The 72,089-nt window shown below is 43.5% G+C and overlaps 2 pseudogenes; both read left to right on the top strand.

Annotated features, from left to right (window-relative positions):
• Positions 1 to 155: 155 nt before the first annotated feature.
• Positions 156 to 26,886, top strand: LOC136391219 (germ cell-less protein-like 1; annotated as a pseudogene).
• Positions 26,887 to 29,491: 2,605 nt separating this feature from the next.
• Positions 29,492 to 47,573, top strand: LOC136391218 (ferritin light chain pseudogene; annotated as a pseudogene).
• Positions 47,574 to 72,089: the final 24,516 nt, after the last annotated feature.

The following is a 72,089-nucleotide window of genomic DNA, read 5'->3' as shown; positions in this document are numbered from 1 at the left end:
CCAGCCCAGCCTCTCAGACGCAGGAGTCAAGGCCAGGTAAGGGCAGGCATCGGACACTGAGGACCTGCCCAAAGCCCAGCCCAGCCTTTGCAAGAAGGAAATGGACATGAGTTGGGGAGACGGCTAGGCAGCTCTGGAAGGAATTTCTGTGGATGATGTCCTGTAGTTACAGGAATTCTTTTGGAAGCTCTGTGACCTGCCTCACACCGCCTTCTGTCCTTGCTACACTCTCCTCTCGGGTCTTGGTTAGTTTGCAAGCTGCAGTGCTCTGACGCCTGCATCTACCGACAGCAAGGTTGCCGGACCAGGCTCTTGAGCCCGACAAGGCCGTGAAAGTTTTCTTTGAGCAAACGTGGGCCTACAGCCACCCCAGTCATCATCATCTCATTCTGTAACTTCGGGCAACTGACTGTTTTGTTTCTAGGCAACTCACTGTTTTTCTTTCCCTCCCTGAGTTTCACTTATTTTTCATTTAAAAATGTGTGCATAGAAATAGGAAATGTTTGAAAGTCACTGGTAGCAGCAGTTGACTCGGGGGAGAGCACTGTGAGGGCTGGAGGAGGAAAAATTATTCCCTTCTAACTGCATTTTAAATGACTTTCATTTTAGCAAGTTCTCATATACGAGTATTATGTGCATGTGTGTGTGGTTCGATCAATCTATAGCTACCACTTATTATGTCTCTGAGACTTACTGTAGGGTGCTGACTTGTCAATGAAACTATTTGTGTGCCCAGTACCAGTGAACAGTGGCTTTCAGTGGGCAAGGACAAACTCTTGCGTTTTCTTGGAGCCTAACACAGGGTCTGGCACATGGAAAAGTGTTAAATAAATGTTTGTCAAATTACTTACTTATTTTCTTCTTTCTTTCTTTTTCCTGAAGTGAGAAGTGGAGAAGCAGAGAGACAGAATCCCGTATGCACCTGACTGGGATCCACCCAGCAAGCCCACCAGGGGATGATGCTCTGCCCATCTGGGGCGTTGCTCCATTTCAACTGGTGCCATTCTAGCGTCTGAGGCAGAAGTCATGGAGCCATCCTAAGCACCCAGGCCAACTTTGCTCTAATGGAGCCTTGGCTGGGGGAAGGTAAGAAAAAGAGACAGAGAGGAAGGAGAGGGGAAAGGGTGGAGAAGCAGATGAGTTCTTCTCCTGTGTTCCCTGGCCGGGAATTGAACCCAGGACTTCCACACACGGGGCGATGCTCTACAGAAGACCGTGTATCTCTGAGTACCTTACTCCTTAGTGTAGAACGTCAGAGGCCATGGTCTGGGACCAGCAGTAGCAACATTTTGAATCCTGGGTAAAGACGATTTTCTCTATGTCGTCTGACCTTTGCTATGGGTCAGCTTCCAGGTTGAGGGCTGCCAGGTGTTTGCAGCCAGTGATCCAGGTCAAGGTCAGGGGTGTATCTTGTTCCGGGAGAAGGCAAACAGCCTGTGTGAAAGGTAAGGCTTAGGGGACATTCTCACTTACTATACAAAGTCTTCCCTTGTGGTGCAGTGTGGACGTTAGCGCTGTGGGGGTGACTTCCTCTGAGGAGCCAGGCGGGCAGCTTCCAGGCCTTTTTCTGGTGACATCTGCTGTCTCAGCCAGGAGCGGGCAGCCAGCTTCCGTTGTCTCGCATCTGTGCGGTGCCGTGCGCCGAGGCGGGGAAGCGGAACGCGGAGCGGACGCTGAGTTTCAGTGATGTCTTCGGGGCGTGAGAAAACGTAATTCTGTCGTCTGAGCCCTTTGGTGGCAGTTTTGCAGCTCTTCCTCCTGAATTAGGGACTGAATGAAGTCATTAGGCCCTAATCAAAAGCAGCTAATCAGGAGTCAGTGGGAGATCTACCAATTAATCGCGGTTGGAACCCATTGAGCTGAAGTACCCAAGGCTGGGTGAATAAAAGTAATGAAATTAGATATCAGTGCCACGCAATGCCATGCAACTTCAGGAATGGGTTATGGGCGGCTCAGCGCTTCCGGCCATATGAGAAACAGACTCAGTGCCAAACCAGGGATAGACGGGGAAGCGGCTTGGAAGCCGCCTGCAGCTTTTCAGAGGTCAAGATGAGTGTGGTGAGAAGTGGGGGAGGGTATGAAGAAGCAGATGCAGGAGGACTTTGTAGCTGTGATAACATGGTAGTAATAATATATGGTAGAACATATACTGCTCACAAAAATTAGGGAATATTTCAAAATGAATATGAAGCAATAAAAAAACCATTTGATTTTTTATTAAACAAGAACATCAGAAAGGCAAAGGACAAGTCAAAGAAAGTTGATTATGCAAATGAGATGCAAAACCAACTTTTATTTCATTGGTGAAAATGGACTGTACAAAAGGCTGAAAGTACTGAAGTATCTGCACGTCCCCTGATCCTCTAATTTTTGTGAACAGTGTATTGTAACAGTATCGTTTGATAATCATAGGGGATAACACCTCTTTCATAGCACTTACGTAATTTACATTCAGGTTCTTTGTTGCTGGATATCTAAACTAGAAGGACACAGGTTGTCTCAGGTGAGTCTTTGTCCCATACCCAGCGCGGCACCAGGCATGTGGGAGCTGCTAAATAAATTATTTAGAAATTAATTTAATTAATTGAGGACAGAACAACTATTTGAACTGAGGTTTTCCGGTTCCAAATTTTGCATGCCTTTTATTCAACATTTCTCATTTAATCAAAGTTAAGAGTTGTTACGTGCTAGCAGTTTCTAGCTCAGAACCGTCCAAATATTTTGAATCACAGCTTTAGGGAATATATAAAGTAAACTATCAAGTCCTAACCTCTAATGTCACTGTGAAGGGACCAGGGCCAGAGAGTGACAGGAACTTGCCCCCGGTCCCCTGGCATTAAATTCCTGGCCGAGAAATGGTCTAGAACAGGGGTCCCCAAACTACGGCCCACGGGCCGCATGCGGCCCCCTGAGGCCATTTATCTGGCCCCCGCCACACTTCCAGAAGGGGCACCGCTTTCATTGGTGGTCAGTGAGAGGAGCATAGTTCCCATTGAAATACTGGCCAGTTTGTTGATTTAAATTTACTTGTTCTTTATTTTAAATATTGTATTTGTTCCCATTTTGTGTTTTTACTTTAAAATAAGATATGTGCAGTATGCATAGGGATTTGTTCATAGTTTTTTTTATAGTCTGGCCCTCCAACGATCTGAGGGACAGTGAACTGGCCCCCTGTGTAAAAAGTTTGGGGACCCCTGGTCTAGAAGCTGAGGTCTGGACGGCGAGTTCAGTCATTTCCCTCAGCACTTCACTCAGCCGTCCTTCCCACGTGGGATTTCCTTCTCCCTGACGTTTCCAGCACCATTAGTCTGTCTGCATTGGCGCCAGTGCAAGGTTGGCAAAAGTGTTTCTGGGGTTAATGCAGGTGGCCGGGCCAGTGAATCTGGGGGATGAGGCAGGCAGGAGCCAGCTCAGGCTGGGGGAGCATCTGCACTAGGACGCCTACCTTTGTTAAAACGTGATTTTGTATATAAAAGTAGATGCTTGATTCTACTATACTTTTTTAAAGTGCATGCCTGAGTTTGTCTGTAGTATGTGCCTATGTATGAGGGGTTGATTTGTGCATGGATATTTATGTGTGGTCATGAGGTGTCCACAGCCTCCTGGAAGTGGCCGTTGGCGTAGGGAATGTTGAGGGTGTGCCGGTATGCATGTCTGTATATATATTACTTTCATTTTTCTTTGCACACTGTTTTCCTTAATTTCTCTCTTACCTGTTTGCAGGTCTGAGAATCTGGTAGTGTCTGTGCGAGTGAGTGTGTGTTCTCCGTGGGCAAAGGATTATTTAGGTAAGAATTGGGAAGTGTGCATTGAGAATTTGAATGTATCTGTACATTCTAGTGTGTGTGCGTGTGCGTGTGCTTGTGTATCTCAGAATAGTTGAATACCTTTGTGTGCGTCTTTGAGGAGACGGGGAATTCAGTGCGTTGGTATGTATTGGAATGTTTGTAGGTCTGTTTGCTTGCATGGTATGTTTTGTTGGGGAGTGTATGCTTAAAAGTTTAGGTGACTGTATACCTTAGCACCCCTATGGGACATGTTTGAGAATGAAGTGTGTGATTGTGCATGTGTTTGCTTGATAATTCCACTTGAACGAAGGGTAAACCCATCCCTGGCCCAGGCCATCCAGGGTATATTGACACATATGTATATGAGTGTATGTGTTTGCATGTATGTATGTCTATGTATGAAAAAGTATGTCTCTGAATGGACAGTGTATGTATTTAATTGTATATGTTATTGGTATCAGGAATTCATGAGAATAACAGAAGAACAGAAGTCATTACATTAGGTCTTTCTCAGGTTGTAAACTTATACATAATAGAGGCATTAATAGAATTAACAGATAAGAGCCAGGCAGCCCTCAAAAGCTTTTTCTTTTTTTAAACCAGATCAATAAACTAAGAAAAGAGGCCATACATATCTTGCGGTAACAAAAACCTACATGGTTAAAAAAAATGAGCCGTGAGTAAGGAGAAGAAATGTGACCCACATTGTGCTAGAAAGTGTCTTTTATGTACAACATCCACTTTGCTGTGTCCTCTTTATGCCTCGTGCTTTGTTCCCATGAGTAACTCTATCTTGTGATGGCCAAGATAGCTGAGACCTTTTATCCTCTTACCTCAATGGTTTGGAAAAATAACCCAGCATGACCTCCATCATGTAAAAGTCAGAAAAAGGTTGGAGAGAGTCTCCTGCTTCATTTCAGGTGACTCAGAAAAGAAATCCCAGGGACGCTTTTAGCATTCTCATGTCTGTTCAGAGTGCTACCCTGCGTCCCCGGTTTGTACCTGCACCCCCCGGGGCTGGGAAACACTTGCTCAGTTCTTGCTGGCTTTGCAGGGCGTAGCAGAGAGGCTGACAGAGTGCTGTTCCTTCAACTCAGCCACATTGCTGAGTAGTTTCTCAGCAGCTCATGTTCCCCCCCCGTCCCTTTCCCCTGCACATTCTATATGTTCGTAGCATCCACTATTGCTTTAAGTGTTATCATTGGATCCAGAGTGCTATTTGTACAGTAGATTCAGGATGGCTGCACATTCTCTTTCAATCTTTCATTGAAAGGTGGAGTTTAACTGCCTCCCTTTGAATGTGGGCTGCCCTTAATGACTTATTTGACCAAGACAAGGTGTCGGAAGTAACATTCTGCAACTTCTGAAGCTGTTGCCTCAGAGCCTTGGCTTCTTCTCAGTTCTCTTTTCTCTTGAGGAACAAGTTTCAACTCTGTGAGGAGTCCCAGTCACTGGAAAGACCACTCTGGTCTATCTGGTTGTTGGAGCCACACTGATCACCAGCCTGAGCTGAGCATCCGGCTGGCAACTAGCCTCCTTTCCCTGCACAAGCGCCATCCCAGCCCAGGTGCCAGACAGTCGAGTGAAGAAGCCACTCAAGAGCTGGACACTCCAGTTGGTGCCACGTGGCTCAGAGACAAACTGCCAAACTGCCCAGCTGTGCTCCTCCTGGAACCCGGACGCATGAGGTAAATAGGCTGGCGGCACACATTTTGAAGTCATTTCCTCCACAACAATAGATAATTGGAATAATAGTGCTAGCAATCGCTGCCATATACTGAGTCATTGCTGTTTGTCAAAGAATGTTCTTAGGGATTTATATACCATATTTCTTTGTATCTGCGGAATAACCTCAGGACGCTGGAGCTTTTGTTATTCCTATTACACATATGAGGAAGCTGAGGTGAAGAAACAGGCTTAGGTCACACAGCCAGTAGTTGGCAGAGACGCATTCAGATGGAACGTTTTCTTAAACACTTCCCCCCCCCCCCGTAGCTATGTGCTCGTCTTGTCATCCACCCCTGAGAACATACTCTTTGTTTTGCTTGGATCAACTCTCCAATCACCATACTTCAGCTGACAAATTCCTTCTTATTCTTCCTGGTCTAGCTCTGTAATTATAACCACTTTGTACCCAAATCCACCTAGATTTCCCATGGCAGGTCCACAGGCATTACTACCTTGTACTAACAGCATGAAAACAAGAAAGTTACTCAACCTACCAGCGGCTCAATTTTCTCTTCTGTCAAATTGGTTAAGTGGACTTCCTTATAGGTTTGTTGTAAAGATCAGATGGCGTGAGAGATGCTAAAACATGCCATAAACAGAGGGTCAGAATGCACACACTCGCCATTATGGAAGCTGAGCTTCAGCCCCGAAGGACGAGCTCTCTAGTCAGTCACCTTCCACTATATGTGTCTCTGGTATACCAAGTGCCTCAGTCACTCCCTGTCTCCTCAAGGAAGTCATAGTTCAGTGGGACAAATGATGGGTGAGTAAAGGAACCAATATGTTAATGAGATTCATGGTAGGACACATGGGGGCCCAGAGGCTTTGCACCTAAGAAAGAGGCCCTAATCACTTTGGGATGGCATGCCATGAAAATTTTCTTGGCAGGGAAATGAACCCTGCAGATTGAGAAGGTATCAGTGAGATTAAGAAAGAGGAAAACTGGTATTCCAGATAAGAATGAGCTTGAGCAAAAAAATGTAAGAAAATCCAAGAATAGGATGTTGGGGATGGGGGCATCCAAGTAACTCAGTACCTTCAGAGCATCACCAGATTCAGGGAAGATGGCCCGGGATAGAGAGGCAGGAGAGGCCAGCAGAGAGAACGTGGCATTCCGAGATGAAAACTTGACACCAGTGTCAATGGGAAGCTCTCAAAGGCTTGGGAACAATGCGTGCAGATGAGCCAATCTGCATTTTAGAACAATTACTTTGGGCAGTGTATTAGACGGGCAGGACTGGAGACCGAGAGTCTGACATGGAAGAATTTGCAATATTCTACAAACAGGTGATGACGATGCACTCCGGGGCAGGGTAAGGCATTAGAGGGATGCCAAAGTGACAGAAAGAAGGGAACTTGGTGATTGATTATCCCATTGGGGAAAGGTGGGGAGACTCTAAGTTAGTCCTTGGTTTCTGACTTGGGTAACTTAGTTCATGGAGGCACCCCACAATCAAACAAAACTAAAATGTGGGAGGAACAGTTTCTTCCCATGCTCCCCGGGAAGGCACTGTACGGCCGGGAGGAGAGTGGATCCCATGATCTCCCCTTTGCGAGTCATAGGCCTGGAAGAGCACAGATCCAAGCAGATCATTACAGCGCAGAACCATCTGTGATGAAAACTGAACTCTAACTGTGCCAGACCCACTCTGGCATAATGAGAGCAATTTTTAACTCAGCACACTGCTGGAATGACGTTGTCAGAGTTGCTGGAGGTGAAGGAGGTAATCGTGAGGCTACAGAGAAGAGAAGACGGAAGTCATTTTAAGTGGCTGGAAATGAGTCATTTGTCAGCATTGCCAACACACTGTCAGCTCCTCAGGGAGAGATGACTGGGCACCCCATGGGGAGGGCTGGTGAAAGTGTCACCCTCCAGTCACCAGAGGCCATGTGTGGGGTAAGAAGTGTCAGTCACATCACATTCTTGTCCTGACCTGGGTCAAAGAAAAACCAAGGTCGTGTCAGAGCATTTAGCATCCTAACCAAGAAACCTTGTAACCTGCCTCTGTCAGGAGCAAACTGATGTGCTCAGCATGATTAAAGACAGTTCAGAGCTTTAATTCCCCAGGAGATCTGCACTTTAAAAGAACAGTGAAAGGGCAACACTTAAGGGGGAAAAAAAACAAAGAAAAAAACCCCTCAGAGGTAAGAGTAGAATGTGGCATAGGGAGACTTCTGAACATAAGGTCACTGAAAGAGGACCACACAGGTGAACACCCTTCTCTCTATTCACTGTCCAGTCTAGGTGGGATCTTGGAGTTTGAACAGCTTCCAAGTCATTGCAGTGGGTGATTGACAGCCTGCTCTTGATGCAGGAATCCTGCTTTGTAAGCTGTTGTATTACCTGTGAGACCCCTCCCCTCGCTGTGCCATTATCTTGGCCATTTGGGCAGCAGCCTCCTCCAAGGTGGTCTCCCGCATTCATTGTTCTATTCCGATCCAGTGTCCTTCCTGCCACCTTAATGATCATTTAAGTCGAATCTCCTTCCCACTCATGGTGTCCTCCCAGGCTGTATGCTCTGTTCTCTACCAACGTAGACAGTTTCAGTCTCAAGCCAGACACCTTCTCCGGCAGTCTTGCTGCATCTGTCCTTTTCTTAGTTTCTTAAATGGGCTGAGGTTTTCCTCTCTCTCAAGATCTTTGCACAGTTTCATCTCTCTTCTTGGGTAAGGTCTATTCATCCTTCCGCTCTGCTTAAACATCACTTCTTCAGAAACGTGCTTTCTGACTCCCCAATTAAATTGTACTCAACCCTCAACACATACTATCTGGTATGTCTCATAACACCCTTTCTTTCCTAATGCTTATGATTATTTTGTTGTTACTGGTCATATTCTGAGATCTCATTCTGACCCTCAGCTCTAGAAGAGCAAGGGTAATGCTTGTCTCTTTTGCTACTGCATCTATATACCTGGAACAGTGCCTCGTGTAAATGTTCCACAAGCATTTGTAGGATGCATAAATAAATGAGGAAATAAATAAACAGCCCTTCAGCAATTATGGTGGGAAGAAAAGTTTGGGACTCCAGGCATCAGGCAACATCACAGAAGTACCAAATGATTTGTGTTGGCCAAGAGACAAGCAAGAAATCCAGGAACCTCAACAATAACTTTTCTGCCATTTTAAGCTCTGCTTCTGAGTCACACTTTCTGTGCCAGGACCACTTTGAGGAACAAAGTTACAAAACACTTTCTCAATGAGACCAAAATTTCCAGAAATGCTTATTAAAACACAGCACTGACCCCACTCTGTGTTTCTTGATACATCGTGGATGGGATTTGAGGATTTACGTTTCTAAAAAGTTCTTAGGTGACACTGATACTGTTGGTCCAGGAACCAAACTTTTAGAAAAAGTGCATTAGATCATAAACTCTAAGGTGCAAGGGCTCTGCTGTCCACATTTACTATTGTTGCATGCATATGCTATTATATTTATATAAACATACATATTTTTATGTAGTACATGCTCAAAGAATAGTTATGGAATAAATGAAAGAAACTTGGTTGGTACCTATGCCCAACATCTGGTTCTAACTGTAGGGTCAACGTCTCTTCTCTTACTCATCTCCATTCCTTTTCAGGTGATCAGCATTATCCCAACCTCCACTCCAAACAACACCTGACTTTCTATAGGTAGCTCTTCTCTCCACCCCTCCTCCTAGAGAGACACGATCTGTTCTTTGGGGTTTTCTTCTTCTTTTTTAGTCTTTACTAAGGTCCTGATAATACCTGATAAGTTTCTCAGGTTGCAGTTTTAACTAGTAATGGCAGAACAACATGTCACTTCTCCAAAGAAAAATTGTATTCTAATATTTGATTGAACACTTGTATCTGAAGAACACTGATTAACAGTGGCAGTCAATTTGTAAAATCATAGCTCGCTGGCTGAACTACTAATGCATACTAATATAAATGTTTTATTTAGAAAACCATAGAGCATTAATAGTAGCAATGACTTCTCTGTACTTTAGAAACATCCATGTGTATGGTATTAAGTGGTATGTTAGTTACAATAGTATGTTATCTATTCTACAAGGATCTTTATTGAGAACACACTTTAATATACAGTCATCCTTACTATATTGTGGTTCACGTTTCGCAGTCTCTCTGTATTGAGGATTTTTAAATTGTATATATCTATTTTTGTATCACAGATTTTTCACTTTATCATGGGATTTTGCAGTATGTAGGTACTTTTATATATATATATATATATATATATATATATATATATATATATATATATATATATATTGCAGTACAATAAGCATTTTCTAGCCTAAAAAAATTGAAAAGGTTTATAAGAATGTGGGAAGGGTTTATAAAGCCTTAAAATATATATTAATAATAAAATAAATATAAGGTCACTACTTTGTGAATTTTCACCTATCACAGGGGGTTCTGTAACCTAACCCCCATAATAGACGAGGGATTATTATAGTAGGTAGACTGGCCATGTATACCTGAAAAAAATCAATGCATCCTTACTTACATAATGATGAAAATAAGTAAAGATGCCTGTGTATATCTTTTTCCTCATGAAATCTTAAAATTCTAGTTTTTCTTGCCTCACTCCATTGAGTTCACATTCATTTTTAAGAATACTAATGAAGAATTAAGTCTCACAGATATAGACAACAGTGTAGTGATTAGCAAGGAAAGGGGGGTGGCAGGTAGAAGAGGCTAAAGAGGGAATAAACGGTCAGGAATGATAAACTGAACTTGGGTGGTGAACACACAGCCCAATATACAGATGCTGATACTCTCATCTACAAGCGTGGTTCTACTTAGAGAAAAAAAAATCAAACACTTTCTTTCCTTTTCAGCCAGCTAGGTACTCGGACAATGAGAAAAGAGGAAGAAAATTAATGCACTGAACACACACTATATGACAGGTGCTCTCGATATGTTATTAATGATCTTCGCACCAACACTGGATGATAGACATCATTGTTCCTTCCAGGACGATTAAGCAAAAAGCAGGGGGAAAAAGGCAAAGGAAAGGTCTAGGAGTGAAATCATATGCTTAAGGTAACACATCTAGCAGCTGGCCAAGAATGGATCCTTTGAAGAAACAGGTCCATTTGTCATTAAAAACCATGTGCTATGTTGAGCAAGGTCATTGCCTACAGTAGAACTTCTAATGGCTGCTGCATGCCAGTTTAGTAAATAACAACCAAGAAAAATGAGGAGTCAGACATAGTCTTTCATTTGTTTAACTCCAATGGGGCTGTGTAGTATCTTTTTCTCTATTATATTTTAAGATAAAGATTTTATCCCACTTTCCAGAAATTCTCTGGCATTTTTTTCTAGAATCCCTGTATCCTTCTTTTTGTTGTATCCATTTTCAAAAATCAACTCGTGTCCCTCCTATCCATGAATCCTTCTCTGATTCCACCACCAGAAATAAGTGTCTTCATTCTATTATTCAAGAATTTTTTGCCTTTCACCTAGCATTTAATATTTTACAATTTGACTTATACCTGTTTAATGTCCAGGGATATTAGAATTGATGGGAGAAATGTAGGAGGCTGACATTTTGGATCAAATCAGTGATATTGATCTGTTTAATATCTGATTTCCTCACAAAATGAGAAAGAGAGAGGGGGGAATTATTTAATTGGTATCTCTAACCAGTTCTCTCTGAAGCTCAATTTCTCTTCTGTTAAATGGGAATAAAATTACTTTTGATGCCTCTCTCACAGGGCTAATATGAAAATTAAATCAGATGTTATAAGGAACAGTGGTTTAAAAAATGTTATCATTAATATTACTCTTTGGGCAACAACAAAAACTGTAACAAAAATCCATGAATCCTTGAACTACTTGAAAAACATCTCTTTAAGTTAAAATTCTTGTGAGACTGCCATGAATATCATTTATGCTTTTCTTGTTATGTTTATCCCTAAATTTCTAGTCAAGTCTAATTTATTTAAATATCTTCATATCTTAGGACCAGTGAAGATTTTTTAACAAGTACCAGACTGTCTTTAATGGGTTTTCTGAGTGGTAAAAATGGAAAATAAAGTCACCATTGGGAGTGGGAAAAAGATGGTTTAAATTATTCAAGAAATCAGATGTTATTCAAGAGTTCATAAAACCTAGTTGCATATTTTGCCAAAAGTAGTACAAATCATTCTTATTTATATTTGGTTCTTCATATCTCAGTAAATTGCATGTACTAAGATGGTATTTTAAAATGAACATAGTCTAAACCTCTCTTTTCCCAGTGTAAGGAAATGCAGACTAGTTAGTTTTTCCCTCCATTAAAAAAAAAAATGTTGGATTAGATCAGGAATAGAAAGAACATAGCAAGTTGGATCTAATACTGTCTAACTCCTTGCCCATGGCAGACATCACTAATGGATTATAGCACTTTCCCATCGAGTTAGGCAGTAGCCTCAGAATTATTCTCTCTGTACTGCTCCCAGTAGCTGGTGTCAATCAATGGGAATTATGCTATTGTAGGATTAGATGATGTCTAAGATCTTATTGTTTAACTCCGACATATATAAAAGCAACGAGATTGTCTAATGCCCAAAATTCATTTTGTTAAAAAAAATAAATATCTGTTCCAATTCTTTGGAAGGTGATGAGAAATTTCAGTTGGTATTTTTCATTCAGTTGTCTGCCTTCTGGGTTCCCCCACTTGGTGAATGGTATCAGGGTCTCTCAGCAGAAGATGCCAAAGAAATGAAATGGCCCAGCAGGGAACCCTGTTTGGCAATTCTAACAAGGCTGAAGGATTGGCTTCTTCTTTAGAAACAAATGTTTTCCCTCTGGTGAATATGCAAGTTCTGGGCGCAGGTCTGGTAGGGTGCTCTACCTGAACAAAATACTGAAGCATACGGGAAATACAGATTAAAAGCGAATCCTTGGGAATGAAGGGCTCTGTCACTCCCCTTGCCTACTGGAGATAAAAAGAATTCTATTTCCTTGTGATGTGTTGTCTGCGTGAGTAGACTTTAGCTCTAGGATGGCAAGACCTTAACTTCTAAATGATGAGCTCCTACTGTGTGCCTAGGTCTTTCATGTGTATCATTTCATTTACATCACAAGAATACTACTTAAAAAATATTGAACCTTTCTTAGGTGCCAGGGACTGCTCTAAGGTCTTTACATGAATTAATTTATTTAATCCCCACAAGAGTTCCTATACCTTGGGTGCTACTAGTATTTTTAATGGATGAAGAAACAGACACAAAGAGAGGTTGAGTAACTTGGCCATGGTCATACAGTACTAAGTGGTATAGCTTATAGTCTAATCTAGGAAGTCTGACAGTAGAGTCTGAGCTCATAACCACTGTATTATTCTACCTCATGATGTCCCAAAGAGTGGTCATTAGTTTTCTTATAAGCAAAACAAACTTCAGAGCCAATTGCCTGTCAGTCAGAAAGTGGGATAGAGTTGGACAAGAGGGCAGGATCAGCACTTTTGATCAGTTGTCTCATTTCCTCTTTGCTACAATCCCATAATGTGGATGGAATTTCCCCAACTTCTCAGAGGTTCTCAAGGGATTACCACTTACAGGCGATCACTAGGGAGTGAATTATAGTTCCAAGCTTTGGACAAAGCAGCCTAACTCAAGAATGCACAAGGATCTAAAAGAGAAAAAAGCGTCTTCCAAGTCTGACTGACAAGAGATATCATGGGACAGTGTGAACAGAAGGTAGGGGCGCAGAGAAAGATTAGAGTGGTGGGGCAGTCTTAGGAATGAAGTTGAGCTCAGGACAGATAGCTCAGTTGATTAGAGCATCCTCCTGACATACAAAGGTTGCAGGTTCGACACCTGTTCCGGGCACATACAGAAATGCTCTTATTTCTGTCTCACGCTCTCTCCTTTTCCCTCTCTTTCTTTAAAGAAATCAATTGATGTAGAAAAGTGAGTTGAACAGTTGGCTCTTTAAGAGTAAGTGGAGGGTAGGTGAAGGGGATTTCAAGAAAAGATGACTATCAATGCCTGCTGTGGGGTTGGGGGGATTGTATGTATGTCAGTCATAGTTAAGGGTGGCTAATAAGGAAATGGGCATTTAGTAGTCCGTTCCCTAAAGAGACACTAATAATTGACTAATAAAGGAAAGAATAATTGGTTGAAGATATCTGTTTGAGTAATATCTGCTTAATAACTGCTTCATCAAGAGCAATGAAAAATTTTTCTGAGTCTTACTTTAGAGCTCTGACAAAAAAGATCCTAGAATTTGCTTTTCCCTAACTCATCCTCATTTTCCTTTCTCTTCCCCTCCTCTCTCTTCTCTCTGCCTGACTTCACTATCTCACAGTATTCTGGAACTATTTTTTAGCCCTTAAATTTTTTTGTTCTTTAAGCGGGGCTTTAAAAAATTCCAATCTGTAGTTTATTTTCATTCCATCTCAGTCTTTTGATACCTGGGTAGTAAATTGACCTTAAGTTCATTCCTGCCAACTCCCAACCCCATTTTGCCATAATTGGATTTATACTTCTCTGCTTTTCTGATACATATAGCCACACATAAAATGTATACATGTATCAGTTACACACATTCACTTCTTACTCAGGGGTTTGGGGTTTGGGGGTTGTTGGGTTTTGTTTCCCAATCATAAACAGTGTTTCTATTCTACTGCCATCCCCTAGAGAAAACCAATAAAATTTGACTCATGAAAAGAGAAAGGGAAAAAAAATCCAGGAGGCGAAAGTAATATGGGGAGAAAATGAAAGAGATTTAGTGTAGCTATCAACCCACCGTTGTGCTGTCTTTAAGAGTCTGTTGAAACAACATAATAAAAGGTAATAAAGGTTGGATTTATAGCATACCTGGTGGAAATGGCTGCCTATTTGTAACATGCCCACTCATTGCCCACTGTGGATCTTTGTCTTGGGAGTGGGATGAATCTTCTTCCCTGAAGTCATCTTCCCCCCTTGGATTTAAAAGGCATCTGGTCACCCAGAGAGCAACCAGATCAGGTTGGCAGGGGAGTTAGCATCCCTCTCTGGCTTTTTCTTTTCCCTTCTTTTGTTCTGGGATTTAATGACTCAGCTTTGTTTCTTTTTATAACTCTATTGGGTTCAGGTTGCCTAAGAAAGCACTCGGTGACTCACCAAAATAGGAAAAGGGAACTTCGAACCTTGACAATGGTCACGTCGGCTCCCAGTAGGTCAAGGGCTATTGCTTTCACTTCAAGTTCAAATAAATCTCCATAAACTTCTAAACCAGCACTAATTGGTCTCTTGAGAGGAAGGTGGCACACAGACCCCAGGTAGTTGGGGAAAAATCAAGGACCAGCAGGACAAGAGGAAGGGTGATAGCTGGCCACTACGGAGTTGGGACTAAGTTTCAGGAGGCAGCTGGGGACGGGTTCAGTCTCTTGAGTCGAGTGCTCTGTGATAGTGGGTGGGTGGTCAGAAGATTGGAGCTTGTTCATTCATTTGTTCGTTCCCTGGACACTTACTTAGCACCTACTTTGAGCCAGTCCTTGTGCAGTGGCACAGGTAAACAAGTGGGTATGACTAGGGATCCATTCTGAAGATCCCAGTCTAAGGAAGGAGAGGCACTCACTCCTGATAAAAGATTATCAATGCGTTATTAAAGCCATGTGCAAGTTTCAGGAGGTGTGAAAGGTAGGTGGGTAGGGACCTGGCAAACCCTAAAAGTCTTGGAAGTTTTCAGAGTAGAGCTGGCCCTGACACTTAGTTCATGTATTTGCTTGAATGGATAAATGGATTAATACACTGAAAGAGTAGGGAGAGAAGAAGAATCAAAAGTTACAAGTTCAAGATCTACCTACCACTCACTATGAGATATCAGGGAAGTTTCCTTCCCATCCTGGGCATCTCAGTGTCTCCACCTGTGCCCTGAGATGTTTTTTTTTTTTTTTCTGTCAATTTCTGTCCCACCTCTGACATTCTAAATTACATCAACAGCACCAAGGGACATATATATATAAACACTTTTCCAGATCTGGGTTTATGCAAGTCCAAGACTCCCTCCTGTCTCTCTAGAAAATACATGTCATCTTCTCACTACTTGTTTCTAGACTTGGTCTAGCTGCTTGACTCTGGATTCTTTGCAAGATAGAAGTAATAGACATCCCAGAATGGTGGTCAAGACCAAGAGAAAAAATAGGAAGTTCTGGGGGAAAGCACAGAATGGGAACCGCCAAGGGAAGCAAGGGGGAAGGATGTCAGGGGCAAAGCACCGAACCCCTGGGAGAGAGACCTCGTGACTACAGTAGGAGTTGTGGTGATAGTGGAACAAATCCCCATCAAGTCAGGACTAAGGGTGTACTAAGGGTGTCGGCTGGAGCCTGCATCGTTTCATAAAGAGACAAGTCCACACTAATTGTCAGACCCAATCAGAGGGCTGGGGGGCATGAAATGAAGGATTAGTTCAGGGGTGTGTGCCCACTGGGGACCCTGGTTCTGCCTCTTGGCTGGCTAGAGCCCCTCAGTCAGAGGGCCAGCCAAGGCAAGGACAGCCAGTCAGAAGAGCAAAAGCTCTCGCAGATGGGTCCACAGTCAGAGTTCTGGAGCCAGGGAGTGACCACTGGGTCCTGACATCACTGTGGGAAATCTGGGATCCTTCTTCTTCCATTTCTTCCTTCCCTTTCTCTCTCTCTCCAAATTATCTTCTCCCTCTTCATTTTTCTCCAATATTTTTCCTTCCAGCCTTCTCTTTTTCTTTAGCTTTGTCCTCTTTTCTTGCTGATTGTCACATTGTTCCCCCACCTTTTAAAAAAAATAAATTTGATCTTTTCTCTTCCTCAGTTCCTTCCTCAACCTTCCTCTCTTCTCCTATCCCTTCTTTCTCATTTTTTACTTCCTCCTCACTTCTCACCCTCTTCCTACTCATCTTCTCTTTCTTTATTTCTACTCTCATTCTCCTCCCCCCATTTTGTAAATATTTCTCTTCCTATCTTCCGTTGCCTTTCTCTCTCTCTTCTCCCTGTTCCTTCTGTTTCTTTTTCTTTTCTCTTTCCTTCTCCTCTCCCCTTTCTCTTTTTCCTTTTCCTTTCCTTATCCAAGCTTGGCAGCAAGTAACATGAGGTTTGGCAGAGCGAATAACCGGGCCTCCCTGTCTCATTGCTACCTTCAATAAACCTTCATGATTAGACCCTCACAAAGGTCTTCTGATGAGAATCTTTTGAGGATATTAAAGTTCAGAAAAGCTAAATGGTAGGCTAAGGTCAGACAGCTACTAAGTAGATATAGGATTTCATCCCCAATATGTCTAAAATCACAGTTTTTACATAAAACTTGGAATCGGGGATGTGGGTGGTAAGAAAACCATGCTTAACTCAGTGACAACATTACAGGGTCAGCTGTCCCCTCCAAAGACCAAGGGGAAAGGTAGCGGCAGTCCTGTCAGCCGCACCATCCTCCTCCTTAGGGGATGATTTCTCTAACATTAAGTGACCACCATTGCTGGCATTATCCTAGGTGCTGAGGATATAGACCCAAGTGACTCAACACATGGAACTTACATCCTCATGGGAGTGATAGACAATGAACAAGTGACAAAGTATATACATCACATCATGGGCTCTGATGCAGGTGTCAGTGGCTGTCAGAACGTCTTAGAAACATTATGGAATTGGTGAAAACAGACGATGGAAACTGGTATGATTTTGGAGCTCATACAATATTTGTGAAGGTCTTATCTGTTTTAATTTGAACCTGACTTTTGCCTGACTCCCTCTGTGAGGGGTCCCATCAGCCCGCAGAATATGCTAAGACTCTCATGCCGAATGCTTGCTGAGATCATTTTGGTTGCTCAGAGACTCAGGAGGCCACTGTCGCACGACAAGGGGCTGTGTGGTTGCCATCACACTCTGCCTTGCCATGGGACTTTCAGCCGACCCTGAGCATCCCAAATTGAGCTGAGTTTTTCATCTTTTCTTCCATTCAGTCAGTCCTATTCTCTGTCTGCCCAGAGCTGGGTAGTGTCACAGGCTCAGTTAACTGTGTAATGGGCAGTCGTCGTCTAGGGACCCGGCCATCTGGCAGACAAGACCAGCTTTTCGTCACAATAACTTCCTAGTGTTCACTGTTGAGGGAGGGTCATTATGCCCGTCTCCCTGTTGGAAACAGAAAAGGGCCCAGAGAAGCGGAAGAAAGTACAGTATCATGGCCTCTGAACTTTACCCGTACTTTATTCTGTATCTAGAATACCTATTGGCTCCATGCACAAATCTCTCCCCTCTTTCCAAGCCCATTCCAAATGACATTTTTCTTCTCCCCAAGCCTTCTTGAATCACACAAAGATCTATCTACTCATCTTCTGGAGCCTGACGGCAAAGCCTGCCAGAGCCAGATTGGCCAGGATTCACACTCCCGCTTCTACCAGGTCTTACCATGAAATCTAAACTGTATTTATCACAGCTGGATTTCCCATCCCACAACCTCCTCTGCAGTGGGACTGTGCCGTCTTCCCATAACAACCTGGAGTCTAATTTCTAAGTTCATTCATAGACAGCAAGAGAGTGCAGCAGCAATGCCTTGCGATGTCAGTAGGACTCAGCTGCCACTAGGAGTTATGCCCCATGGAGAGGCCACAAGTAGCTGTCTCTCTGACAGATGGTCCCATCCAAGCCCAACCTCTACTCATCCCAGTTTAGGCTCCAGGCCTGTAAGTAAAGACATCTTCTGAAGAATCCAGCCTCCGGACGTTTGAGTCTCCCCACTGCCCCAGACGTCACGTAGCAGAGATGAGCTGTCGCTGCTATACTCTGTCCTCATTCCCGGCCCACCGAATCCATTGGCAGAACAAAATGGTTTTGTGCCAGTATGATTGGATGGTCTATTAGGCAGCAATAGACAATTGGAATAGGGTTTCAGTTTTAAAATCAGCAAGATGGGGCAATTCTGCCAACCTTAGAGTGGACAGTAGCCCCCCACCACCTCTCTCCCCCCCTTCCTGGCTTACCACAGTTTTGCTATCAGGATTCCAGTTAGCCGTGGGCAACCGTCATCTGAAAATATTCACTGAAAAATTCAGAAATAAATGATTCATAAGTTTTAAATGGTGTGCTCGTCTGAGTGGCATGACAAAACCTCCCGCTATGCAGCTCCCTCCCACTGGGGACAGGAGTCCCTGCGCCGTCCAGAGTATCCACACTGGGCATGTTACCCGCTTGTGAGTCACTGAGCCATCGCAGTGATCAGCTCAGTTACCAGAGAGGGGACACATTCCCGTAACTTTTATTGCAGTATACTCTTATTGTTCAGTTGTTTTATTAGTTATTGTTAGTACTGTCTATGCCTAATTTATAAATTAAACTGTATCATGGGTACGTATGCATAGGAAAAACCATAGTATATAGAGTATCTACAGGGCTTGGTGCTGTCTGGGGTTGCAGGCTTCCACTGGGGGGTGGGTGGGTGATAGAATGGATCTTCTGTGCATAAGCGGGGGGTGGGGGTTGGGGAAGGGGACGGCAGTAGTTGAAAATTAAATGAAATAATATATGAGAAATACCTGTCAATGCATGACATTTAGAAGACATTTTATAAATATAACCCCTCAAACTATAGAAGTTTCAACTGTCTACTTGCCTTACTAGAATTTTTGTTCCTCTAGGGCAGAGGTTGAATCATATTCACATTGTAAGCCCTGCCTTATACTGTTATGTACATATTCTGTGCTTTAAACGTAATTGTTGGCTACACAGGTGAATAAATAAATACAAACAACACTAGATTAGGAGTCAGGAGCTTTAGTTACTAGCTGTGTGGTTTTGGTTGTATCCCCCTCCCTCTGGGAATTATTTTCTTACATGCAAAATGAGTAGGTTTAGACTAAAAAGGGTCCACTCTGGCCAACTGACGAAGATCTGGCAACTTTTCTCCAATTCTTAAGGTGTTTTTACGGGGAAGGAAAACACCTTTGACTCTCGGATGGTACAGTCAGGGCCCTGAATGGAATACAGAGGCACAAGAGAAAGAAGAGCTTCCTAGAAGAGCTACCCAAAGCCTCAGAAATGCTACGGAAGACCTCTTGTGAATTAGTACCGCCGTGCCCCTAGAGGCGCTAGCGTGCGAAGCCGTGTTTCCGTGCAGCCCTGCTTAGAGGGCAGGCAAGTATTGTACTAAGTGGATTCTGTTCCCCCATAGTCTTAGTTCTACCACAGGATAACTGCTGCAGCTCCAAAGGTGTTTACATTTGCAAAACATTTTTTGACTTTATGGTTGTTTTTTCTTATTCCTAACTGGGTGGGTCCGAGTGGTACAGATAGGGTTCTGGCTGGCACAGCAACCCGAGTGCGTGTCACCTGGGGACAGCCTAGCTTGTTTATTTCAGTGATGCAGGAATAGGGAGTAGGAGTGGGGAAGTCTGGGGAGGAATAATGATGGAGGCGGAATTTTAAGTGCACTTCCAGAGATGATTCCAGGGCGATGATTAATGGTCTGTACGAGCTCACCAAGGGAATACCAAGTACAGAAAACTGAAAAAACAAAACCTCTGGAAAGTATGGGTATCGAGACTCTTATCTTGGGGGGGGGGGTGGTGCTTAAGGCCAGAAGTTAAGTTTTCTATTCTTTATATGAGCATTTACATTTATCAGGTAGAATGGGTAATTCTGCATTGATAGACAACCTCCAAAGATTTTAGGATTAACACCACCAAAGTTCCTTTTGTTTTTCTTTAACGGTAATAGGAAATATGTTTATTGTGGTAGTAAAACCCACATCCTTCAAAAGTTACACATAATATGAATGCATCTGAATCTTCTAAAAATTGTATCGAATTTATTGGGGTGACACTGCTTAATAAAATTATATGGTTTCAGCTGGACAATTCTATACTTCATCATCCACGTACTGCATTGTATAATCACTGCCCCAAGGCACGTCTCCTTCCATCACTATCTATCCCCCTCCTACCACTCAAGTTCAATTCTCACTTATGCAAATTCATGCCTCTCTTGAGGACAGTAGCTCAGCTATCCAGGCAGCTTTGGGTTTGTGACTCTTTTCTCAGTGTGAGGCTTCAACAAGGGATGAAGTGAGCATGAGACTTTGACAGGGGAAAGGGGTCCTGGAGGAGCTCACCCCACCAATAAATGCTTTCTGTCCCTAAATGGTACATGTTATGTGGCCCTTCCTGACATTAAGGACCCAAGAAGGGCAAAGAAAGAGAGAAGGACCAGCAATGCGTGTGCACCGGTAGTTTCTGGTATAGGAGGCAAGAGAATGAGGAAGGGGAGGAAACCCACAGTGTATTTGAGAAGCTAGGACCAAAGAAATCTCACTGGGTTTCAGTTTCCTCCATCCCTCAAAGAAAGATGATCTCATCTACTATACTAAGGATATTGTTAAGATTAAATAAGAAAATGCACATATTGGCTCTTTAAGCCTAACCCTTTGCCAAGGGCAAGATTTTTTTTAAAAAAGACATCATAATGTTTTTATAATTGCTGATTGTATTACTATGAAACCATAAAATGCCAGGTTTTATAAGGTATAAATGACTATCTGGTGCTATGGCTTTCTCTGCAGCATAAAAATTTTCATTACCATAGAAGATCCTAAACATGACTGACAATCAGAATCAGCTGGGAAGATACGCACGTGCACAGTCTCACTCAGAGAGACTGGAGCAAGTATGTGCCCTTGTCCGGAAGCTTCTACATGAACCTCACAGGATGCACCAGATAAGACACTGGCAGCACAGCTGGACGTTTTCAAAAGGTACCAGGTCAGTAACAAGAAATCTGATGCGACTTTTGGGAAACTGCAGGCTATTAATAGTCATGGTTTTCCAGGATGTGGCATTATTTTGACGTTAATCTTTTTGACCTATCTGTTTCTGCCATCTTTGATCCATTCTGGTCTTTTATTTTTCTTTCACCCCCTTTCACTATCCGTGTCTTCAACATTCAGAACTGTATCAGCAACATTCATGCTGGCCTTTATTGGTTTCATTCACGTGTTCATCTACACACTCACCCATTCATTCTTCACTTTCTTTCCATGAAGTCCTCTAGTCTTTTGTTCAGAAAATACACATTTGTTGACCACCTACTATTTCCTGGTCACTGTGTTCAGCACCAGAGGACTTAAGGGGGAAAAAATGTGTATGGCATAGCGAGGGACACAGACAAGCAAATACATAATTCACAAAATAAAACAATGGGAATACAGAGGTGAGAATCTCAACTTGCCTGAGACGAGACGGATGGAAGAAGGTTTTCTGGAAAAGGTGGCAAACTAATTCTTGAAGGAGAATCTGGTCAAGTGGGGAAGGTGAGAAGGGCCTTATAAGTAGCAGGAACAGCACATAGAAAGGAAGCCAAATGCAGGACGGCCTGGCCTGTTTGAAGACCTGCAGATATTCTAGGAGGCTCTTGCTGAATGAGTCCAGGAGGCACGGAGTCAGCTGACCTAGCCTGGAGACCGTCACAGACCTATTTAATCTCTATATCGCAAATCAATTCTAACAATTACATGCAATGCTTTATATTTTTTTCTTGCTTTTTTTCATCTTTATTAGAGAGGGGAGAGAGAGAGAGATAGAGAGAGAGAGAGAACAGGGGAAGGAGCAGGAAGCATCAACTTTCATATGTGCCTTGACCAGGCAAGCCCAGGGTTTTGAACCGGTGACCTCAGCATTCCAGGTCGAGGCTTTCTCCACTGCGCCACCACAGGTCAGGCACGTGCAGTGCTTTAAACAAAGAGTCTAACAGAGTACCTGACACACAATAGGCACTAGAAAAATGTGAATTCCACTCTCATTTCCTTACCACTGCCTTGTTTGCCTTTCCAGCCCCATAGTGCCTAGGAGAAAGTAACTGTTTAATACATTTTTCTTAAATTTAATTTAATCGCTTGCCTCTCAGTCTCGGGGTTAACTTCCTTTTCTTTCTATGGGGACACTGAGGGCCATAAACAGAGTAGTTTTTTCTCAAAGCCTCCCGTCCTTCTCTGCTTGGAGAAGTAGCTCCTGCTGTCTCTGCTGCAGACAGTTCCTCTGCCGGGGTGGGGGTGGGGGGAGACCACATCTCCTGTGAATCCTGCAATGAGAGGCTCCCACCCTCTACACAGGAGGTTGATCTGCCGCCCTAGAATTGCACTCATTGATTGTGAAGAGATAATCATGGCGGCTGCTACAGCCACAGCGTGGTGAAGACAGACAGGGATGTTGAGTACATGTCCCCTAGGACATCTGTACCACCGCTTCCTGTCTGCCTGCATACTTGGGCTCAAAGCACAAAACCTTGTTTCCTCATTTGTTTAAAAAAAAATCACATGAATCAGTCAAGATATAGAAATATGCCTTTTTTGGTTGATGAAAATTGAGAGGCTTAGAGAGATAAAGAACTCAACTTAGCCTGACCAGGTGGTGGCGCCGTGGATAGAGCGTTGGACTGGGATGCGGAAGACCCAGGTTCGAGACCCCGATGTTGCCAGCTTGAGCGCGGGCTCATCTGGTTTGAGCAAAGCTCACCAGCTTGGACCCAAGGTCACTGGCTCGGGGAAGGGGTTACTCAGTCTGCTGAAGGCCCACGGTCAAGGCACATATGAGAAAGCAAGCAATGAACAACTAAGGTGTTGCAATGAAAAACTAAGGATTGATGCCTCTCATCTCTCTCTGTTCTTGTCTGTCTGTCCCTCTCTCTGACTCTCTCTCTGTCTCTGTAAAAAAAAAAAAAAAGAACTCAACTTAGGCCCGGGGCTTGACCAGTGGTCTCGCACAGACATTGGGTTCTGTCACAGCCTGTTTTTATTGCCTCCGTGGGGAAAAACAAGAGAAAGTAAAAAAAAAAAAAAAAAGGTTTTCTCTTGAGATTATCTATCTGTGTATGTATATGTAAACATATATAAGTTATTATTGCAAATAAAAATTCAAATTAACTTTTAAGAATATTAGGAATATATGCATATTATAAAAATATTTAAAACACAGCAAAGCATAAGGAAGCATATCTTCGTTCAGCGGTATTTTCGGTTTATCCATGTGTGTGGTGTCTACATAAAAGTTTTACAAAATCGAGATTATCATTCTACTCACATGCACACACAGTTCTTGTTTCACTTAACTATAAACATTTTCCTAAGTCATAAAATATTCTTCAAAAACACAATTTGGTCTCCATCTATATGACTGGCTCATTTACTTGCTATTCATTTGGGGTGGGGGGCAGGGAAGGAAACAGACAAGAACTGGGTTAAGCTAGAGCGCTCTGTGTTCTAGCCCTAGGTCTGCTTACTAAGCCTCTCCCCTGCGTGTCTCCACTGGCGCACCTGTGAAATGGGGACGATGTTTGACTTTTTACCAGCCACACTGCCTCGTTGGGAGGGGCACGTGAAGCCATGGGTATGGGTGAGCCCAGAACTGCAGGCTCGCCCAGTGCTGCCTTAATTACCATGTTGGTTAGAACTCCCGCTGCTGTTTTACGTGGCACATGCGCAGAACCTCACCCCCCCCCCTCCCCGGCCCCGGTGTCAATCTCTCCTCCGGCCAGCACTTCAGCCCTTGCATAGGCGGTACAGCTCACAGGAAGTACCTCTGCTCCAATTGTCCTCCTGTATTGTCTGTCTTGATGAAAAATGACTGGTTATTATTTCCCGCCTTTGGGTCTGGGAGGCCTGAAAGAAATCAGGTAGCCACATAAAATTGCTGCTGTTATTGTAACAGCTTTTTCATTGATGGACTTAAAGCGTGCGGTGTTTGGTATCGATTGCTGTCCTGGGGAGGCTGTATTGAGGGCAAAGCAGTGATAGCAGTGGGAAGGGTGCGGCCAGGGGCTGCAGAGCCGAGATGTTCCCAGGAGCAGGAGGAAGAGTCCTGGGGCTACAGGAGGAGGCAACTTGCTTTGCAGGATGCACAGGCACCTGCAAAAGGTGTTTTCAAAGGCGTCACCCTGTAGAGCTGCTTTTCTTACTGAATTACCTTCTGCCTTCAGAGATTTGAAAGTGTCTCCTAATTTTATATCGGGTTGGCTTCTAATTCTTTGTCTTTCCCCATCTTCGGCCCCCTCTCTCTCTGCAGTCGGCCCTCACATGTAAAAAGCGAACCCATAATGAAGCATGCTTTGTCTGGAGTCCTGTGTCGGAGCACAACACGTTTTAGGATTTCTCCTCCCTGCCCCTTTTTCTTCTGGGTTTTATGCTTCTCGTTTCCTTTCTTTTACACTTGAATTGTTACCTCTCACTCTTTCAATCTTCAGAAAACAAAAACAAAAATGGAGTGATTACCACCTTTAAAGCGACAAGATGTTAAGCATTGTGGGAATTCAAAATTTGATAACAGGCTTTGTCGAGAGAGACAGGCAGGGTCCTGCAGTCTTGAGACGCTGCGTAGACAGAGGACGGAGGTGGTGGCATCCACTGCCAAGACTGGGGATGCCCGTGCGAAAGCGGCACTGCCTCGGCCGCTTCCGGGCCATGGAGGGTGGCCGGTCCTCTGGGCTCCCTGAAGGGTGCTCCCTGAGATCCCGGGAGCTGTGGCCCATGGGCCTGCTCCCTTGGGGCGAGCCCACAAGCACAAGCAGGGCAGTGTCACAGCGGAGCCCACTATTACTGTCACCCCCCACTCCAAGACAGAGGAAGGGGACCAGCAGCAGCAGCTCCTCAACACACCTCAAAGGAAAGAAATTAGAGTAATCCAAATATATTTATCAAACATTATTTTTGAATGGTGATAATGTGACATTAAGATTTGTGAATAGCCCTGGCTCATTGCTTCAGCGGTAGAGCGTCGGCCTGGCATATAGAAGTCCCGGGTTCGATTTCCGGCCAGGGCACACAGGAGAAGCACCCATCTGGCTTTCCACCCTTCCCCCTCTCCTTCCTCTCTGTCTCTCTCTTCCCCTCTTGCAGCCAAGGCTCCACTGGAGCAAAGTTGGCTCAGGCGCTGAGGAGCAGGGTAAATAAAGGGAAGAGACTAAGCAAAACACACACACACACAACAACTTATAGGCATATACAATGGTATGGTGACGAGCAGAGGGAAAGGGGAGTGGGGGAGGGAGAAGAGGGCAAAGGGGGGATAATTGGTGCAGTAGGTCTGATTTGGGGTGGTGAACACACAATACAACAGACAGAGGATGTGTTACAGAGGACGTACTGCAGAGGATCAAACCTATATGATTTCATTAACTAACACTACCCTAATAAATGGAATTTTAAAAAAGAAAGAATTGTACTGTAGGAGAAGACTGGAGTTTACACAAAATATATTTATGCCACCCTGGCTACTTTTCTAGCAGGCTCAGTGGTTCTTGTGAAGAATCCAGCATGAATATCATGGACCCAGAGATCCCTGAGCAGAATGTTGCAGAGAAGCTCGGCGGTTTGCATTTGGGTCCCTCCCTGTATGGAGATGATGTCTTCATAAAGGCCCCGCCGAGTTATTGCCACTTCTTCGGCAGCAGCTTGTCTGCGACAGTTGGCTGGTTTCATACAGCAGTGTGGCGAGACGACGAAGGAAACAATTAATGTGAAAACTGTATGTGGCTCTCCCGCATCAGCAGGGACCTATGGGGGACATTCTGTAAGGAAAAGGGGACCTTGCACGGCTCCTAAACAATTTGATGACTTATCAGAATGTCGATCTTTTTAAAGAACTCAGTCTAAATGCCATGAAACAGCTCACTTGTTCATTGATTATTTGTGACACCAGTGGAGAGGGTCGTACACACAGCTCTTAAAAAGTGGGTGCTCTTCACTGTGGGCCTTCTTGGAATAGACCCTTAAATCGGGTTTTGACTGAACACAGATGTCTGGTTTTCTAAGAGGAGGAAAGATTTTGAAGGGATGACCTTCCTTGAAACTGGGCAAGGAAAACCAGTTGTGTTTGTATTCAGACATTTAAGGTTATAGTCCATTATCAGTGAATTGGCCTCAGCAAGAATCATCGAATGAGCTACTCTAGTACCTTCTGAATGGCTGTCTTCTGTGTATACACAGCAGTGGCTTGCTGTGCTCCGGGCGGAACAAGGCAGTGAGGTGGGGCCTCAAGAAATCAATAAAGAAGAACTGGAGGGAAATGGCGTGAGGTGTGGCAGGAAGCTTGACGCAGATGGTGAATCCTGCTGGCGGCGGTCAGGTTTTACCTTCAGCTTTGACCTGCTTGTAACCTATACCAATCCATACGTCATTTTCAAAGCAACCCACTAAATCAGCCATGTAGTGGGTCTGTCGGGTTACAGCTGCGAAGGGGCAGAACATTTAGATAACGTTTGGCCTCTTTTGGGCATAGTGAATAAATAATATGTCGTAGAACAACTGGTGACCACATACTATAACACTTAGAAAGGATCAGGAACAAGCCGTGATGAACTTGGACAGCAACCTTCTGATCACCCCCTTATATCGCCTGTAATTTTCCGTCTTATCTCACCAGAAAAAAAGGACAGGAAGTCATCGTCCTCCAGAAAATCCAGAAAACTGAGGATCTTATCAGGTGGGAACAGTAGCATTCGGAAACCCTTTCCAGTCAGCTTTAATTTTTTTTCTTTTTTTTTTATTTATTTTTATTTTTTAATTTAATTTATTGTGTTTACATAGACTCTAGTGTTGCCCCTAATGCATCCCCCCTCCCCGTATTCCCTCAACCTCTCCCTTGCCCCCTCCCAACAGCGCCCTCCCCCCTTCCCTTCAGGTTTATCCCATCCTATCCTCCCCTTCCCTCTGTCCTCTTTTCCTCTGGTCCCTTTGATACCTCCTCTGCCAGCTTTAATTTAATGGCCCTGTGACGTTCACTCCTAAGGTGACTGACAATGACTAAGGCCTTGTGAACAGCACAGATAACACAGAAGACTATTCTTATCCTCATTACATTTCTATGCATAGATGCAAAAAAAAAAAAAAAAACATTTTAAAGCCAAAAATATAGCTGTCAATCCGTTTCTGTTACAAAGATGTGAGCTCATGCTTTTAATTTAGCATCAGTAGAAAAATCGCTATAGGTAAATCTCACATTTCCCTGCAACCAAATATAGATTTAATTTTTAGCTTAAACTTTGTTCCTGCCCGATGTGAATGTACCTCAGTGGCCTACTTGTACATTTATTTTTTATTTGTCTAAATGAAAGCTGAAGAATAATTTAAAAGGCCATTTATACATGCTTCTTTGATTGATGAAAGCACAGTGTTTAAGGCTGTCCTTTAATTTTTTTTCAACTGCTCTTTATAATTCCTCCTAATATCCTTCCAATATGTAGTTGTTTTTAACCATTAAATACTTGTTTCCATGGCTTTGGAGACTGAATAAAGGGGTTGATTATGACCCAGTCCTTGGACCACAGAAGCTCCCTGATGTAAAATGTAGACATGTAGACAGTCTCAGAAACAACAGGGTCACTCCAGAATGGAAGCAAGGGTAATGGCGAGGAGGGGAACGATTCGGACAAACGGAGGACGGTGACGATAAAGGAAACGCCGAGGAGAGGAAGGAGTCAGGGATGACTCAGAAGTAAGTCTCCATCACTCAAAGTTTCATTAGACTCCTCATGGAAACAGAGAAGTCAGCATAGAACATCAAGTCTGTCACCCAAATGGCTGGTCAAACATCGGAACTGTGGTAGGTACCCAGAGCTGGCGCAGACACGGGGCCTGAGGAGCTATCGGCAGAGGAAGAGAACTGAAATCGCAGGGTAGCTAAGTTCCCACTGCGAGAGAGAAGGAAGTGTGTCCTGAATTTCAGTCTCATGTTCTTGTCCCCACACCACTGTGAGTCGCTGGTACAGAAGGACCTTGTGACTGAGGTCCCAGCTGATAGAGGGCAGAACAAATTGTGGGGAAGTCAGGGAAGGCAGTGAGTAATAGAACCTCAATATGTTACAACTTGAGGAGACCCCAGAACCCCATAAAGTAAGTCACTCACACCTTAGCGATGGAGGACCTTCAACCCAGGAAAGCAGAGAGTCTGGTCCAGGGTCTCCTCGTGACCAGCCTGCGCCTTTGATTCACATTCTTGAGTTTCTGCACCAGAAAGACTCAGCTTTAAGCCCTCCCTCAGCTAACCTCTGTGGAGCTCAGTTTTCTTATCATAATATACACCTTTCGGGATTATTGTAAGCATTCCTATGGAATCAGGTGTGCAATGCATCTGACATGGTAGTGTCTGACACACACCTTCCCATGTCAGCAGTCTCCTTTGGAAAGTCACGGGGACTATTACAAATCCCATGCTCTTTGTTGACAGTGTCCACCCTCCCTCCTGTGAACCAAGATGGATGGAGATATCCTTAGGTTAGGTTCTTTGTGTGTTTATCTCAAATGCTAATGATAGCGCACTTGGGCAGAAAAACAAACTTAGGCCAGTGGGATTCTTGGAATATAAGTCCTATCTGCTAACGAAAGAATCTATCCATCCACAGGACCTCAGACAGAGAGGTCTTAATAGGCACAGATGTTACAAGTACTAGCCTCTCATGCAGGGTCCAAAAACCTAGAACCAGAGCTTCCTTCTCTGATCTAGCAGAGGGACCACAGTCTTCTGATACTCCCTCCCCACCTTTGGCCCCTATAACCCATACATCTTTAAAACCTGAGGCTCAGAAAGGGAAAAGAATCACCCAATATCACACAGCAAATTGGTGGTGAAGTTTACAGAAGAAATCTAACTCTCTAGAGCGAGTGAAAGTGATTCACTTCTCATTACAGATACTTCTGTGCAGAGAGCTAACCAGCCCGGCCATTCAGGAAGGCTGAACACCTCCTTGCTAAACTGTCTTAGGATGGCGAGGGAAAGATTTCGTGTTATTTCTCTGTGAAAGTACACATTCTGCCAAAGAGTGGGTGACCGTATGTGACAGAAACTGTGCCTGTGAAATAGATCAAGATACAGGAACCCAGGAATTTAAGACATGAACTGAGATATGGATTGAAGCAGAAAGAACACAATCAGAAATTGAAGCTTAGAGAGAAGGAGAGAGGTGGACAGAAAGATGCTGAAATAAAGATGCAGGGAATAAGACCCAAGCGGCATAGAAACATGGTGAGGAAGTAGAGCCAGACACTTAGAGGACTGAAGAGGAAAAAAAAAACCCAGTATGACTGAAGAAAGAACTAGCACAGATGATGTGGAGGCAGGAGAAACCAAGAATGAGAGAAGCCAGCCACCAGGGTGGTTCTTGCAGCCAGCCAGCAGCCAGCAGCCAGCAGCAGGGGGCATCAGAACTCCACGGATAGTAAAAGATGATCTTGAGAGGAAGACCGTATTAGAGGAGAGTGAGAAGAGAACATGTGAGAGAAATCGGAGGTAGAGGAAAGAGGTGACAAACCCTCTGTGTAACTTTGAAATGAGGACAGTGAGTGGAATGGCCCTTCTTCAAGGACCCTGCCTCCGTGGCATGGTGACCCCCCACACCCCAGCATCTTCCTGTTTCCTGTTGGCACTGAACATGTGTAAGTCGTTTGCACTGATGTCAAAGACTTTCTCAAACAAAATGTGTCCAAGGGACTAAGCCTGTGCTTGGGTCGCTTGATTCGCATGTAGGCAGAACTCATTCAGTTACAAGTGGCATATCTATCTGAAACTAGCTTTTCCAAACATTTCCCCCTAATTCACCTCTCTCAGAAGAGAATTATTAAGAGCATACTTGGATAGCTGGAAGAAAAGAAAGCAATTTTATGAAAAACGGTGAGCCTTGGGGAGAAAAACCTCAGGACTCGAAACACTGTGTTTTGGTTTTGTCTTTTCGCCTCATTCTTCAGCAGTAGGTCTTCCCAGCCTTCCTCTAGGCAGTCCTTTCATCTGAGGGGTCTTCCTCAAGCTCTTACCACTCCCAATTTCAGTTTTTACAAAATTCCGAAGGAGGTTTCTAACTGGCTCAGTTTGGATCATGTGCCACTCTTCGGACCAATCACAGTCACCAAGGGAAGGGCACTCTGATTGACCCAAGCCTGAGCGACACCCTCTCTTGTGTAAGGCTGGAGTTGAGGGAAGATGCATGGGTACCAGAGGCTGCTGTCAGACGGAGGGACTGGAATCGTGATCCCTGAAGCCACGCCAATGTAGGTCTACCAAGCACATCTTGAAGAAGTAGGTTGACTGTTACTCTGAGCTCCTTGTCGCCATCTATCAAATGGCCTCAGTTATACCTGCCTTGCCCTTCTCCAGGAGTTATAGTGGTCAGATTGAAATAGACCGAATCATAACACCTTCTACTAACGGGTCTGCAGATTCAAGTGGCAATATAAAATAGACTGAATATGAGAGTCAGGAGATTTGGGTGCTAGTTTGACTGACATAAATATATGATCAGCAATATGAATTTGAGGAAGTTCTTTATCTTGAAACATTTAAATATCCTTCACTGTAAATTATAGAGGTTTACTGAGTCAGTTTATTTTTTTTTAACTTTTATTTATTTGGTGGTCGTTAATCCACCTTTGAGTATCTGAAAAGAGATGGGTGCCTGTATTTTCCCCCTCCCTCAATGTCAGACAGTTCACAAGTCCTCTCCAAGCTTATCCTCAGACTCCCTGAGAAGTGTTCCTGCATTATATCGCGTTCAAGGTGAATCTGCTTCTCCTCAACTGGGCGGAAAGGGGCTGCATTCTCAGTGGTAAAGACAGTTCTGTGAGTCAAGCAAACAGACATCTCTCTTTTTTTTTGGTTTAAATTCCATCACCAGAAGTATCATGCACGTTTCTCATTATCTCCTTCCTCCAGACTATTCCTTCTCTTCTCTTCCTTTTCAGCCTTCACCACCTCATCTTTCCTCCTCGACAACTAGTCGAGTGTGGGTGTGATGGAAGTTTTTTCCATCTGTGTTAGCAAAGAGAGTGTTGTTATCAGGGAAATGGATGGGACATATATCAACCCTTATCTCCATCTCCAAAAACTTACATGGTTTCTTTCCCCCAACCAAAATAAATCAAAGGAGAGGAATTTTAATTGTAGTCACCAGTTGGTGAATTCAATACTTGGACGAGCCTCCGGTGCTAACAGCCTCGTCGGAATGGCTTGCCTCTCTGGACAGGGGGATAATGGGATTGCGAGAGTGGGCGGGGCAGAACTCTGACGATTACAGCGGCAGGTCCCTGGTGGAAGGAAACATTCCAGGCCTGTTGAGCGTGAAGGCCAGAGAAACACTGCCTCGCATCAGGGTTGTCTCCACTCAGCTCCATCAAGAACAGATTTGCCAAGGGACTCAGGGCAGCTAGCTGCTCACCCTGGCTTTGCCCACACAGGTCTGAGATGGATGTTGTGCGTCAGTCATTCCCCTGGATCAATCAGTCTGGAGAAGTGGACAGAGCTCTAACTTGGGCCTCAGAGAGCTTTGGACTTTATCTGCTCTCACTATTAATTGGTGAAGCTTTCCAGTTAATAAATATCCACTGAGTGCCTGTTACATGCCAGATAGTGGGGATATATCAGCAAAACACAAAGATTTAAAGCCAAGTTAAACACGCACTTAGCCTGTGACCAAGCAGTCCTACTCCAAAGTGTTTACCTAAGAAAGGGGAAATATGTTCACCAAAAGACTTGCACGGTTGGAAAGTCAAAGCAGCTTCATTCATAATCCAAAACTGGCTACAACCTAACTATTCATCCTAAGGCGATGGACCATCAAATGGTGGCATGTTCCTCACAAGGGAATACTACTTAGTAACAAAAAGAAACTACTGACATTCTGAAGAACATGAATGGACCCTTGAAAACATAATATTGAGCAAAGGGAGCCAGATACAGAAGAAGCTATACTGGGTGATTCCATTGACGTGAATTCTAGAAAAGGAGAGCCTAAGCTATGGTTACAGAACTCAGGTCCGTTTGTTGCCTGGGATGCAGAGTGGGACACAGAGCACTGTCTGGAGTGATAAAAATGGTCTGTATCTGATGACAGTAGGTTTGTCAAAACACATGAAGTATGCATTAAAAAGAATACCTTTAATTTCATAAGAAGTGAAATTCTATAAAATTACATTAAAAAAATGTTTCCAGTCCACAGAGAGCTCTGTTCTAGTGTTGTCAAAAGGTAGATTAATTGAAAACTTACCTAATGGTATAGCACAGGGGTAGTCAACCTTTTTATACCTACCACCCACTTTTGTGTCTCTGTTAGTAGTAAAATTTTCTAACTGCCCACCGGTTCCACAGTCATGGTGATTTATAAAGTAGGGAAGTAACTTTACTTTATAAAATTGATAAAGCAGAGTTACAGCAAGTTAAAGCATATAATAATAATTACTTACCAAGTACTTTATGTCAGATATTTGCTAAGTTTGGTGGAATAAATCTTTATAAAACAACTTACTATAGTTAAATCTATCTTTTTATTTATACTTTGGTTGCTCCGCTACCACCCACCATGAAAGCTGGAACGCCCACTAGTGGGCGGTAGGGACCAGGTTGACCACCACTGGTATAGCAGGTGGCCAATTGGCATTAAGATGAAAAACAAAGAGGTTTAAGGGCTCAGTGAGTGGCAGAGGAGGGAGGGCTGCTTTCTTTCATGTGGAGGGATCAGAGAAGGCGTTCTTAGAAGCTGACATTCGAGAAGACCTGAATGAAGTGGAAATGGGAGCCATGTGAGGGAAGACATCTGGACCAAAGGCGTGCAAAGGCCCGGGAGCACAGGCACATGTATCCTAAACAACAAAAGGCAAAAAGGCTCGGCAGGAGGTTCGAGCAGAGTGGGCACAGTGGAGAGCAGTGAGGTTTGACTCAAGTTCTTAGAAGCAGAAAATAACCTAACACATCAGGCCTTTGAGGCCACTGCCTGGACTTCAGCTTCCTGAGTGTAGTGGGGCAAAGAAAACAAAAACAAAAATAAAAAACATGAAGATGATTCTACTTGAGGACCTACACTGGTTAAGTGAGGTTTCAAAAGCTTCATTCTTGGAGAAGATAATACAATACATATGGCTTGGAGACCATCTGGAAGGCTAGGCAAAAGATCATGTGACCTAAGTGGAGGCGATGGAATATAATCAGACTCTGGATGTATTCTGAAGGTAGAACTAACTATATTTTTTATAAAAACTTGCTATGAGCGGATGAGAAAGAGAGTCATCATTGATGCCTTCCATGTTAACCCTGACGTCTGTGAGGAGGGAGTAACATTGTGTGACATTTGTCAAGATACTAACTTTTCTCACTTTCAGTCTAAATCCTGCTTCATCTAGTTCCACGGTGGGGTCAGAGAGAATATAAATGGAGTGCCAAAGACTGGAGAAATTCCGTATCTTAATATGTCCTTGTTCTTCATTAGCGAGTTGAAAATATTCTATTTTGTAGAGGACTTTCAATCATGTTGGTTCATGATTATACCTTCTAAATATCTGAGAGCATCCTTGCAGCCATTGTGCGGGACTAACCAGCACTTAACGAGGTGGAGTAATTTACTCAATGTCCGATAGGATGGCAAAGGGCTAGACCCCCATGCAGATGTCTTACTGCCATCATAAACTCTGCTGCCCTGACTCCAAACTAACTGCCCGCTCTGTATATCCCAGGTCTTCTATAGATGCTTAATTCAATTTAAACAAATGATTCTCAAACATCAAATTTATCAAACAGCAATACTAAGGAGAAAATAATAAGCCATTTTCATTGAACTCCATGTCCTCTCTCTGTCTCCTCTTCTCCAAAGGAAAATCATATTGATAGTAACTAAAATTTTTTTTATTATTACCTCTTTGCCAAATAAGTTATATTACATTCTTTTTTTCCTGGCATAATTTCATCTAATAATCACATCCTCCCTGTAAAGTAGATTTTCTCATTCCTGTTTTAAAAATGAGAATGAGGCTTTAAAAATTTAAGTAACATGTAAGATTAAACATCCAGTTATCAAAAGAACCCATTAGATTTGTTTGACTAGAAAACTGTTATCCATGACACAATGTCGCCTCTGTCAGTTCCCTGATCCCTTGTCACGGTCGAATACAAACAGCAGGCCATCCGTGCATCATTAGCAGCAATGACAGCCCAAGAATGTGGGAGAATGTGACATATTGAAGAACCCAATGGCTCTTGAATGTCTGAATCCCAAGAAGTTCTCAGGTCCGCCGCTGATCGCAGCAAGGTCAAGCTTTGGAGAAATGGGATAGCCAGTGAGTTCTGAGCCCCCAACACAGAGGCCAGGGGAGTCCCAGCGGCTTGCCAAAAGTGAGAGGTTGCTCAGCTCAGATTTGGAGCCTTCTGCAGCCTCTGCGGAGACACCATTAGGCAAATGAGCTGGTCTGAGGGAGGCCGATAAGGCTCGGGGAGAGAATGTGTGAGTCTTTCCAGAGAGGGTCTTTTGAAGCAGCCACGGAACAATGAAGCTGCTGGCCTGAGATAGGAAGGGGCTTGAAAAATAACCAATTGAGGGCCTCTTCCTTAATTCCTCGGAGCTGAATTCTATCAGGAAGGCCACTCACGCTCACAGAAAGCTGTAATTGCTCATGATGGGACATACATTATCAGTGAGACAGCAGTGGCTGCTCAGGTCTAAACATTCAGGATCCTGTCTACAGACACGTTTCTCACTGTGCAGCCTGCCTGTTCCGTGCACACAGCTTCTTTAAGTTCCTAAGCATCTGGACCATCTGACAATCATGCTTGCCAGAGACTATTCCTTTCTTCCAGAAAGTCTGAGCTTTCAGTGATCCCTCGGGAGGACAGCAGTGGCTACACCTGTCTCCCTCGTGCCAGCAGTAAGAAGGATGCATCAAGGGCACATGATTACCTGCCCACCCTGTCCCCTCTAGATGGATGGTTGGAAAACTTGTTGTCAGGAGTATTGACTCCTCAAACTTTTTCTCCCTCTGAGCTCTTCTCTTGGTCATTGGAAGAACAATGGCTTTGGAACCAGAATACCGCAGTTCCAATCCTGTCTCTTTCTTTTATTTAAACCTTACATAACTATAACTCATGACCTTTTTTTTTTTTTTTTTTTTTCCGAAGCTGGAAACGGGGAGGCAGTCAGACAGACTCCCGCATGTGCCCGACCGGGGTCCACCCGGCATGCCCACCAGGGGGCGATGTTCTGCCCCTCTGGGGCATCACTCTGTTGCATCCAGAGCCATTCTAGCGCCTGAAGCAGAGGCCACAGAGCCATCCCCAGCGCCCAGGCCATCTTTGCTCCAATGGAGCCTCGGCTGTGGGAGGGGAAAAGAGAGAGAGGAAGGAGAGGGGGAGGGGTGGAGAAGCAGATGGGCGCTTCTCCTATGTGCCCTGGCCGGGAACCAAACCCGGGACTTCTGCACGCCAGGCCGACGCTCTACCGCTGAGCCAACCGGCCAGGGCACTCATGACATTTAATGGGGATTCAGTTTTCTTATTCCTTAAATGGAAATCATGGCCTTATTTCACAGGGCTGTAGGAGGCTAAAATTACAGCAATAATTTTAAGGAGCCTCACATAGTTTCTGGTATATGCTTGTAGCCCTAGTCACATTGGACTTATTTTAATTCTCAAGTTTGCCAGGTGCTCTCTCATTCCAGGGCTTCCCTCCCTCCTACACTGTTGTTTCCTGCTCTGCACCCCCAACACATTCCTTCTTCTGGCTTTCATTTGCTCATCCTTCCCAGATAAGATTAGATATCATTTCCTCTGGGAGGTCTTGTTTGATCTTTTCTCTGAGTCTGGTAGAGAGGCCCCTCTCCAGGTTCCCGAAGTACTCTGATCTTCCCTATTGTAGATCTTACTAAAGTGACAAGCATCTTGGTCATCTTCCGCACTACATATGAACCCATGAGAGCAAGGGCTGTATCAACAAAACCAATGTCAAGGTTACATGCTCTCCTGCTTTATAGAACTCCTCTCTATGCTTTAGCAACCTCTGACTCTCCTAATTAAATTAATATCCCCATGAAGTTGTATTAAATAGATCATAAAAAATTAAAAAATTAATGTTCAAAAAGGTTAAGAGAAATTCATTCAAATTATACTTGCTATTTGATACTTTGATTACCTAATACTAGCTAGAATTTGATCCCAGTTATGTGTAATAACAAAAGGGAAACATTCATTAAAAATTTTTAAGTGTTACACGTATTAAGGGTTTACACTACAACCATATTACATAGGTATTATCACAATCTGTATTTTACAGACACCACTGTTAAAAAAAAACTCACACAAGGACAACTGAATAATAATTGTTAAGATTAAACTTGGTTTCATTAGACTTGGGAACCCAGCTCGCCCGTCTGTGACTCACACTCTCTTTCAAAGCCACAGTAAGTTCCACTGCAGCAAAAAAATTCTTTCTCTGCTCCAAGCAAACTTTTGCTTTTTAAACTTAGAAATGAACTCATTTTTACTTATTCTATTCTCCATAGATAAAAATTTCCTGTTCAATATTTCTGTAAACAAACATATGACACTTGAATGTGGCTGCCAAGAAGTTTAAACATTTTAACTAAGAATACCATGAAATGGGAAACTTCTGGGTAACGAATGAATCACAGAGAATGGATTTACCATCTCTGTCCAAAGGTTAACACTTACATTTTATTGCAAGCTTATATTCAGAGAAGAAGATGGCAAACAATAGCCAAGGATCCTGCAACTCTTGCATCACAGGAAATTTGGGAGAGTTTTAATTGTTAACGCAGGAAAAAGATCACCAGTGTGTGTGTGTGTGTGTGTGTGTGCATGTGTGCATGTGTGCATGGGGAAGTGAGCAATGACCTATTCTTAAGAGTTTTATTGACCCTTAAACACATATTTGATTGACTAATATGCTAGTACATTGATTGGAGGGTGTTTAATGACCTCACTCACATGTCTAACAGTTCTTTGGGGCTATTGACATGGGCACCTCAGTTCTCCTTTATGAAACCTCCCCACATGTCTACCTGAGGCTTCCACACATGGAGGTTGGGTTCTAAGAGATTGGGAGAGAAAGTTTAAAGCTTTCTTGAGAGTTCAAAAATCACACAACATTTCGTCTACTGGTGGAAGCGTGTCCCAGACTAGTGTAGAGTTAAAGGAGTTCAACACTTTCAGGTGGTAGAGAAATAGACTGCACCTCCTGATGGCAGGGTGGGCAATGCCACATCACAAAGGTACATGCGTAGAGGAATTTGTGGCCATATTCTGTAATCGATTACACTGGAAAGGGGACATCTCTTTGGCAGCTTACCTAAATTCTTATAGACCTTGGACCAATCATGATAATTATCACTATGGTAGTCTAATATATGTGTCCCCCAATTTCCATAGTTTAATACCTACTCTTTATCTTTGTTTTCCATAGCAATATATCTTATTAAGTGATTGACTTAGGGTGAATTGTTTCATACATTTGATCTTCAGATTCTTCATTTATAAAATTAAGAAGTTAGTCATGATCTGTCTTATAGTTTTTGAAATGTCTTATGGTTCTAGCTATGTCTTATGGCTATGAAAAATTCAATGAGACAATCTAGGAATGATTAGCAATGGTCAATATTATGAGATTTTAGTGACTCTTTTTGCACAAAGCATCAAGAAAGGAAAATCTGGGTGATCATATTTCCTGAACTCCTAATCCTCAAAAAAACATTTAAGAACTATTTCAATGCATGAGTACTGAATACAGTTTAGACTTTGAAATACTGGTTTTAAAAGACTATTATATCTCGTTTATTACAAAGGAGTAGATTCTGAAGTTAAAACTGTCCCAGAAAATTTAGTTGGTTTAATTACCATGTTGTGATAGGAAGGCTCTATTCAATTCTGTGTCAAGTCAAAGAGTCTGAGAACACCGAGGTGCTGTTCAAACCTTAAAACATGCCTCCATGGTTTGTCTACTCACCTGATTTTTATACTAAAATTATTTAAAGAAATTTTAAATCCTTTAGGGAATTTGTTTCAATGCCTCTGAGGCAGCAAGGAGTGATCTGAGGGAATTATCATTTATCATACTGTTCCTCTGTCCCCAACATCCTACATGTGATGGCTCACTAACTTTTCTCAGTGAAGCGGTTACGAATGAGCATACCTAGGCTTCTCGCCACTGGCTCAAGGGTTCCGATTGTTTGTATCAGCTCATTGATTCAAACTCAGATTTCCTAACACCAAAGTCTTACATTCCCAGTGTTCAATGCGACTTCTCAGAGAAGCAAAGGGCTTCAAGATGTAAGCCTCTTGTAGAAAAGAAATCCGGAGGAATTGAGGATGAGGTGGTCACTGTAGGACAAGGACTCAGACTGAAACCTTCGGGGTCTCTGGGAAAAACAAAGAGAGTGCCTACTGATGCAGCCTGTGCCACAGAAACTGAATCAAGAGCAGGAAAGATAGTAATAAAAGGTCCCTTCGATTCTTTGGAGTGGCCTCTCATTAGTAATCCAGCGGCTTCAGGGTATCTGCCACATTTTCCTTCCACTCTGCATTTTAGGGAAGCAGAAGAGAAAGATAGTTTTGAACAGAGAGCTCCCAGGATTCTATTGGTCATATACATATTTCACTTCTTAAAAGCTGCCGACAAACAGCGAGATTCGTTTTGGTGCCAGCCGACCATAAATTTATATGCTTGTTAATGCAGCTTCCTCAGTTCATGTTTTTGCTAACTAGGAGCATCAAAATGTCAATCTGTCCCCAGGGGTGTATCAACCTCATGATCTGAAGTCGGTAACAAGATTAGAGTTTGGATTGCTCAGGAGCACACGCTGCCTCCAGGATCAGGCATACTGAAATCTGAATATCATAATAGAACAAGATTTGTAGAACCGCAGACTCATAGACTCTTAGAGGTAGATGGACCCCTAGGGTTTATCCTGCCTTGTTTGGCTTTTTTTTTTTCTCACACCTCCATAACTTAAACTACCTTTTATATAGTCAGATGAACCCAAAATCTGGTAGTATCTTAACTTAATGGTGAACATCCTAGTTCATTGAAAGACAAAAAGAGAAAAAGAGATTGGGTCAAGGGGTATGATTCAGTTTGGTACTGAGAGGCCCTTGGCAAAAAACAAAGACATAAATGTTGGTATGATTCCAGCCTTAACACAGTAGTGTGGTATTTTTCTTTATTTGTTTATTTAAGTGTATGTTTGCTTCTCTCTTTCTGATTTCTGCATTTTATTTGGAGAATCATCCCTCCTCCACTCTCTGAGGGTATTCTGGAGGAGGGCCAAACCCGTTCCCTGGCTCCTATCTGAGAATTGGCTGATTTCATCTTCCCAGCCATACTTCATGAATAATCACGGAACTCCCATCAGTCACGTGAGAGTGAACACTGGACTTAGATTACACATGTAGGAAAAAGGTATCTTCTTTTCCCCAAAGACAGTGATCTAGTGAAATATTAGCATGATATTGTAGTTCCCTTATGGTCATCTTGTGATGAAAGCCTAATTAAGAATGAAGCTACCGGAGAGAAAAGCAAAACTGAAATGCTCAGAGAAAAAAGCTTGATGTGGAGGGTGGGGGCGGGTTACAGATGGGGCACCTCCCATTCCTCAATCCCCTGCAGTGAGGCGGGGAAGTGTGACCAGGTCAGGTCGGTGCTCTATGATATGAGTAGGAGTGGCATACCCTCCAAAGAGGTGATGAGTTGCTAAGCCAAAAAAAGAAGGTGACTCAGAGTTATCAAATAGCATGGAACCCAGCCGTTCAAATCTTAGGTATCACCCAATAAAAATGAAAGCATAGGTCCATACAAAGGCTTCTATGCAAATATTTATAGTATTTTTATTCATAACAGTCAAAAACTGGAAGCAACCCAAGTGCTTATCAATAGGTGATTAAAGATATTCTCCTTGGTTTATAAAATGGAACACCACTCAGCATTAAAGGGATAAATAATTGATACAGCAAATGGGAGTGAATCTCAAAATAACTATGTTGAGTTAAAGAAGACAGCCAAAAAAAGAATACCAGGTGAATGATTCCATTTATAAAAACTTCTAGAGAATGCAAAAGGAACAAGAGTAACAGAAAGTAGGTCAACGGTTGCCTGAGGACAGACGTGAGGGGCAAGGGTTGAGTTCGTGAGGGACTGCAGAGGATTTGGGTGAAACTTCAGGAGGCAGTGGATCTTAATTGCCTTGAGTGTGGTAATGGTGATTGTGGTGATGCATATGTCAAAATGCATTAAACTGTACAATTCAAATATGTGTGGTTTATTGTAAGTCCCTATTACTGCAATCAAGCTGTTAAAGACAAAGAAGATGGAGCCCGTGTCGCCTAGCAGAGCAGAGGAACCCTCCCACCAACAGCTAGCCCATATTTGATATGTGTGTCGCCGCAATAAAGCTGCAAAACAAAATCACTCCAAAATTCAGTGGTTTAAACATTGACCGTTTACGGTCACATTTGAAAGTCTGTGGATTAATTGCAATTTAGCTGGGTTAGGCTGGACTCCAGGATCCAGGCTGAAGATTGGGTTTAGCTCTGTTTCCTGGGTTTCTTATTCTCCTTATAGCAGAAGCTCTTCAGGCCCTGAGATATGCTCTGTGTAACCCAGCCGGGAGCCAGGTGGATGGGCAATGGCTGCCTTGGCCATATTCTTTGCATGGTATGTCGTTAGAGTGTGACGGCTCAAGCCAAACTGCATATGCATGTGCATGAGCTTTGCTCAGGTGATGTTTGCCATTGCTCCGTTGGCCAAACAAGTCATAGTTAAACCCAGCTTCAGTGGGGTGAAGAATACACTCAATCACAGTGGGAGGGAAAGGAAAGTGAATATGCATTGAATAATAATTTAGCAATGCATGTGCCATAAGCCCAAAAGCAATTGTTTGAATGTTAAACCACCGAGATACATGGGAGTGCATTGTTTTCACACATGACTTCCTTTCCACCCTAAGAATAACCTCAGATGCGCACTGGAATCCAATGCTAAGTGGAAGTTTTAATTTTTACAGCTAATACATTTATTTACTTGATTCCTTTTTGAGTTAGACTTTTCTCACGTGAGACCAAAGTCCCCTTGGTATTTTAGTTGCATAAACAATGACTAAGAAAGAGCAGAGTCCAATCACATAAACCATAGCTATCATTATTTGAGCACCTACTACGTACCAGTCACTTCACATTAACTGTTTCATTGATGCCTCATCATATGCAGCAAGGTCAGTATTATAGACTAATCTTTTATTGAGAAGACTGAGGTTCAACGTCTCAAAGAAAAAAAAAAAGATGGCGCTAAGAAGCAAATCCAAGTCTGTCAAAACCAGGACATATTCTCTGTCCAATTTATCATGCAATTTTTTTTTTTTTTTTTTTTTTTGCTCATGAGACAAAACAAAACATGGCACCAAAGGCATTTACGACTATTTCTCTGTCTCCAGACAAAGCTGTAGCTAATTTCTTCCTGAGAGATAAACATCTATTCTGTGCGCTTTAACTCTCTCCTACCACCTTCCTGAATTGTTGTCAGAACTTAACTCCTGTCCGATCTGAAAATTCTTCCTTGGTCTAAACAGTGTGTTCATGCACTGAATGTGCTGTTCGGGCTTGAAACCCCTGATCGTCCCTCTTCCCTTTAGTGGCTGTGAGAACACTGAAAACCCCAGAACCCTTCAGTGCCTCAGTTTCTTCCTTTACGAAATGAGAAATCGATGTTATCTCCTGCCTACCTGATTGGAAAGTGGAATATGATACACTGAAATCAGTTTCTAAATTATAAAGTGCTTTAAAATATTATGTAGGATTAATATGATCATCTTAATGAAAGTCACTAATAATGATTCAGAGAAACTAATCTCTCTTGGTAGAATTTTAATTGTTATGGCAGCTGGTTTTGTTGCGCGGGAGGATTATTTATAGAGAGAAGAGGGCATTCTTGCCAAATGGCTCTTAATTTCGATCTTCCAGACAAGCCTTGTCTCTGGTTTCATTTAAGACAGTAACTTCCGCTACATCTGGTGCATTCAACACCATAGCTGGCCCTAAGGTCTCTAATTACCCACAGCTCTCTCCCACAGTCTGTAGCCTGCTTCATGGTCACCAAAAGGTTTCCCAATCCTGGCTGTGATGCATTCTCTTTCCTCTAAGAGGTCTTTATTAACTCCTCTGCCTCTGCTGAGTCCTGGAGGCCAGGTATGTGATTAATGGCCCCTGAATTATGATCCAACTAGAAAGGCTGTTGGTGAAAATTTATACTCCGAGTGGTGAGCTAGAATTCTTTCAACCCAGGTCCTCAACAGTCAGTGCACAATTTAATTGTGAAGAGTGGTAGTTAATGACCACACAGGGAAAGAGGGTGAAACAGGAGCTGGGAGTCCGGGCGGAAGGCCAGTGCTCCCAGCAGTAAAGTTACATCGGGAAGGGATGAATCACAGAGGAGACAAATTACAGCACTGGAATGGGATTTTCGTCAACATTATGTTTTATCAATAAGGAAATCAAGGCACAAAGAGACCAATGAGTAAAGACAATAGTAACAACAACAACTGCCTTTTTGTTTTAGTACTTTTCACATATCAAGCTCCAGGTAGGATTTTTTTTTTTTAGAAGGAGAGCACACAAAGCTAATCTCAAAAACAATACAGGAAACTTATATACCATCTTCTTTATTTCACAGAAGAGAAAGTTGTGGCTCACTGAGATCAAGTGAGTTGTTTTAAGGTTATGCAGCAAGTCATGGTCCTGGGTTTATAACCTGGGTCTGGCTAGACTTCAACATCTCTGCCCCTCGCAGTGTAGCCAGACGTGCTCTTACTGTTATTCTCTGCTGCTACCACCAGGGTAGAGTTTTCTGTATGCCAGACTTTATGTATACATTTATTGCTGCTGTACCCATTCTATCAAGGAGGAAACTGAGATTTGGTAAGGGTAAACAATGTGCCTGGCCTGACCAAGTGATGGCGCAGTGGAAAGAGCATCAGACTGGGATGCGGAGAACCCAGGTTCGAAACCCCAAGGTCGCCAGCTTGAGAAAGGGGTCACTTGACCTGACCTTTGGTGGTGCAGTGGATCAAGCGTCGACCTGGAATGCTGAGTTCACTGGTTCAAAACCCTGGGCTTGTCTGATCAAGGCACATATGGAGTTGATGCTTCCTGCTCCTCCTCCCTTTCTCTTTCTCTCTCTCTCTTTTTTCTCTAAAAAAATGAATAAATAAAAAAATAAAAATAATTTTAAAAAAAGGAGTCACTTGCTCTGCTGCAGCCACCCAGTCAAGGCACATATTAGAAAGCAATTGATAAATAACTGAGGTGCCACAATGAAAAATTGATGCTTCTCATCTCTCTCCCTTCCTGTCTGTCTGTCCCTTTCTCTGTCTCTCTATTTCTGTCTCTATCACCAAAAAACAAACAAATAAAAAACATACCATGTGCCTAAAGCCCTACAGGGAGCAAGAGGCAGAACTGGGATTCAAACCCAGGTCTGTTTGACTCCAGGGATATTTATCTTTTTTTTTTTTTTTTTTTTTTTTTTTTTATTTTTCTGAAGCTGGAAACGGGGAGAGACAGTCAGACAGACTCCCGCATGTGCCCGACCGGGATCCACCCGGCACGCCCACCAGGGGTGACGCTCTGCCCACCAGGGGGCGATGCTCTGCCCCTCCGGGGAGTTGCTCTGCCGCGACCAGAGCCACTCTAGCGCCTGGGGCAGAGGCCAAGGAGCCATCCCCAGGGCCCGGGCCATCTTTTGCTCCAATGGAGCCTTGGCTGCGGGAGGGGAAGAGAGAGACAGAGAGGAAGGAGGGGGGGTGGAGAAGCAAATGGGCGCTTCTCCTATGTGCCCTGGCCGGGAATCGAACCTGGGTCCCCCGCACGCCAGGCCGATGCTCTACCGCTGAGCCAACCGGCCAGGGCCCAGGGATATTTATCTTAACCACTACCATAACCAGCTTCAGTTGCCACTAATCTCCAACACTGTCACCATGTACTCAATACTATGATTGAAAACTCATCTTTTAAGACACAAGACTATTTGAAATGCTGCCTGAAGGTATTAGGAAGACATGAGTTGGGGGCAACAAGGGCAGCATTAAAAGGATGTGTATGTTTCTGTTACCCCTGCATGAATATATGCAATCAGTGGCAAGAAGGAGACTTTATTCTGATAATTGACTATGACATTTATGAACCCATGGAGTACACAGATATAAAGAGTTCAAAGTAAATGCACTTCCTACATTGGAAGAACCCTGGTGCTTAATAAAACATTGTCCTTCCAGCTGATTGGGAAATTGGATGAACCAGGCTGCCAAAATGCATGTGGACCTCTGAGCCCTGCTAAGCTTCCCTGAGTAAATAAATTGAGGAAATAGAGAATCTTTTTTACTTGCAAATAAAAACAAGAAAATTAATATCTTTTGCATAATTGCTACAAAAGACCCCAACAAGCCATTTCCATCTGCAATTTCATATTTCAATAAAGTTTTATTTATTTTCATTTGCAAATGAATTTGCTTTTTGCAAAGAGAAGACTGTTGCTCAGACTGGTGCCAGATGGTTGGGAGGAGCTCCCCTTCCCAACAACGGCCTTGATGTTGACCAGGAGACCTCTGAGCTTGTTTCCTTGTGTTCTCCATTCCACCTGCTCCTGCTTACTCTTGTAGTCGTAATTTTCTTTCCACCCAATTGCCTTATTTCATAAATGGAGACTGTAAGTGTGCTAGCATTTATTCATTCAACAAATATTTATGGAATGCCTACTATGGGCCAATAACTCTTTCTAAATACCGCAGGTACGGCAATAACAGAGCAGGCAAGAATACTTGCATTCTAGAATGAAAGATCCAGAAAAATACGTGTGTTTGTTCAGAGTACATGTTTTGGGGGGGAGGTATAGGCAGCATTGAAACATTCCACAACAGTGGATAAACATGCATGGAGGTACCGATGGGAAGACGATCTTGGAACACATTAAATAGTGTTCTGGCATGGAGCAGACAAGTGAAGAAATGGGAGAGAAGTCAGGGAAGGTGGCAGGAGCCAGTGACCGTGTGGATCTTGCAAACTGTATCAGGTGTATGAGAGACGGCATGTTGCCATGAGACAAACAAACTCGAGATCCATAGAGGCTTTCCTTGACAGGCAAGGCAGAAGAAATTCCTTTGAAATGGTGTTTGGACATTAACTGGATTGCTCAATTCCTGTCACTTATAGTTTTTATTCTTCAGTTTCTGTAAGTTGTGGTGGAGTGGGGGCACCTCATGTGACTCAGAGTCCTTGAATGATCAAATCTGATCTTGACCCAGCCAGTGCTCATGAAAGTTTCAAAGAAAAGATCTTTGGGAGGAGAGGGAACAAAGTGCACTCTAGATGTTCTTTATTCCAAATCCCGAAGTGGTTGTGGTCTGAGCAGGGCTACACACGTGACGACTTTTGCCTACGCCAAGGTGATCACTTCTGCGATGAGAAAAGGAAAGTCCAAAGGAAAGTCAAGAAGGGATACACATGGGAGCTCAAGTATTTTCTCCCCAAGGCCGAGAGCTTCGCTGTTTGAATCTATCGGTATACAAGATTTCCTTGGTTCTGTCAACTTTCCAGGTAGATGAAGGTTGGTCAGTTTCAACTATAGCTTTTTATATATATCTATAAGAAACATAGATAGAAAAACAGAGAGGATAAGAAAGAGTATAGGCGAGAGAGACATTTGATCTCAAGGTCACAGAAAAAGATGTTTATCTCAAGCCTCCCAGGATGCAGTTAATAACCAATAACCCCCTGGAAGAAGCTCTGAGGCCACCTTATACCTTGGTCTAATTTGCCCCTTTGGGACACTTGGACCTTATAGTTTTGGTCAAATCAGAGTATAAGGGAAATTTCAAGAGGTAGAGTCCATGCTATTATGACAGGTGGTACCTTAATGCAAATCACTAGAAAAAGTAAAGATGAAGACCTTATTTCCACTCAGTTTTGTAGATCAATCCATCACCAAAAAAATAACATGTCCAATTTTAGTATTTTTTTTTTTTTTGTATTTTTCTGAAGCTGGAAACGGGGAGAGACAGTCAGACAGACTTCCGCATGCGCCTGACCGGGATCCACCCGGCACGCCCACCAGGGGTGACGCTCTGCCCACCAGGAGGCGATGCTCTGCCCCTCTGGGGCATCGCTCTGCCGCGACCAGAGCCACTCTAGCGCCTGGGGCAGAGGCCAAGGAGCCATCCCCAGCGCCCGGGCCATCTTTGCTCCAATGGAGCCTTGGCTGCGGGAGAGGAAGAGAGAGACAGAGAGGAAGGGCAGGGGGTGGAGAAGCAAATGGGCGCTTCTCCTATGTGCCCTGGCCGGGAATCGAACCCGGGTCCCCCGCACGCCAGGCCGACGCTCTACTGCTGAGTCAACCGGCCAGGGCCCAATTTTAGTATTGATAAGACCAAGTACAATTTCTTTAAAAGTAGAATTGTTAGTTGGATGTATCACTAAATGTTAAAATGGGGTAAAGGAAACTTTTCTCCAGCTTTGGGGGTCCAGGTTTATGTAGTGCTGGGAGGGACATCAAGATAGAATTTAATCTGTGGTGTCCTATGTGGAGTCCTGGGTCTGTTTCTTTTTTCAATAGTGCTTGGATGGAACAGACCCAGGGACACCCTTTCTTCAGCCTCTGACCACGTCCAACCTCTTTTCCAGTGGCCACTGTTAGAACCACCTCAGCCATCCTTGGCCTCTGAGACCAGCTAATCCAGTTTTTATGAGCTTAACTCCTTCTTCCACTTCCAGTTTTTATGAGCTCCCAAATTTATCACTTATTCCACCCAGGTTAGGGCTGCCGTCAGCCGCCTGGTCAACTTGCACCTGTGGGCCTCCCACACCTGCCTCTCTCTGGGCTTCTATGTGGACAATGCCCAGGTGGCTCTGCAGGGCGTGGGCTGCTCTCTCTCCAGCTGGCCGAGGAGAAACATGAGGGTGCCCAGTGTCCCTTAAAGGTACAAAAGCAGTGTGGTGGCCGCGTTCTTTCAGAACGTGCAGAAGCCTTCCCGAGATGAGAGGGGTAGGACTCCGAGTGCCATGGAGGCCGCCATGCCCGTGGAGAAGACCCTGAACCGGGCACTTGTGGATCCGCAGGCCCCAGGTTCTCCCCACACAGACCCTCCCTCTGTGACTTCCGGGGGCACCAGTTCCTGGATGAGCAGGTGAAACTCATCAAGAAGATGGGCCACCGCGGGCCAACCTCTGCAGGCTGGCCAACCCCAGGCTGCGCTGGGTGAGTCTCTCTTCTGAGGCTCCTCCTCAAGCATGACTGGGAGCCTGTGGAGCCCAAGGCCTTTGAGGGACCCATCTGCATCCCCTCGTGTCTGGCTGCTGCCTGAGCCCCTCCCTGCAACCTTTTAACTGCCCTGGAGCCCTCTCCCATGCGTTGGACCAAACGGAAACGATAAAGCTTTTTTTGCAGAGAGAATTTCATTGAGTCCCTGCATCCATTTAGCAGATTAATGCATTAGAAGTGAATTAGAACCCAGCTGCTTCAGATTCCCTGGTCGGGGTTGTCTCAACAGCACCACGTCCCTCCTTCCAAGAAAGACTAGGACAGAAGGCATGTGGCATAGTGTTTGGACACTTTCCAAATGGTTGGAAGCCTGGCCCAAGCTACCTCAATATGGAGCTGCTTACCTGGTGATAAATGTTGTTATTAGCATTCATGGCACTTACCATTCGGTGCTTATAAAGAAGGACAGTAATTTATGGCTGTGATGCGTGTCTGGACTGAACAGTGGAGGAAGAATGCCAAAAGCAAGACCTGAAGATGTGGTATTCTTTGGCTGTGACTAATAATAAAACTTCTAAGTTCTACAAACACCATTAGATTTCCCTCTGACTCATTTCTACTCTTTGCTCATCACCCCCCTCCTCTCTCTTCCTCCCCCCCTCTCTCCCTCTAGCTCATCAGCCTATCTGGACTTCTAGCATGGAGCATGGGGAAGATAGGGAAATAAGAAAGGATGGTGATATTATTTAAGTACCTTTCACATATGAGGCTCTGGGCTGAATACTTCTGGGCTTGTCTTTCCATTTAACTGGTACAGCAGTGCTGATAGGGGAAATTAACCCCCATTAACAAGCAAACGAGGAAACTCGCCCAGTGTTCAGAGAGGTGGTAGGTAGCAAACACGGGATTCAACCTTAGCCCCACCGGGCTCCCAAAGTGGGCCCTTCCCAGGTGCTTTCATTCATATCCCTCTTCTCCATCTGTCCAACACTTGACACTTGTTCTTGATCGTTGTCGTGGGTATATATGACAGCACATTCATGAAATAAACACCGAGATTCTCTTACGTGCTTAAAAAAACCCAAAAGAATCAAAATATATACAACAGAGTGCCCACTTTCAAGCAGCTCGCAGTTGGTATATGCATGTATGCTTGAGGCTTAGGACTGATAAAGAATGCACATTAGTAAGGACCTCTTAAGACAGCATATTTATTCATTTCTTTATTCATTCATTCCCCAAATGTTTATTAAATACCTATTCTATGCCAGGCATTATTCTGTGCCAGTGTTTATCAATCCCAGCTGCATATTAGAATAACCTAGTGTACTCAGAAAACACACACACACACACACACACACACACACACACACACACACACACACACACACACACACATCTCCCAGAAGCCAAAAAATTATCCAAAACCAAAACTAAGCTGGGGCCCATTCAACTTACTCTATGTAAGTGACATGGTTGCGGCCCTGCATCAGTATGGATTTAAAACCTCTAGGGCATTGCAATATGCAGCCAGGATTGCAAAACACTCTTCCAGGAGAAGATGCACTCAGGGTATCCGCAGGATGGGCATCCCGTTTATTCAGATGGAGGAGGTGGTGGACAGATGACGGGGAGAGTGAAGGGTGAAGCTGTAACGTTCAGCTTGTAAATCAATCATCTTCGGCCTCAAATTCAAGGCGACTTGGATGATTTGAAGCAGGGAGATGACACATAGGCTAAGGCACCTTCATGTTCTACATTTCTGTGACACGGAACATGTTTCTATGGACTAAACCCAGGGATTTACCTTTGTAAGAGTTTCGCTCAGACCGACCGACGCAGAGATTTGCTCACTGAGCAGACTAACTTTTTCTGAGACTAGGGGTCATTCATTTATTTAACGACGGTTCACCTGTGGAAAGGGGAGAACGATTTCTCTCAGAAGCTGCCTAAGTGGTCGGCTTTCACAGCAGACCAAGACAACAGAGAGGACTGAATGAGAGTATTTGAATGTCTTCCAGTTTTGCCCTTATGTGTACCGTCAGCTTCATTCTGTTCACACCAGTCAGGGCTTTGGAATCAGGCAAACATGGATTCGAGTTCCAGCTCCGTTTTGACAAACTGGGTGACCTTGGGGAAATGTCATCTCTCAGTGCCTCAGCCTCATTATCTGTAAAGTGGGGTTTAAAATAGTATCCACTCTCTGGAGTGTCTGTGGGGGTGGAATAAGATAATGTGTACCTACTACATTTCTGGCTAAGAGTAAATAACTACTGAAAGTTGGCTGTCATTCTTGTTATCTCAACTTTGGATATTACTGCATAACTTTGCATATAAGTGAATATGTACAACAGGAGTGTGACTAAGTCTGTAAAAGCAAGTGAATGTGACAGTGAAAACAAATGAGATATATGATTTTAATATAGTTTAATAACACGATGTGGGAAATCTCATTCTGCTCATTTTGGAAATATTAACTTCTCATAATTCTGAGAGGGTATATTTTTACATTTTATTATAGAAAAAGTCTTCGAGAGAGATTTATAATTTATAATGAACCTCCATGTACCCATCTCTCATCCTTAGCAATTATCAACATTTTGCCAGTCCTGTTTTATCTATTGATTTCTACTTATTTTTCTGGAATATTTTAAGACAACTTCAGGATATTATGTCATTTTATTTAGAAATATTTTAGTATGCATCTCTAACGGTTAACTGTGTCTGTCTGTCTATCTATCCATCTATCTTTATGTATCTATCACTGTGCTGTCATTACACCTAACAGAATCAACAATAATTCCTTAATATCGAGGACTCATTTCATATTTATTTTTAGTAAGAAAGACAGAGACAGAAAGAGAGACAGAGAGAGGGACAAACAGACAGGAAGGGAGAGAGATGAGAAGCATCAATTCTTCATTGCGGCACCTTAGTTATTCATTGACTGCTTTCTCATGTGTCTTGACAGAGGGGTGGGGGACTCCAGCTAAGCCAGTGAACCTTGCTCAAGCCAGCAACCTTGGGCTTCAAGTGAGCAACACTTGGGCTCAAGCCAGCCACCATGGGGTCATGTCTATGATCCCACACTCAAGCCAGTGACCCCTCACTCAAGCTGGAGAGCTCGTGCTCAAGCCGGTGACATTGGGGTTTCCAACCTGAAGAAGACTCATTTCATGTTGAAATATCCTTAATTGCCTCAAAGACATATTTTTTATAGATACTAGGTGGTATCAAGATGATCTTCAACAGTTCTCTAGCTTCCTGCAAAATTCTATAGAAGTTCACCAATTTTCAGCTTTCAAACACCCGGTTCCAGCTCACTCCAAAAGGTGAGGGAGAAGTTGATTTAAAATCTGTCTTCAGGTCTTTGGAGGTGTGGTGGTGGTGGGTGTGAAGCTTAGAAAAACGCATGCCCTTGGCTCTGGGTCTTTTCAGTCATTCATGTGTTCAATCCAGACGTTTACCAGGCTGTCCCCGTGGCTTCTACTCTGCGCTACACCGTGAGCTCTGGGTACAGAAGGGAACAAAGAAGTGCCTGTCCTCAAGAAATTTCTAGTCCAGTGTGTATGCATGGGGAGGGGGGGGCTTGCAAAGAAACGATGCAGTGCAGCAGGAGGTACTGAGTTACAGAGGATGCCATCGGAACACTTTCTCTAATGAGAAGCACATCACGGGAGACTTCTACGTGCCAGTTTCGCAGTCACTACGTATCTGCGGTAATTGGACAGGAAGAGAAGTGGAGGCAGGACCCTATAGGTAGAGGAAAGCACAACTGCAAAACGCAGAGGAAGGAGAAATCCGGGATGATACACAGTTTCTTAAAGTAGTTCAATCCAGCTTGAACGACAAAGGTGAGAAGGGAGAACCGTGACGGTTCGGAGTGAGAGGGAAGCTGGGCGTGACGGGCACCACCGGCCATGTCAAAGAGTCCCTTATTGTGAAGGCAATCGTTTGAAGGGCTGCAGAGTGACATGGTCATATTTGTACTAGAAAGCTTCCTCTGGTTGCTCTGAGGGTAATGGTGGCTGTTGAAAGAGGCTGGGAGCCAGGAGGCAGGCTGAGTGGTGGCAGAGACCGTGGTGATGAGGACATAGAAAACCGCATCAGCAGAGCACCAGGATGGAGGGGTGTCCTTACCTCTGCACCCCAGAGTAACGGGGCTCTGCAGGAAACGCGACGTGCCGAATGAGGCTAAGACAAGGGGCGGGAGACACGGGCTTTGGCCCTGACTTCCGCACCTCACTTGCTAACTGTGCCCTCGTGGGCATGTCGCTTTCCTGTGCTGTCCTTATCTATAGAGTGGGACGATGAGAGCTACATCCATTTCCTTGGAGACTGCTGGAGGATTAAATGTGTCACACCACACTGAAGCAGTCAGAGGCGGATTTAATGGCGGGCACACCAGGCGCGCGCCCTGGGCCCGACTTCTGAAGGGCCCCACAAAACCCCAACTTTATACTTTTTTTCTAATGACATCAAATTTGGTTTTATATGTGCAATTTTAACATTAATAGTACATAATCTATTTTATTTATTTAAAAATACGGTTAACATGTATTTTTATTTTCCCTCTCTCTTTCTTTTTTGAAGGGGTCCAATCTTTTCTTCTGTTCCCCGGGGCCTCAACCGACCTTAATCCGCCTCTGGAAGCAGTGTGTAAACTCTACAGTACACTGTACAGTTTGGCATCATAATCTCGTCTTTGAACCAGACTACGTGGACCCCATAGAGGGTCGGGGCTCCGGCAGATTGCATTTCTAGAAGAGACTTTCAAATTCCCTGAAGGAGCTTTTACTGTGCTAGCAAATTCAACCTCGAAATATCCTCCTAGGCTACGTGTCTGTCTCCGCAGATTTGCCGTCACATCAGTTTCTGATGTCGGTTACAAGGCTCGTGGGGAAGTGACTTTGGGAGAGATGTGAGTGCTGTTAGCAGATGAGGGAGGGGTCAAGAGAGAGGGAGGGAGGGGGGCTGCCGTTCATTAACCCCTGTCCTGTTTGAGATTCCCCGTGAATATGAAAAGTAAGCAGAAACTCAATTAGTAACCCCTGACCTCGCCCCATGCTATCTCTGAGAACCCCCCCCCCCCTCCATCCTATGCCTCCAGAGGAGAGCAGGCTTCCCGTCAAGCTAGTGCCAGGGAGGGTGCAGCCCCAGAGGAAGCAGAATGAAACAGCTCATGGCTGGTTCTGCTTCCTCCAGCGTCTCTAATTCAGGATTTTTTCCATGAGGATCAGGAAGTTTCAAGTTCTGAAAGCCTGAAAGGACATAATTATTCCTATTCCGTTCATTGTCTTCTCCACTAAGTACCCACTGTGTGCCACACAGGCATTCCTTCCCCAGTTTTATTAAGTGTTATTGTACCCCATTTTATAAAGAAGGAAACTAAAGTTCAGAAAGGTGAGCAAAGGATCCAGGCTTCTTATGCCTCCTCATAACACAACGTGAGGCAGCTGCCTCCGTTCCCTCCACGGTCGTTGGCATGACCGTTCCCGGCTCCCCTTTCCGCACTGTGTCTCGCTGTGGGAGGACTGGGCGTCTGTTCTCTGCAGGCAGGCGCGGCGATGTGGAAAGAGAGTGGAAGTGACAGGTGTCACTGTTGACTAGAAGCTTTAAGATTCTGAGTTGACTTTGTCATATTTCTCTCTCTCTCTCTCTCTCTTTCTTTCTGTGCTATTAGGGAAAAAAGGTCCCAGACTGAAGGTGCCCGGTCAACCTGGGTTTCACAGTAAAGAAAATGGCAGGGGAAGTCAGCCAGATGTGGACATATAAAAAAGAACCCAGCCCTGGCCGGTTGGCTCAGCGGTAGAGCGTCGTCGGCCTGGCGTGCGGGGGACCCGGCTTCGATTCCCGGCCAGGGCACATAGGAGAAGTGCCCATCTGCTTCTCCACCCTCCACCTCCTCCCCCTCCTTCCTTTCTGTCTCTCTCTTCCCCTCCCGCAGCCAAGGCTCCATTGGAGCAAAGATGGCCCGGGCGCTGGGGATGGCTCCTTGGCCTCTGCCCCAGGCGCTAGAGTGGCTCTGGTCGCGGCAGAGCGACGCCCCAGAGGGGCAGAGCATCGCCCCCTGGTGGGCAGAGCGACGCCCCCTGGTGGGCAGAGCGACGCCCCCTGGTGGGCGTGCCGGGTGGATCCCGGTCGGGCACATGCGGGAGTCTGTCTGACTGTCTCTCCCCATTTCCAGCTTCAGAAAAATACAAAAAATAAAAAAATAAAAATAAAATAAAAAAGAACCCAAAGGGCTTAGGACCATTTATCACGCAGTGTGGCCCAGCCTAAAACAACCTAAGTATCATAAGAAGAGCATGGAGTCGAGAGGTTAACGAGGGGTCCCACGACTAAGTGGTAAAGTTGAAACCGGAAGTCAGCTCTGCACTCCTCTAAACTGTGTGGTTTTGGACCACTGTGTTACTCTTTGACAGCTCTGGTTCCATGAGATTTTCCTATATTTCACAGTTACTGTTTCCAAACCATTAATGACAGCTGAAAGTGGGAAGGTCCTTGGAAAGAAAGGGAGGTGAGTTAGGGCAAAGATTTGTAATCTCAGCGAACACACAACTCACCTGCAGGTTCTGTTAACATGCAGATTCCAATGTAGTAGGTCTAGGGCAGGACTTAAGATTCTGCATTTCAGACATGGTTCCAGATGAAGATTACACTGTGAAAATAAGACTAGGATTAGGTCAAGCAAGCTAGCTGACAAGGGAACAAATTTTAAGGAAGCAAAGTAGAGCCAAGCGCTGAGCTTGGACTCTTTGAACTTGGATCCTCAGGACGCTGAGAGTGGGTGCCTCCTAATTTAACCTGCCGTGAGTTGTTTCTAGGTTGATTCTAACAATTGAATTTGAAACCCGAGTTAGCATAGAGCCAAAAAGTATGCTTAGTTTTCACCTTCACATTGGTTCTCATGTCACTGCTCGTTACGAGGTTATTCCAAGGAGAATGGTCATATGCCAGTACAGATATGGACTCTTTTCTAATCAGAGGAAAAAGGCTTAAAATCATGCCATGCCTTAGTTAGTTTCTTAATTGAAATAAATTATTATTCATTTTTGGTATATGTGTGTATTTTCAGAATTTTTGGTTACTTTTTTCCCTTATGTTCTGTCCCATTATTATATCTTCAAGTTTTTCCAAGCTTGCAATTATACTACAGCATCTATCAAATAAACCCTTCCATCAATATCCTTGAAATATTTTAGCCTCAATTGTTTGTGCTACAGGACTGAATTTTTTTTTTCTTTTTGGTAAAGTGAGAGGAGGAGAGGCAGAGAGACAGACTCCTGCATCCACCCTGACCAGCATCCACCCGGCAAGCCCCCTACCCGGTGATATTCCATTCATGTGGAGCCACTGCTCCATTCCTCAGCAACCGAGCTATTTCAGCACCTGAGGCAGAGACCATGAAGCAATCCTCAGAGCATGGGGCCAACTTGCTCAATCATTTGAGCCATGGCTGCGAGGGGAGGAAGAGAGACAGGGAAGGGGGAAGAGAATAGTTGGAGAATCTTATGGTCTCTTCTTCTGTGTGCCCTGACCTGGAAGCAAACCCAAGACTTCCACATGCCTGGCCAATGCTCTACTGCTGAGCCAACTGGCCATGGCTGGGAATGAATGAATATTTTAAGATATTTAATAAAATGTTTATTTTTGTTATCTCTAAATTGTCTCTAAACCTGAAAGCAAACATTAAGATATCCTGAATTACTTATATTTTAAAGAGAAACCTACTAATCACCAACTTTGGGCACTCCCCCTTTCACCAACCCTTTCTTGGGTTTTCCCAAGAAGCAGCAACTTATTCTGTCATAGACTCTAGCAAACCTCCTCCTTGATTCTCAGTCTGTAAAATGGTAGGTAAAGGGGAAGGGGAAGCTACATTACCTGAGTCACTTCTGGCCTTGTGAAAAGTCTGTCTTGACTAGTGGTCTTTCCTTTTTAGAAGGCAAGAAAAAAGGAAATTCCCAACCTCCCTCAAGCCAAGTAATGGGGATATGAAGAAAATAACTCATTAATACTTAGAAGGGCTACAAGGAGAAACTGACATGGTCCTTCCCTGAAAGATTACGTGGAACTCGCAGGAACACCTAATGGCAGAAGCCTTAGAGAGGGACTCATGTCTGTGACCTGCTGGCAGCTGGGTTCCTTCCTCAGCGGAAGTCAGCTCCATGCACACCCTAGGATGTGGTTTTCTCACTCTGTCTCATTAGTCAGCAGTCACATCTGATCCCGAAAATGTTTCACTTCTCTTGTCCCAAGCCTTTACCATGTTTTTTTTCTCTCTCACTTCCTCTCTTTTCTTCCTTACATTCTGTGTAAATTTTCTGCCTTTAAACATTCTTCTAGATTTGTTATAAAAGGGATCTTAGCCTTTACCATGTTTTTTTTCTCTCTCACTTCCTCTCTTTTCTTCCTTACATTCTGTGTAAATTTTCTGCCTTTAAACATTCTTCTAGATTTGTTATAAAAGGGATCTTAGGAAGAAGGTGCTATGGACTAAATGTTTGGGTGCTGCCACAATTTCTATTTTGAAACCCTAACCACAAATGAGATGGTATTTGGAGGCGGAGCCTATGGGAGGTAAACAGGGTTAATAGGTCAGGAGGGTGGGGCTCTCTTGATGGGATTAATCTCCTTTTAAAATCGGAGCAGACGGGTTCTTTCTCTGTGTTCATGCAGCAGGGAAAGGCCAGGGCAGGACATACCCAGGAGAGAGGTCCTCACCAAGAACCCAATCACGCTGGTTTCACAATCACAGACATATGGCCTCCAGAACTGTGAGAAATAAATATTTGTTATCTCAGCCACCCAGCAGATGCTTAGTTATAGCAGCCCAAGCTGGTTGAGACAAAGGGGAGATTGAGGCAAGTTTTCTGTCCGTTTTGAATGGCATGTCTTTCTTATTTTTTAAAAAGACTTTATTTATTCATTTTAGAGTGAAAGAAAGGGGGGGGGGGAGGAGCAGGAAGCATCAACTCCCATATGTGCTTTGACCGGGCAAGCCCAGGGTTTCAAACCAGCGACCTCAGTGTTCCAGGTCAATGCTTTTTCCACTGCACCACCACAGGTCAGGCATGTGTGTCTCTCTTAGGCCATTAGGTTATGAGCCTATCTTCTGATGTTTGCCAATATGATATATAGTTGTTTATATGTTGTTTTAGAGAAGTAGCAGAATGATAAAAAGGAAAAGAAGAATGAGCACACATATTTTACAGCCCGAATTTAAATCCTGGCTCTGGTGCTTACTATCTATATGATCTTGGGCAATTTTAACTACGTTTTTCTCACCTGTGGGTATGTCAGTAACAGCAGCAAGAACAATAAAGGTAACAACAACGATAAAGTCGACACCACCAGCATCTCACTTGGTTTTTGTCATGAATAGATAATGAATATTTACAACACCTAGTTCAGGCATTAATTTACTTAATTAGTGTATATGAAGAACCGTTACATGCCTGGCACTGGAATGGGGACTGGAGACACTAGAACGAATAAAAGAGATATTGTCTGTGCCCTCGTAGAGCATATGTTCTAGTGCAGGGGTTGACAAGCTTAGAGCACAGCCTATGGCCCACATCCTGCTCTTAGTCTGTTTTTGCATAATCCTTGAGCTGAGATTGGTGTTATATTTTTAAAGGAATTGTTAAAAAAAAATAACCAACATAAATGTGACAAAGTCTTGTATGTGGCTTGCAAAGCTTAAAGTATTTACTATCTGGTTTTTTATAAAATAGTTTGTCTATCCTTGGTCTAATGCAGGGGTCGGGAACCTTTTTGGCTGAGAGAGCCATGAACGCCACATATTTTAAAATGTGATTCCATGAGAGCCATACAACGACCCGTGTACGTTATGCATTATCCAATAAAAATTTGGTGTTGTCCCGGAGGACAGCTGTGATTGGCTCCAGCCACCTGCAACCATGAACATGAGCGGTAGGAAATGAATGGATTGTAATACATGAGAATGTTTTATATTTTTAATGTTATTATTTTTTTTATTAAAGATTTGTCTGTGAGCCAGATGCAGCCATCAAAAGAGCCACATGTGACTTGCGGGACATAGGTTCCCGACCCCTGGCCTAGTGGAACACCACAAGAGAAGGGACTAAGCACAAAAAGAAACACTTATAGACACAGACCACATTGTGAGGGTTCCAGGAGAGAAAAGGAGGTGGGAGAGGTGGCGGAGTTTGGGGGAGGGTAGCTGGTGATGGAGGGAGACTTGACTTGGGGCAATGAACACACAATACAACATACAGATGATGTGTTATAGAACAGTGCACCTACGGCCCGTATGATATTATTAACCACTGTCCCCCCCCCTCCAATAAATTCAAGTCAAATGTTAAAAGAAGCATTCAATAAATGCTTTCCCCTTATCCTATCCTTAGTCTGACATTCTTTTCATGGATTTCTATGTAACTGATCTATCCCTTCAATTCACCATAGGCTTATTGTTGCCCTTACAATAAAAACTAAAAAAGTTCACATGGTTACAGGTCCTGCATTGGTGACCCATGCACCTCTGAAGCCTTCTTTAATTATACTCTGTCTATACCCCTCAGCCCAGGGGACTATTACCCTCTACCCTGCCCGCCGTTCAGCTAGTTTATTTCCTACTTGTCCTTTAAATTTTATCTTTAAAGTCACTCTGTTTGGGAAAATTTCTTTGACGTCTCCTTCCTAGATCAGCACCCTCCCCACCCAAAGGTTGCTGAAACATATGGTAATTTAATACTTGTGGTATATATTAGTACTGAGTCTCCACAAGTTAGTTCCTTGAGGGTGGGGCTACATCTCTTTTGTTTATCAGTTTATCTTCAGCTTCTACTATCCTTGTGCTCAATACAGATTAGGTAAATAAGTGAAAGAAAGAATAAATGGTTCAGTTTCATGTTTGTTGAAAAGAAATAAATTGGGAAGCTTATAGAATTCTTTGACAACATGAGCATGCCTTCCTTTCCCAGGGAAATACACCTTCAAAATGGTATTTCTCAGGCTCCATTTAAATAGTTCCTCCATTCTCCCTGTAGAATTAATAGAGGCCTGACGAGCTGTTTGTGCTGATACATCATCTGTACCACACAGCAAATGCATCTGTTGCAAAGCTATCTGGGCCAACGCTAATGAAATATTTGCAAATGTCCTGGTTTACAAAGAGAAAATTGGTTCACCCGAATGACAAGGTTGTATGCAAAGGAAGTGTTCTTTGCAATTTTCTATCTGTGTTCTGGGGAGCCTCAGAGTCCCCAGGAAACACACATCATCAGTCCCTCTAGAAGTCAAAGATCAGAGGTCACCTTGGAGGCTCACGATGGTTCTGAGATCAACATTCCTCCACGGGGATCCACATATGAGTTTCAGGATGCTCGAGAGCCCTCTGAAATTGTATGGAAATTGTATATTTGCATATATGCATTTGTTCTAAGAAAAAATATATATTTTTTTAATTTAAGAAAGAGGGAGAAGATAGAGAAGATAGATCCCGCATGTACCCCAGCTGGGATCCACCAGGCACCCCCATCTGAGGATGATGCTCTGCCCATCTGGGGACATGCTTGCAACTGAGCTAAATAGCACCTGAGATGGAGGCTCCAAGAAGCCATCTTCAGTGCCAGGGGCTGATACACTCAAACCACTCAAGCCATGCTGTGGGAGGTGAAGAGAGAGAGAGAGAGAGAGAGAAGAGAGAGAGAGAGAGAAAGGGGAGGGGGAAGGGTGGAGAAGCAGATGAGCGCTTCTTCTTTGTGTCCTAATTGGGAATCAAACCTGGGACATACACATGCTGGGTTGACACTCTACCACTGAGCTAACTGGCCAGGGCCTAGGAAGAGATTTTTAAAAAAAGATTTATTAAGTTTTCAATGGAATCTCTGTCACCCCAATAGTTGAGAGTTAATGATCTAAGAAAACCCAGTGTTTCCTCATCTTTGAATTTGTTCATTTTTTAAAAAGAAGATAAGAATAAGGAATATATATATATATATAATCCTGATATCCTGACGGGTTCCTTTGCAGTTCTAGTCCCAAACTTCCTGCGTCCACAGTGCAGATAGAGAAGGAGATTTGGATCAAGGTGGAGAGATGACTTGTCCGAAGCATTACAGGAAGTGAGGCACAAATCCAGGACAGAAACTGAGCCAGTCCAGTGTCCTTTATACCGCAATCTGCTTTCCACTAATAGGATGACCACTCCTTTATTGTTTCATTTGTATCCCCAGTCACTCACCCAGTTTCTTTCTCATGCACTCATTCTTTCTCCTTGTCCCTTATTACCATTTCCTCAACACAAATTTTCCAAACTATTTATCAGTTGCAACCAGATTATCTCTAAGAAGAATTTTGGCTGCAATAAATGATTGTTCAGCAGGGCTGATGAATTAGAAAGTGAAATACAATGGGATAATTTATTTATCTTTTCCTTTCCAAATGTATCTCTCAAGTTATAGTTAAGGAATAAAAAACACACACGCATACGCACACATAAATCAAGAACCAAAAGAACTGATGATAAGAAATGAGAGAACTGGCCCTGGCCGGTTGGCTCAGCGGTAGAGCATTGGCCTGGCGTGTGGGAGACCCGGGTTCGATTCCCGGCCAGGGCACATAGGAGAAGCACCCATTTGCTTCTCCACCCTCCCCTCCTTCCTCTCTGTCTCTCTCTTCCCCTCCCGCAGCCGAGGCTCCATTGGAGCAAAGATGGCCCGGGCGCTGGGGATGGCTCCTTGGCCTCTGCCCCAGGCACTAGAGTGGCTCTGGTCGTGGCAGAGCGACGCCCCGGAGGGACAGAGCATCGCCCCCTGGTGGGCAGAGCGTCGCCCCTGGTGGGCGTGCCGGGTGGATCCCAGTCGGGCACATGCGGGAGTCTGTCTGACTGTCTCTCTCCGTTTCCAGCTTCAGAAAAATAAAAATAAAAAAAAAAAGAAGAAGAAGAAATGAGAGAACTGAAGAAGAAAGGGTACTACATGAGAGACTTCAACAAGTTTTAGAAATTGAAAATGGATACTAAGTGGAAGAAGCCAATCTGAAAAGGCTGTATGTTTTGTATAATTTCAAGTAAGTGACACATTTTAGAAAAGAAAAACTAGGATCAGTGGTTGCCATGTTTGGGGGACAGAGCGATAAATAGGTTGAGCATAGAGATTTTCACGGCAGCAAAAATAATCAGTATGATACTATAGTGGGGGGGTGTCATTATGAACCTGCTTAAACCCACAGGATGCGTAACAGCAAGAGTGAACTCTCAAGCAAACTGTGGACTCTGGTTGATAATGATGTACCAATATCATTTATCAGTTCTTTAAAAAATACACCCCTCCAGTGGGAGATGTTATTAAATGAGGGAGGAATTGCATGAGTGGGGGCAGGGAACAAGGAACATACAAAAATCTCTGTGCCTACTGCTCAATTTTTTTGTAAGCCTAAAACTGCTTTAAAAAATAAAGTTAAAAACTAAAACTATCCCAGCCATCTATCCCATGAATTTGCCTGTCAGCTGCAAAGGCATCCATCACAGCCTTCCCTGAGATAAGGGAGAAGGGTCCTATAAATATCTCCCCTGTGCCGGTTGACACAATGTTGCACTTTGCCAGTAAAGGAAACTGGAGGGACCCGGCAGAAGGAGGACCCGGCAGAAGGAGGTGGCGGTCTTCTCGTGTCTAGTCTGTGCCTCTCCCCGGACTCCTCCAGCCACACGGCTTCTGCGGCGCCCAGTGCTTGTACAGCTTGGTAGCCAGCCGTGCTCAGTGGTCAGCGGTACCTGGAGCCTTTCCCAGGAGGCTGAGTATAAAATCTGAATGTATCATCCGCAAAACCGTTTGTGTGCTTTTGTGACGTGTTCTGGGGCATAATGCCTCCCTGTGGAGGGCTTCCCTCTCCAGAGACTGGATTGCAGTGTGTGCCCTGGGGAAGCTCTTGGGTGAACATTTCCATTCTCCGCTGAACCAGGGCGCATCCTCCCCAGGGAGAAAGATCTCACCCAGGGCCCAGAGAAGGGAATTCTTCCTTGCGGGCTCTCAGAACACTAGCGATAGTGACCGCTACTTACATCAGCTATTCCTACATACTCTAGAGGTGTTTCTACTGTTTACTAGCCAATTTTCATGACGACAACGCCATATTGTAACTTAACAATTCTTTATAGGAAACTTTCATTGTTAAAATTACCATGTGCTTTCTGGCTCTTGATTGGATCTAATTGTTGTGGTTGGAGATAAAAGACAAGAACATTAAAGAACCAATTTAGGAAGAATAATATACAGCTAATAGAAATTCTATTTTTTTTTTAAAAAAAAAGGAAATTTTTTTTTAAGTTGAGTGATGAAAGAGTTTCCAGCTTGAAAGTTCCTAAGAAGTGACCGTATTTTTTAAGCCAAAAAAGACCCCAATAAGTACACGTATATAAGTATAATCATAAATTTTCATAATTTGATCTTTACCAAGGGCAAAGAGAAGATTCTAAAAATTTCCACTTTGAATGAGGAAGATCAATGATAAAAATAAAATAAAGTAAAATATAAGTATGAATGAATTAATGTAATAATGATGTTAATTAAGTTCATAAAATGTTGTGAAAATAAAGATAGGCCATTACTAACACTAGTACCAATACAGTCCAGAAATATTCAGGCAAGGAAAAGCAAGCGCCATGTTTCTTTATATAAATAAATCATATTAACACACATATTAAATTAAAATTATATCTTAATTATATGTTTGTTTTATAGTAAGGGAGGATAAGATAATGCCTCAAGTTGATAAACCAAACAATATGATTAGGAATATACTCTAGAAATCTTTCCACATCCTAGGAAATAATGCAAACAATGATTTTTCAGAAATGAGGTTTCTTCGTGCATCAGGAAGAGAGAACAGGATGTGGTACTCCTGTGACTTATGAAACTTTCTGGTCATCTTTTCAAACTAAGAGTGTGTACATATTTTTATTAAATTTTAAAATAAAAGGCAAAAAATAAAGCTTCCATGAGGAGATAAACGAGATAAGGAACAGAAAAAATCAGCCACCTGCTAGCTGGCAGTTATTATTCAGGAAGAGTGGTGAATTGTTGAAGAAATAAGTTTTGGTGCAAATTTTATGATTTAGCATTAGCCTTGGACTATGATAACTTCAAGGAAGGTGATAAATAAAAATAATAAAAAAAAAACAGGTAAAACTTGGCTTGACATAAGGAACCAAATCCATTCTTGAGATTATACAAACTTTTTCTGGTATTCAATTTTAGGTAGATGTTATCACATAGATGGTTCAAAAAAGTCAATGAACAGCACTTTAAATGATATCCTAGACAACATTTTGACTGAAAGATAAAAATCAATCTTTCCAGGAGTGTTTCTTTCTTATACACTTGACTCACTGCCAGTAAACAAACCAGCAAATACCCCCCCTTGCATACACATAACAATTATACAGATAATAACACTAAAATCTTAATAAACATATGTCTGTTTTAAACAATGGAAACCACTACATCAATTTATGTGGATGGGTTCTAAAGTAATAGGATTCTGCCAGTCTAATTAATAAAGGATTCCAAGATAGAATATTTGGAAGACTTGCTCAATAACAAGCTTTTTGACTTTCTCTTTTCCAGGACTGAGGTCAGCTTCAAGCACTTTGACATCATTTGCAGTCCAATAATTGACCTCTTTTCAACAGAGATAAGGCATGGGCTGACCATTCCTCAGCATGCCCAGGAATTCAGAGTTTGGGTTGCCCAGAAATAAATGACTCACCTTGAAAATACATTGCTAAAACCAATTTCATGCTTTTACATTTCAAACAAAGCATCAGACCCAGAGTCAAGCTGACGTAATGTGATCAAGTTGCATCAGACAGTTCCGATTTAAGGCTGGCAGGTCAAATTTTAGCAACAAAGGAAAGTCTCATCATGAAGTGGCATTTGCATAGGGACCTATCTAGAGGACTCTGATCAAAACCCCCCAAAATATATTTTTAATGAGAGAGAAAAAGAGAGAAGACAAAGAAACAGAGACAGACAGACAGGCAAACAGAGAGATGAAACTCACATCTTGACAGCAGTATCGAAGGTCTGAGTGAACGTCATCCCCACCTTGCCGTACATGGAATAGCAGTATATTGTGACCAATTAGTGTCAGGGATGACACTTAAATGTGTGGCCTGGTAATCAGACTGCAGAATGCATGAGGCGAGAACCTTGCTTTAAATATCAGTAAGTTTAATTTCTCTCTCAGCTCCGACCACAATTAACTTGTCCAACCTCAGCTGCGCCAATTCCTCTTCTGAGTTCTGTTCTCTCGTCAGGTGGAATTATAATACCAGCTGATCTCATAACAGTGTCTTGAGAGGCACACAGGGTCTTACCAACAACACGGTTTCGAAACAGTATACGATTCCGTGCCGATTTAGACTAATGCATGGGTGTATAAAAATGTCTGTATAAAATATTTCAAAACCTGAGCAAAAAATGAGAGTTTATTGGCTCATATAAGTGTGGAACTCCAAGGGCACAGATGGCCCCAGGGAGCAGTGGGTACTTTTAAATGATCCAAAACCTGTTTATTCTTTATCTCTATTACTCCCATCACCCGAAAGTTTGACTTATTTTATTTTTTATACTAAAGAGGTTTTCCATGCAATGGGTATTACCAGAGGCGGATTAAGGTCAGTTCAGGCCCCGGGCACAGAAGGAAATATTGGGCCCCTTAAAAAAGAGAGAGAGAGAGAGAGACAGGGAAAATAAAAATACATGTTAACCATACTTTTAAATAAATAAAAAATATTATGTACTATTAATGTTAAAATTGCACATATGAAACCAAACTTAGTGTCACTAGAAAAAGGTGTAAAGTTGGGGTTTTGTGGGTGTCAGAAGTCAGGGCCGAGAGCACACACCAAGTGCACCCTCCGTTAAATCCGCCTCTGAGTATGACACTTTTATTTCCACTGCCTTGAGTACAAATTTTATTTCAGAGTCCAGGGGCCACACAGCATGCAGCTCTTGGCTGACGCTAAGTGGGTTTAGTTACAGAGAGGAAAGACATCTTCCGTCGGCATCTGCCTGTAAGTTTCCAGAAAATCACTCTGGTTGGACCACTTAGGATCACATCCCCATATTTGAGTCGATGATTTACGGCCAAGAAGAGGGATTTATAATTAACCAAACCTGGTCTCATGAATGCCACGAGCTACACGGAGTACTGGATCTTCAGCTCTTTGAAGTAAGGAGGTGCTAGTACCAGAGAAAGGAGACGCATTGGCGGACAAATGTCACGTGCCCGTTGCTCGGTGCTCCCCAGCGCTCCCTTCCGTCACAGCGATTATCACATTAGAATGGAACCGCGTCTTCACTTTCCCAGATAGCGTGCATGTGTCTAATTCACTTATGTATTCCCAGCACATATCTCAGGACCCAGCATAGATTTTTTTTTCAATAAATGCAGATTTTAAAAAATGAATTTTTTTTCCTGTTAACACTACAGAGGACTCTGCTATCCCAGTTCTTCTAGGTATATGGAGAATCAACTCCTGAGAGACTTTACCCCCAAATTCTCCCAGGCTCAGAAATCTACTTGGGAACTCCTCCTTTATACAATTTATCAATCTTTTAGTTGAGATCAAATTAGGAGCAAAGCCCTCTGCCCAGTTCTTCAAAGGATTCACAGGAGTGGTTTCAGAACTATTTCTTGGTTTCCTAAATGGTAATTAAGAAGCGCTATCTCAAGAACCTTGCAGCCAGATTTCAGCCTTTGATCTAAAATGGATAATTCTTGGAACCGTGTGGCAAATGCTGAAATAATCCATTCACATGCTATATAATATTGAGGTTCAGAGATGAGATGAACTAAGACCAGCTGAAATCTGTGGAAGAGCTAGAAAACCAGGAGGAAAAGCAATGTTCTGGTGAGAGTGAACAGGAAGGGACAATTACATTGGGTCTACTCCAATACAGACTCTATGGTTAGTATCTTGAAACTAGTATCTTATTACCATATGTCTCTCCCAGCCCCGAGAAGTGGGCATTTGTATCTTTGCTTGGCAAGGTACAAAACTGAAGCTCAGGCATGTTAAGTAAATCAGTGAAATAATGCAAAAAAAACCCAAAAAACCCTCGAGGTTTATAACCATGCACTGATGTTTTCAACGCTGCTGCACTCTCTCCTACAATGTAATAAGTCACGCATACCTCATATCAGCCAGTGTATCCAAGTAAAAATGACCAATTAGGGCATGTAATAGATAAATTATATATAGGTTGATACAAGTAATTATAAAGATGTTAGGTGATGGGAATCAATGACAAGTAATAGATTATAAAGATGAATGGGAAACAAAGATACAGGAATATAAAATTGGGTTAGATTGATAGATATGTCTCTATCCACACAGGGATGCTACTGTGAAAAGTTGGTTTGGCCAGAATATCAAGTGCTCTGGTGTGAAGATAATTGAGCAATTATGGAGAAGCCATGATCTGCTCCTATCTTTTCCACTGCTTCGCTGGCCCTGTGTCCTTGTCTTTTCTTATCCTCAGTTCCATCATCTGAAAAACGAGGATCACAAGTGGAGCCCAGCCTCATCTCATGGGGTGGCTTTCAGGATCCTACAAGGTAATTGTTGGGGAAGCACCTTGGAAATTGTAACGTGCTCTATTTCCTCCCTGAGTTTGATCTGAGGTGCTTGGCAACTTCCTTTGGATAAAAAAACGTCACTCCCAGTTTAGCTCAGGAAATGGATTCTTTTCTGAGAGGTTGTGTGTGCTTGGCTGCCGCCTGCCCAGCACTGGGCGCGTGTTTTGTCGAGTTCCACGTGGCCTCTCCCTTGCAGCTCAGTGCGTATCATCAAAAACCGCTCTGGTGCCTTCCATGTCAGCAAATGGTTGTTCAATCTCTTGCACCATCTCCAAAGCTAAGCTCGGGAACAGACCCGTTTTTGATGCCAGATGATCTGAACGCAGGATGAAAAATCAGTAGCATGTTTTTTTTCCACTTAAGATCAGTATGCCTTTAACCTTCCTTCTCTCTATCCTTGGGGAAACGTCTCTCCTCGCCGCGCTGGCTCCTGCACTACCACATTCCTCTTTTATTCCCCCTCTCCCTACTCCCCCTCCTCTCCCATCGCCTCCTTACAATTCCGCATGTCTTCCTTTCGGAGTTCCTGTGTTAACAGCCATCGTGCCAGATTCTGCTGGGTGGCCCTTCCCATACGCAGGGTCCCTTTTATGCTATGGACCAACAGAACTGAGGACGTATTCTCATAGAGCCAGGAGACAAAAGTTTGAATCTTGCTTTGTGATGGCAACCAACGTGACCTTAGAGAACTGATCTCACCTGAGTCTTGGTTTCCTTCTCTGCTGATTACGGGCAACAATACCTGCTCTCCGTTTATCCCCTGCAGGATGGAACACCAACAATGGGAAGGCCCTGGATGTTAAATCCTGTATTTGAAATTTTCAGTGACAAGCAGTCTATATAATCTTTTTTTTAATTTAAAAACTCATATGAAGAAGTTTTTTGAATGCTAAACAGTAGTTAGAAATTTTAAAATGCCGTTCTAATAATTTGATCTGTTTTAATGATTTAATCATAATGATAGCCTTATAAGGTGTGTATTAGCAAAATGCCCTTGTTATAGGTGAAAAATCAGAGGCAAAGAAGGTAAGGAAAAACTTGCACCAAATCGCATATTAAGTAAGTTGTGGCACACAAGAATTTGAACCCAGGCAGATGGTTCCAGAAACGGATTTAATCACCGTGCTCCCAAGCAATTCAGGGATCCATTACGTAGCTGGGTGTCAAGTTCTGGATTCTATCATGGTGTTCTTATTCAGTGCTTGGAGGCAGCACACTAGGTAGGCTAGCTGTGCTGTGGTAATAAATGAGTACTCACAGAAATTTCATTTCCATTCCTGCAGGGTAGATGAATACAGGCCAACTCTTCAGGGCAGCGGCTGACCATCGGTGACCCAGGGAGCAGGAACACGATATTGGTGGCCATTACTAACATCTACCAGCCGCACCAGAGTGCTACTTATTAGTTAAAAGTAGGTCCCTGGCTAGATAGCTCCACTGGTTAGAGCATCGTCCCAAAGTGCAGAGGTTGTGGGTTCGTTCTCCAATCAGGGCAACTTGCAGGAACAGCTCAATGTTCCTGTCTCTCTCTCCCTTCTCCTCTTCTCTAACTGAAAGGAATAATTTTTTTTTTAAGTAGCTAAGTAGATAGGCAGGCCACAATAAGAAATTCTATTAAAGACAGAGTAGAAGGAAGAAAAAGAATATGATATAAAATTTAATATCACTTAAAGTTAAAATACGTGCAATAAGATGACACATTTTGCAAGAATATACAGAAAGGGAAATGCATATTAAATATATTAAAATGAATTCATATGTATTCATTTTCTATCTAACTACCATCTATTTATCTATCTATTTATCTATCATCTATCTATCTATCTATCCATCCATCTATCCATCTGTCTATCTGGAGAGCAAAATGGAAGAGGAGAATATGCACAAAGGGTTTGGGTGGAGAGACGAAGACCATAACTCATGAACTGAGAAGTATGCTTTGCTCAGTTCTCTAAAGCAGATATTGGCAAACCATAGCCCATGGGCCACCTGATTTTTTGTGTACATATTTTCTATAGCTGCTTTTGTGATACAGTAGTAGACTTGACTAGTTGCAACAGGGACAGACTACCTCACAAAGCCAAAATTATTTGCTGATCCTTTACAGAAAACAAGTTTACACCCTAGAGAACAGAGAAGAGAGACCATACCTTACTCCTTATGTCGGTTAGAGTTCAGTCAAGAAAACAGAAGCCATTCTATGTAGTCTTATTAGAATGACTGACTGTGAACATTGGGGCTTTACCCAACTACTGAAGGCTAAGAGAGTGAAGGTCAGGGAAGTGCCACAGAAGAACTCATCCTGAAACACAGAGTGGTGATTCTAAAGCATTCTCCAGGATACTACCGCAGTTCAGAAGACTTTCTGGGAAGCTCCTGTCATCTGCCCCAGCATGCAGTAGTGAGGGCACATGATTTTCAAGTGCTTTCTGGCAAGCCACTATACATCTCATGGCATCCACTTATCTGACTGCAACTATCCCAGATAATGGTTCTTTTTCCCCTTCTGCTTTGTAAATTTAGTATCTCCCATCATCAAGCTTTAAGCTAGAACCATACTGTGCAAAAGGAGCTTGAAGAAATGTGGTTTGGCTTTTTCTCCAGAATGCAAAGGAAACTTAGCAGGGGTGGTAGTGACGTGAGCTGACAACGAGCGATGGAGCATTGCTCTTTTATTTCCGCTGCCCTGCATGTTGTAGGAGTACAATCAACAGTTACTCATTCTAATGATACTCTGTCCCAGAATACCTTAACCTGAGACTTACGGCCTTCTAAGAGGACAAGGCTCTATCTTGAGGTCTGAATAGATTCTTATATCCCTCTCCCGTCAGTGAAAGAGCACGTGTGTCAGTGTGTGTGTGTATTTCTAGGAAAACATACTTGTCACTTTATTACTACTAGGGAAGTTTAGACCTATGTGACCACTATGTCAGCTAGACTCTGTGCTCCTTAAACACAGAGGGCTGTATCTTTCTCATGCATCTCAGAACTTTACACAGTGTCATCTACAGAGTAAGCGTTCAATAAATGTTTGTGAGATCAGTAATTAAGTTAATGAACACATAAAACACTCTTCCCAGTTAAAATAGAAAATATGTCTCACTGATTATTTTTTAAACCAACTGCCCGTAGTTAATAACATAGTCAAGTGTGACATCAAACCCGTTCCAATGTGTTTCAGTCCAATTTATCTCAGCACCAGGTGCTGAAAGAGCTCAGATCACTGCACAGATGCCACAGGTAACTCTGTCATTCCTGACAGGAGAATGCAAGAGACAAGAGTTGGAAGGAGGAAGAGAGTCAGGCAAGGGGACAGACTCTGGTCCCTGTCTCCTGCCCATAAGGTCATGTTTGCAGAGCTTCAGGCCAACCTGAAAATGAGAGCTCCCTGCCTCCAGACTTCCCCGCCCCACCCCTCCTGTCCCGCTCTCTCATAGATGTCTCCGCCACCTCAATACCTGGGAGCTCCTGAAAACTGAGAAAGCACTAGTAACTCACAATCTCCTCAAGTCACGCCACGCTAAAAAAATCCTCTAAGCATCACTGGGGTTTAGAACATATGGTTTCATGTCCTAACACCACCCTTCCTATTTGTGTGAACTTTGGAGAATCACTGGACAGGTCTGCACTTCCGTTTCCTACTCTCCAGAATGGGTGTGATGATGGGTATTCCAGCAAATAGGCAGGCAGATGCAGAATCACTCTATATAGCCTTATATGTCAGTAAAATGTAAATTGTTCATAACAGCATCTATCATGCACAAGTCCAGGATCTTCATCTTTACCTTGGCCTAGAAAGTTTAACTCTTGGCTTAAATGTGTCCATCAACAGCTAATTTTGAGACCCAAAGGGCCAATACTGACTGAATCGGGAGCTGAAACTAACATCTCCCCCACAGACTGTGGCACAAGCCAACATTTTTTATGAGCTTAAAGTTTCTGATTAGCTGGCTTCCTCTCTATTTTTCCCTTCCGATTTCCTGGGTTTATACAACTTCCTTTGCCAGCTAAACGCTAAATCCCTGAAAATCTGAACTGTCCGTGCCAAGCATAATTCTGACAGCCACGAACAAACTCGGGATTTAGTTAAGACCTCTTGTGTCTGAGCCAAGGGCTTGTCCTCTGGGATTCCAGGAAGTCTCCTGACACGCACTTCCTCCACCCCCTCCATTCTCCAACATCCGATCTCCTTAAAAATTAGGGGATATTTTATTGCTTCATATTCACTTTGAAAATATCCCCTAATTTTTGTGGGCAGTATATAATTAGATAGTCAGCAAGGCCTGAGATTATGCAGAGAACCCACAACCATTCAAACAGGTAGATTTGCTTATCCTCCTCCCTCAGTCCATCATGTTAGAAAATCTCTCTCCAGACCTCAGTTTCCTCACCTGTAAAATGACTGAACCCTGTTAAGGCCTCTGTATAAACTTGTAAGATTCTGGTGGGCGGATGCGGTGATCTACAAGTCTTGTGGCCGCCCAAGACAAGCCTAGTATACAAGTTCGCTGTCTTATTAAACTTTCACCTATGAATCTGGACTGATGTGCCTCTTTCTTTGGACTCCCCTTGTGCTCTGTGCGTGCAGACCAGTTCCTCATTTCAGTAAGAGAACTCCCAATGCTGCCAAACAACACCTTCCATCAGCCCTTTCCTCCAGCCGCCCATCCCTTTCATCAAGAAGCACTTGAGGACACAGAGTACGGGCCAAGTTCTCTTCGAGGTTGCTGGGAAGGACGACGTCCCCTAGGAACTCCCAGCCATAGAGTCAGTAGTGGAGACCCAGCACCAACCAGTTCAGGATATTTCTGGCCCCAGGCTTTGCTGAAGGCAGGAAAGAACCTCACGTGCAGAAGAAGAGCCCTTTGGCTCTCAAGGTATTTGTCAGAAAACAAGAGTTAGCCGTGCAGAGAGAGGAAGCAACCGCAGATCGAGCCTCCCTGTGTATCTGGAGAAGCTGGGACGGCGCTGAGAAAGATGAGAGCTAATGTCTTTATGTGGTTGGGATACATGCCAGAATGGAGGACCGTGGGAACCTTCTAAGAGAAACTGCTGTAACTTGGAAAGTCAATGACATCTTTAGAAATTTAAACTCTGCAGATGATTAGGAATTATGGGTCTAGAGAGAGAGAAAGCAACCTGCCCATGTACCTCTTCTGTGCGAAGGTATGTGCCTTTGGGGTCAGGCAGAGAGGAGACACAGAGGATAGCTCCACATTCATGGGTTAGAAACTGCTCATTTGGCCAGGGAAAGGTCATTATAGAAATGTCGTAAATCACGAAGGCACTGAGTAAAACTTGGTTCTAAGAGCCCTAAGATCTTGGGGAATCTGAAACTTGGAAATCTATCATTTCAAATGGTAAACATTCCTTTTTTTTTTCTAATATAAGTGAAGAAAGAGTTTATTCCCTAAGGCAGACTATTCCCTTGTTCCAAGTTATCAACCGAAAGAGTTTTACTATGACACACTCTGAACGACACACTCTGAACAAACCCCACCTCTAACCCTTTCTATTGGAGAATTTGTGGAGGTACTCCATAATAACATCTCCAAAGATAAGCTTTGAGCTTAGCTCAGAATGATGAGGCCGTGTCAAAGCGGAGATTCAATTTCAGTCCTTCAACACACACACACACACACAGAGTCGGCCACTTGTCTGGGTCTAAGCCTTGATGGTTAGAGGGGTTTTGCCAGAAACTGAATATAATGACTGAACAAAATATTAATGAAACAGTGATCTAAGTCTAAGCAGAGATGTTTGGAGACAGTCAGCACAGAGTAGAAGAAGGACCCAGCCCTCCCCAGAGGACAAGATAGTGGTGGAGGAAACATTGGGTAATAGTACCCTTGGCCCAGGCATTAGGGGCTTCCAAGGAGCATGTCAGATATGATGGCTTCACAGATAACGGGTACTGACAAGCGGGAGAGAAAAACAAGGGACCTCTTTGTGGTGATGGTGGCTGCTACCTGGTGTGTGGACA

The sequence above is a fragment of the Saccopteryx leptura genome, chromosome 2, assembly GCF_036850995.1.
Source record: "Saccopteryx leptura isolate mSacLep1 chromosome 2, mSacLep1_pri_phased_curated, whole genome shotgun sequence".
NCBI lineage: Eukaryota > Metazoa > Chordata > Mammalia > Chiroptera > Emballonuridae > Saccopteryx > Saccopteryx leptura.
The sequence above is the reverse complement of the archived record's forward strand: the minus strand, read 5'-3'. Positions and strand labels throughout refer to the sequence as shown.